Source organism: Somniosus microcephalus, chromosome 12, assembly GCF_052327205.1.
Source record: "Somniosus microcephalus isolate GS21.2 chromosome 12, FLI_Smic_1.0, whole genome shotgun sequence".
Lineage (NCBI taxonomy): Eukaryota > Metazoa > Chordata > Chondrichthyes > Squaliformes > Somniosidae > Somniosus > Somniosus microcephalus.
The window spans coordinates 225,933,760-225,994,707 of NC_140998.1; the positions used below are offsets into that span (position 1 = coordinate 225,933,760).

General features: G+C 48.6%; 1 protein-coding gene across 1 annotated transcript; it reads left to right on the forward strand.

Annotated features, from left to right (window-relative positions):
* Positions 1–8,843: 8,843 nt before the first annotated feature.
* Positions 8,844–48,563, forward strand: LOC147110210 (histone-lysine N-methyltransferase PRDM7-like). Its single transcript, XM_086004123.1, has 10 exons — positions 8,844–9,366; positions 13,866–13,989; positions 19,607–19,729; positions 20,066–20,136; positions 30,084–30,261; positions 30,518–30,652; positions 31,719–31,990; positions 39,143–39,210; positions 41,186–41,376; positions 46,962–48,563. Exons 1-10 carry the CDS (start codon positions 9,295–9,297, stop codon positions 47,768–47,770), a joined length of 2,043 nt encoding a protein of 680 aa, XP_085860249.1. The 5' UTR covers positions 8,844–9,294; the 3' UTR covers positions 47,771–48,563.
* Positions 48,564–60,948: the final 12,385 nt, after the last annotated feature.

Below are 60,948 nucleotides of genomic sequence, written 5' to 3' on the forward strand. Positions count from 1 at the left end.
GGCGGTAGGGATTGTGGATGCATTGGTAATAATCTTCCAAAACTCCCTGGACTCAGCAAAGGTCCCGGCAGACTGGAAAACTGCTAATGTAACACCCTTATTTAAAAAGGGCAGCAGACAGAAGGCTGGAAACTATAGACCGGTTAGCCTAACATCTGTGGTAGGTAAAATTTTGGAGTCCATTATTAAGGAGACAGTAATAGGACATTTGGATAATCATAATTTAATAAGACAAAGTCAGCATGGTTTTATGAAGGGGAAGTCATGTTTGACAAATTTGCTGGAGTTCTTTGAGGAAGTAACATATAGGGTGGATAAAGGTGAACCAGTGGACGTAGTGTATTTAGACTTCCAAAAGGCATTTGACAAGGTGCCACACAAAAGATTATTGCTTAAGATAAAAAATCACGGGATTGGGGGTAATATTCTGGCATGGATAGAGGATTGGCTATCTAACAGAAGGCAGAGAGTTGGGATAAATGGTTCATTCTCAGACTGGCAATCAGTAACCAGTGGTGTTCCGCAGGGGTCAGTGCTGGGTCCCCAACTCTTTACAATCTATATTAACGATTTGGAGGAGGGGACCGAGTGTAACACATCAAAGTTTGCAGATGATACTAAGATGGGAGGGAAAGTAGTGAGTGAGGAGGACATAAAAAACCTGCAAGGGGACATAGACAGGCTAAGTAAGTGGGCAGAGATTTGGCAGATGGAATACAATACTGGAAAGTGTGAGGTTATGCACTTTGGCAGGAAAAATCGTAGAGCAAGTTATTATCTTAATGGCAAGAAACTTGAAAGTACTGAAGTACAAAGGGATCTGGGGGTCCTGGTGCACGAAACTCAAAAGGTTAGTATGCAGGTGCAGCAAGTGATTAAGAAGGCCAATGGAATGTTGGCTTTCATTACTAGGGGGATAGAATATAAAAATAGGGAGGTATTGCTTCAGTTGTACAAGGTATTGGTGAGACCGCACCTGGAATACTGCATACAGTTTTGGTGTCCATACTTAAGAAAGGACATACTTGCTCTCGAGTCAGTACAAAGAAGGTTCACTCGATTAGTCCCGGGGATGAGGGGATGGACATATGAGGAGAGGTGGAGTAGATTGGGACTCTACTCATTGGAGTTCAGAAGAATGAGAGGCGATCTTATTGAAACATATAAGATTATGAAGGGGTTGGATCAGGTGGATGCAGGGAGGATGTTCCAGATGATGGGTGAAACTAGAACTAGGGGGCATAGTCTTAGAATAAGGGGCTGCTCTTTCCAAACTGAGATGAGGAGGAACTACTTCACTCAGAGGGTGGTAGGTCCATGGAATATGCTGCCCCAAAAAGCTGTCGAAGCTACATCATTACATAAATTTAAAACAGAAATAGACAGTTTCCTGGAAGAAAAGGGAATTAAGGGTTACGGGGAGCGGGCAGGAATTTGGACATGAGTCTAGGTTCGGATAGGTCATGGCCCTGTGGGTAGCGGAGCGGGCCCAGGGGCCATGTAGCCTGATCCTGCTCCTGTTTCGTGTGTCTAATTCTGTTAGATTCAGGAGATAGTCCTGTCATAGTGGATTGGCGGTTAGGATCAGATCAGCCATGATCTTATTGAATGGCGGAGCAGGCTCGAGGGGCCAATTGGCCTACTCCTGCTCCTATTTCTTATGTTCTTATGTTCTTATGATATACCCCACACCCATCACTGTAACACTGATATACCCCACACCCCTCACTGTGACACTGATATACCCCACACCACTCACGGTAACACACTCATATACCCCACACCCCTCACCATAACACTGATATACCCGACACCTGTCACTGTAACACACGGAAATACCTCACAGCCCTCACTGTAACACACTGATATACCCCACAGCCCTCACAGTAACACTATGATCCAGTGGGCAAGTGAGCTGCTGGTTTAGTGGGCCAGTGAGCTGCTGGTTTAGTGGGCCAGTGAGCTGCTGGTTTAATGGGGCGGTGAGCTGTTATCATTCGTTGTGCTTGCCCATTAATCTCTATTAGTTTGTTCTTTACACTCCCACACAGGAGTGTTAATTACCTGCTTGTGTAACCTTCAAACCCTCACAGCTTCCAATGTCCTTTACAAAAGGGACTGATTCTCTGGCCACTCTCCCCAGCCGTCCTCCAGACACCCTGCTGCCATTAAATTCAATCTTCACACTCACCCATGCTCAGCAGCAGATATGTGTCTATCTGGAGTGTGTTTTAACCTAACAATCCCTAGTTATACTATCTTAATATTGATATAATTCTATATGTCAACCAGTGTATTCTATTTAATAATCTATACACACCAATACTTACAAGAACTTTTATAAGGTTTGCTTTCAGAGTGAATTCCCTGGTATTTCAACAGACTGAATGACCTTGTGAATCCCTTCGCACGCGGAGCAGGTGAACGGATTCGCTCCAGTGTGAACATGCTGGTGTTCAATGAGGTGGGATGACTGAATCTCTTCCCACAGTGAAAGCAACTGAACGGTCTCTCGTCAGTGTGAACTCACTGGTGTTTCAGCAGGATGGATGACCGACTGAATCCCATCCCACAGACGGAGCGGGTGAACAGTCTCTCCCCAGTGTGTCTGCGCCGATGAATTTGCATCTCAGATGGATAATTGAATCCCTTCTATCAGTCCCCACATTCCCACGGTTTCTCCATGGTCCATCCGTCTCTCCTGGTTGGACGATCGGTTGAAGCCTCGTCCACACACAGAACACGTGTATGGTTTCTTCCTGCTGTGAATGGTGTGAAGGTTTTTCAGGCTGTGTAACTGGTTAAAGCTCTTTAAACAGTCTGTGCAGTGGAACATTCTCGCTCAAGTGTGAGTGGGTCTTGGTGCTTTCCCAGTCACAATAATGTTTAAAATCCTTTCCCGCACACAAGAACAGGGAAAGATTTCTCCTTCCGCATTCAAAGGCCGATGATATTCAGGTCCTGATGAATCGAGTGACTGTCATATCTTGGCATGATGTTTGGTTTGAGTTTCTTGTCTGCAAATCCTCCCCTTCTAATACCCTGAAAAAGGAGATTACAAAAGTCATCACTGTAAGTACAGGACAGAAATTCAGAACAGACAATTCTAGTTCCTATGGAACAATCTTTCCTCTCGTGTTTCCCCCAAAAGCTGTACATTCCTGTCCCACACACACTCCCTCTCCTGAAATCCGTACACATTGCACCATATCGTTGCCCCTCTCCCACTCTCTAACTCCCTCTGCGCTCCACTTTTACAGCCCCTGTGTGCGAGGAGTGTGATGGAATACTCTTCACTTGCCTTGATGAGTACAGCTCCAACAACACTCAAGAAGCTCGACACCATCCAGGACAAAGTAGCCTGCTTCATTCACAACCCATCCACCACCTTAAACATTCACTCCCTCCACCACCGGCGTACCGTGACTGCAGTGTGTACCATCTACAAGATGCACTGCAGCAACTCGCCAAGGCTTCTTCGGCAGCACCTCCCAAACCGGCGACCTCTCCCACCTAGCAGGACAAGGGTAGCAGGAGCATGGGAACACCCCCACCTCCAAAGGCAAATGGAGTTAGGTCACAGATCAGCCATTATCTCATTAAATGCCAGAACAGGCTTGAGGGGCTAACTGGCCTACTCCTGTTCCATTCCTATGGTGTTGTTTTTTAACAACAGGGATAGTATGCCATGTAGTATATCAGAGACACCAACTTAGTGAATAAGTAAGTCAAAGAGTGATTTCATTACATGGTATTCTGGGATTTTTACCAGTATTTTGGGGATTGAATTTGCAGTTTTCCATGAAAAACTATAAAACAGTGTTCTTTATTATATGTACCTTTACCTATGCTCTCAATTTTTACTTTTTTTTAAAGTCCAGGATACACAGCAAGATAGTAGTCGGCACTTAATTGATTAGCAGCACTGGTAAGGGGGAGGTCCTGGGTTTTAGTAATATAGGGACAAGCAACCTGGATTTTGTAGTGTGGAGTGGATGAGCCTGGGATTTGATGGCACTAGGTTGGGGTCAGTGTTGCCAGATTTGGCAAGACAATTAGGTTAGGTTTTTTCTTGCTGTGTGGGGAAAAATGGCTTTGGGCAGGAGCCTAATTTTTGGGCTAGTTTGTTAACCGAAAGTGGCATTTCTTTGCAGGTCTCACTTAAATGTGCTCCTCTTTTTTTTTAAACCAATAAAACAAAAACATTAAACAAATACACCCAATCCAATAAACCCCGAAACAAAACTTAACCCCTTAAATTAAAATCTGGTGGTTTAAACCAACTACGCACTCCAGTCCCCGCGGCGCCCACCGGTCTCGAAAGAGCTCGAGCTCGCCGGCGGACACCGCGTGCTCCATCTCCAGGGCCACCCGGCCGCGAACATGGCCGCGGAAGAGAGGGAGGCAATCCGGCCGGACGACCCCCTCGACCGCCCGCTGCCTGGACCAATTAATGGCTTTCTTGGCCAGGCCCAGGAGCAGGCCCACGAGGAGGTCCTCCGACCTGCCCGCTCCCCTCCGCACGGGGTGACCGTAGATCAGGAGCGTGGGACTGAAGTGCAACCAAAATTTGAGGAGCAGCCCCTTCAAAAAATGGAAGAGGGGCTGCAACCTCTCACACCCCGTGTAAACGTGAAAGACGGACTCCTCCAGACCGCAAAACAAACAGGCGGTCTGGGAGTCCGTAAACCTACTTAAAAATCTATTGCACGGAACTGCTCTGTGCAACACCCTCCAGGCCAAATCCCCGATAGAACAGGGGAGGACTCCCGCATAGAGAGCCCCCCATTGGGGACCTCCGCCTCCGTCCGGAGGTAAAACGGCACGCCACGGCGTGTCCGGACGGCAGGCGAAGATGGCAAAGTGGAAGGTGTGCAAGAGCAGCCCGTACAGGAAACCCCTCCGCGCAGAATGAAAAAGCACGGAGGGTATTTCCTCGAGACGGCTCAAGTTGTGAGGCGCCGATCCCCGAGGGGAGTCTCGGGGCAAGGCGCCGATAAGGAATTCCGTCCGAACGGGAGTAAGCTCGGACGGGATCTCCCCACGTGCCCGAGCCGCCTCGACGCACCTCGTGGCGCCGGGGGGCAACATCGCTTTCACCGCCCCGATGGCATTGACCGCGAGCCGGACGTCGTCCCACGACATGCGTCGCGCCAGCTCCTCTGGCGCCATCCAGCCCGCTCCTCCGCCATCGAGTAGGTCCCCGACTCTAGTCACCCTGCCAGGCACAGCCCTGCGCTCCGCCAGCCACCCGAACTCGCGGACGTGGAGGTGCGGATTCCTGAACAGCGGCTCCCGGAGGACAGCCGCCGCTCCTGACGGGGGAGAGCTCCGCCTGGAGGCGACGTGATTCCAAACCCATAGTAGTTCCTGGTAAAAGACAGGCAGCTCCCGCAGGCTCTCACGCCTGCCGCTCACCTCCAAAAACAGGAGCTGCGTGTCGTAATTGAGGCCGTGCAGCTGGCGGAAAAAATACGTCGCCAGCGCACACCATCTTGGAGGATTCTCAACGTACAGGTATCTCTGCAGCGTCTGAAGACGGAAAGTCGCAGCCTGGGTGCGGAGGCACACCAACGCCTGACCGCCCTCCCTAAGCGGGAGACTCAGAACCGCGGCAGCGACCCAGTGTCTCCTGTTGTTCCAGAAGAAGTCGACGAGCTTCTTCTGTATCTTGGCGACAAACGCAGGGGGGGGGGTCAGAGTAACCAACCGGTACCACAACATGGCGGCCACCAGTTGGTTTATGACCAACGCCCGACCCCTGTAGGACAACACTCGGAGCAATCCTGTCCAGCGTCCTAAGCGAGCGGTGACTTTGGCCTCCAGCTCGTGCCAGTTCGCCGGCCAGGCGTCCTCGGCCGGGCTGAGGTAGACTCCCAAGTAGAGGAGGTGCGTAGTACTCCAGGCGAAGGGCCTGAACTCCTCCGGCAGAGAGTCCACCCGCCACTGACCCACCAGGAGTCCAGAACATTTCCCCCAGTTGATCCTGGCGGAGGATGCGTCCGAGTAAATCTGCTGGCATTCCCGCATCCTCCGCAAGTCAACGGGATCCGTGACCACGAGGAGCACGTCATCGGCGTAAGCCGAGAGGACCACCTCCACGCCCGGCCCTCGCAGAGCCAATCCCGCCAACCTCTTCCGCAAGAGGCGCAGGAAAGGCTCCACGCAAATGGCGTATAACTGGCCGGACATGGGGCATCCCTGACGCACCCCCCTCCCGAAGCGAAGGGGCGCCGTCAAGGACCCGTTAACTTTAATCAGACACTCCGCGGCAGCGTACAGAAGTCGGATCCGGGCGACAAAATGCGTCCCGAACCCGAAAGCGCGCAGAGTCCCGAAAAGATACTCGTGATCCACCCTGTCGAACGCCTTCTCCTGATCCAGGGAAAGGAAGGCGACCGACAGACCAGCCCTCTGGGAATGGTGGACCAGGTCCCGGACCAGATGGATGTTATCGTGAATGGTCCGGCCCGGGACCGTGTAGGACTGGTCGGGATGGATCATGCGGGCCAGCACGGCGCCAAGGCGAACAGACATGGCCCTGGCAAAGATTTTGTAATCCGTGCTGAGGAGGGAGACCGGGCGCCAGTTCTTGAGGAGGCGGAGATCACCCCTCTTAGGCAGCAGGACGATCACCGCCCTGCGCCACGAGAGGGGCATCTCCCCGGTCGCCAGACATTCCCCCAGGACCCGCACGTAGTCGCCCCCCAGGACGCCCCAGAACGCCCTGTGGAACTCCACGGTCAGCCCATCCAGCCCCGGGGACTTCCCCCTAGAGAGCTGGCGGAGGGCGCCGGACAGCTCCTCCAAACTCAGAGGAGCGTCCAGTTTTTCGGCGCCCTCCAGGCCGACCTTCGGCAGGTCCTCCCACAAAACTCTGCGCGCGTCCTCGCTGGACGGATCCGGAGAGAACAGAGCCCCGTAATAGGCGCGGGTCTCCGCGCGGATTCCCTCCGGATCCGAGACCGGAGATCCGTCGTCGGCCAGCAGCTCCAAAAGCTGCTTACGGACCCCCTGTCTTTTTTCCAGCGAGTAGAAGAAGGGGGAGCCGCGGTCCAGGTCCCGCAGGAACTGGATCCGCGACCTCACGTACGCGCCTCGGGACCCGACGAGCCGCAGGTCCTTCAGCGCGCCCTTCTTCTCTTCGTACGCCAGCCGCAGGGCCGGGTCCTCGGCGACTTGACCGAGACGGGACTCCAGGTCGAGCACCTCCTTCTCCAACTGCCCGACCCTGGCCTCCCGCCTCTTGGTCGACCCCTTCGCGTACTCCTGACAGAAGAGACGGATGTGAGCCTTGCCCACATCCCACCATAGCCTCAAGGAGGGGAAGCCCCCCTGCTTCCTTCTCCAGCCGGCCCAGAACCGACCGAACGAATCCCGGAACCGCGCGTCCTCCAGCAGCAGGTTGTTAAAGTGCCAGTACGCGGACCCCCCCCCGGCGCGCGGCGGCACGAGCTCCGCCCACACCAGGTGGTGGTCCGTGCACGGCACCGGCCGCACGGAAGCCGTCGGAACGCAGGAGACGTACGCCCGGGAAATGTAGAGGCGGTCGATCCTGGACGCTCCTCCCCCAGACCTCACAAAGGTGAAGGCGCTGGAGTCGGGATGGAGATTACGCCAGACGTCCACCAAGTCGAGGGACCCGACCAGGTCCCTCAACTTCCCCACCGACGCCGGGCTCGGCTGGGTACCCGTGCGGTCCCTCGCCTCGAGGGTACAATTAAAATCCCCCCCGAGGACGACGCACTCGCCCGCGTCGACGGAGCCCAAAAGAGTGGACACTTCTTCAAAGAAGCGCGCTTGCTGCGCACCGGCCCCGGGGGCGTACACGTTCACTAGATGGAACGGCACGCCCCCCAGGCGAACGGTGACCTGGAGCAAGCGGCCCGGCACGAGCTCCTTGACCCCCAAGATCTCCGGCTGAAAATGCGGGGCCAACAAGATAGCCACCCCACTGGAAACACTGGAGAGGTGACTCATGTTGACCCCTCCTTGCCACTCCAGGAGCCACGTGGCCTCGTCTCCCGGAACGGTGTGGGTTTCTTGCAGGAAGCACACCGCATACTTCCCGTCCCGAAGGACCGAAAAGTTATTAAATCTGCGGCTAGCTTCCCTGCTGCCGTTGACGTTGAGGCTGGCTATGGTTATCTTCATTTCAGAAGCACAACCAACCCCTACTTAAACCTAACGGGGGAAGGGAGGGCGGCCGCTAGTCGACCGCCACTCCCTTAGCAGCCCGGTGAGGAATGCCCGGAACCGACACAGCTCGGACGGGCTCACGCCCGCGTCCGCACCCATGGTCTTGTAGGCGACGCGGGCCGACCCGAGGAGCAGCGCCAGCCCCGACCATCTGTCGAGGGCCTGCCGGGTCCTGCGGCGACCCTGGCTCGTGGCCACAAATTCCCGGAGCTCCCTGATGGGAATAAGAACGAGGGGGGGCCCGGCGAGGGGCGCGAGGTCATCCATCGCCTCGTCGGCGATGGACTCTAAGTCTTCCTCCGCCCCCACCACCGAGTCCCCGTCCTCCTCCGGGGGGTCGCCACCGGCGGCCGAACCGTCCGCCACGCAGTGCGCGTCGGGCGGCCCGGCCGCGACAGCCGGCCCCGCCTCCGCCCCGATCCCACCCCCAGGATCGGTAGCGGAGGATTCCCCCCCGGGCTCCTTTAGGGGGGCCGGGCCAGAAGGCGGCGGCGGGCCGGAGACCCCCTCCGCCCCAGGCGCCGGAACGACCGGAGAGACCGGAGAATACAAAAACCGGACCTCCTCCAAGTCGCCCTTCTGCCGGCCCCGCCCCCGGGGGAGGCGGGGCTATAAATAGAGGCGGCGTCGCCGGGCAACGGGGAGAAAGCGGGAGGCTGCAGGAGGTGTGTGGCAGGGCGGGGAAAGCACATTCTCACTCATTGCACACTTTAGGGCAAATGCTGAGGGATTGCAGCTAAAAAAAAATCGGATCACAAATTATTTCTGTAGGAGGAAAGGAACAAAAACATCCTGAGGGAAAACCAGGAGCTGGCAGTGTTACTTTTAGTCAGAAAGAGACTCAGGGCGTGTTAGTCTGAGGGAAAGTCAGAAGAAAAGACCGCTTCAGATATTAGTGCCACATAAACTAAACACTGCTGCTGACAGGAAAGTCTTTCACTCAGATTCGACTTCATTTTAGCCCCGTGAGGTGACAGAAAAAAGGAAGAAGTAATCGTCCCGGGGGCAAAACCATTGAAAAGACTGAGGGATCGAGAAGGGCACAAAAATTGGAGGGAAAAGTTGAGTAAATAAGGTGGCCAACCTCAGGAAGGGATGGGCAAAACTCAGAGTGACAGGGAAGATACTGAAGAAGGCAAGGCCATGTCTGAGAAGAGCAAATCGGAGGTGAGATGAGGGCAGATTTCAAATGGAAACCAGAAAGAAAATGCTGGAGAAATGTATTGTTTACAACTTGAGATGGGGAAGATTCAGCTGCTCAGTCTCAAAAGATACCAATCACATTAATGCTGTCAGTAGGGAGTGGCTGAGTTCCCCAGTGTTTAGATTGGATCACTAACATTAATATTGAGCAGTGAGACCATTTGGCCCATCGAACTTATCCTTCCAGTAGAAACTTAAGATTCCCTTATCACAATATCTAACTGCTTAAATTAATTCATTTTTGTTTTTTGCCTTTACTACTCTCCCCAGGCGACCATTTCAGGTACTGATAATTCCTGCTGTGACCTTCGTTCTGAACTTCTCTTTTACCAGGTTTATCCTAGTCTTGTAGTTACAATTTAACTGAAAGTACTGCTGTGGATTTGTCTTTCCTGTTCAATTTAGTACCTTAGGTCTGATCAGAGACTGAGCAAATCTTCCGAAACACGAGGAGTGATCTGATCGAGGTGTTTCAAAAGAAGGTCCACCACCAGCTCCTCAAGGCTACTGGGGATGGACATTAAAGATGGTTTTGTCAGCATTGACCACATCCTGTGTAATAATTATAAAGGGAATTGACAAGATAGATGATTTCCAAAAGTAATTTTACTGATCGTGAAATCTGTAAGAAAGGGACATAAATTTAAAACTAAAACTAAGCTATTGAAAAGTTAATCCAGGAAAATATTCTTAAAGCAAAATGTTATGGGAATGTGAAATGCACTACCACAGGAGGCCATTGATGCAGATTTAATTCACGTATTTAAAAGGTGATAGATTCTTGGGTTGTCAGGATATTAAGTGAATGGTGATAGTGGCAAAACATGAATGAGGTTAAAGGGTTGGATCTAACATACTTAACAACATGCTCAGTGGACTATTCCTGTTCCTGTATTCCTTGAAGTTACGAGAGTGATCTCGACCATGACGTTCAGGTGAGTGTGAATAATGTCCACTGAGCTGAGAGGAATCTGAGGCATTCACTATGGGTGTCCTTAAATTGCTCAAAAACAAGTACCAAAATCCTGCTGTAGGTTATTTGGTTACAATTGGCTGTGGAATGTGCGTGTGCGCTTAAAGAAAGAGAGGAAGAATAATTTTAAAAAGTGGTGGTGAGTGGAAGCATTTTTAGCCATTTTGTTTTGCCTCTGGCGCATGTTAACACCACAATTGGTTGTAGAAGGTCTTGTGAGACAACCCTTCAAGACATTTCAACATCATGATGCCATAATAATGATTACTCTGCTCCTAATAAAGATTGCCTGTGCCCTTGGAAAAAATGTCATTGTCTTCACTGGACAAAAAGGATGCCAGTGGATTTGTTAATTATGTCTTCAAGAACCAGGCTCAAAGAATGATAGAATTGTACAAAGACTTTGACCCCAGCAGATCGTCCATCAAGACAGTGCCCTTAAATAGACAATCACTCTTTTGGTCTCATCCTGAGGAGGTCATATCTGCAAATCTTGACTGTAAATGATTCTCCCCAGTGCCATAGATATTCAAGGCTGGGCCTTTGCTTGCCCCCAGAGAGCTCCACATTGTCAAACTGACCAATGTTGGGCCATTGGATCCCAGCAGAAGCTTGTGACTTGGGAACACATCCCATTCAACTCTCAGGTCCTACTGAGTGGTTTCTTCTACTGAATGGTGACCTCTGCACTGTTGGTGAAGTGCAAGATCCTCACAAGCTTACTTCCTTTCTGTGTCTTGTATTGCCATTTCATGGGCACCTTTTGTTAGTCTGCTCTTTACAACTCCTGAGGGGCATCTGTGCTTTCATGATCTAGAGTCTGGGGAGGGGATTGAGTACTCTCATAGTACATTCTGAATGACGGGAGCTGATTTTGGTGGGTGTGGGAGTTATTCTATCGACACCTTTATTTATGAGCGTGCAGCAAGCATTGTTAACCTGGTTCCTACTCTGAACTCATTTCAAACATCTCTGAGGCAGCATTCGCTATGACAATACTGGTGGCCAAGATACAGTCTTCTGTCAACTGTGATAATTGAGGAGGTTTGCTCCATCAAGAAGCAAATGGTCTCTACTCAGTTGCACACCCTCCCTGCCAAAAAAAATAATCCCAGAACGTTTCAGCCCAATCTTAGATCTTAAACTTATGAAAAAGTTTATTACAGAGCAAGTTTACAATGCAGGCTGGGCACAGTTGACCTAAACGATACTTATTTTGAATAACATTTAGCTTTGCCACTTACAAATCCCTCGGGTTTAGTTTCGAGAGTCCTAGATACCAGCACACAATGGTGTTTTTTGACCTTTATTTAGCTATGCTTATGTGAAATGCCTGTCTATCTTGTAGTCCTTATAAAGCTGTAACTAGCACCATGTCAACAGGTGAACAAGTTCCTGGAATTTCAGATTCTCTATTAATTGAGACATCGTCGAACTAATACAGAGCCCTAATAATTGCAGCTGCCTTGTATCAGACAGCCCCAGGAAAGTTCTAGTCTCCATAACTACGCAATTACTTAGATACTGATGTAGCTTTTGTGTGAAGAGACTCAGATTACACCAGGGCTTCCTTTGTGTTCTTGGACTGAAGATGTTCTGTTTGTCATTCTAAGTACTTTATTATTTGTGACATCATATGTGACTGTGACAAAAGTATACTATCTCACCTCGTCCTTCTCGACCTGTCTCCAGCCTTTGACACGGTTGACCATGGCATCCTCCTCCAGCGCCTCTCCACCGTCATCCAGCTGGGTGGGTCTGCACTCGCCTAGTTCCATTCTTATCTATCTAATCATAGCCAGAGAAGCACCTGCAGTGGCTTTGCTTCCCGCTGCCACACTTACCTCTGGTGGCCCCCCAAAGATCTATCCTTGGCCCCCTCCTATTTCTCATCGACAAGCTGCCCCTCGGCAACATCATCCGAAAACATAGTGTCAGTTTCCAAATGTACACTGACGACACCCAGCTCTACCTCACCACCACCTCTCTTGACCCCACCACAGCCTTTGAATTGTCAGACTGCTCGTCCAATATCCAGTACTGGATGAGCAGAATTTTCCTCCCACTAAATAATGGGAAGACCAAAGCCGTTGCCTTCAGTCCATGAAACAAACTCCATTCCCTAGCTACTGACTCCATCCCTCTCCCTGGCAATTGTCTGAGGCTGAATCAGACTGTTCGCAATCTTGGTTTCATTTTTGACCCCAAGATGACCATCTGACCACATATCTGCGCCATCACTAAGACCGCCTATTTCCACCTCTGGAACATCGCCCGACTCTACCCCTGCCTCAGCTCATCTGCTGCTGAAACCCTCATCCATGCCTTTGTTATCTCAAATTGATTATTCAACGTACGCCTGGCCAGCCTTGCACTTTCCACTCTCATCAAAGTTGAGGTCATCCAAAACTCTGCTGCCTGTGTCCTAACTTGGACCAAGTCCCGGTGACCCATCACCCCTGTGTTCGCTGATCTACATTAGCTCCCTGTTAAGCAATGCTATGACTTAATAAATTCTCATGCTTATTTTCAAATCCCTACATGGCCTCACCCCTCCCTATCTCTGTATTCTCCTCCAGCCCCACAAACTTCCGAGACATCTACACTCCTCTAATTCTGGCCATCCCCAATTTTAATTGCTCCACCGTTGGTGGCTGTGCATTCAGCTACCAAAGTTTTAAGCTCTTGATTTCCCTCCCTAAACCCCTCCGCTTCTCTACCTCTCTTTCCACCTTTAAGAAGCTCCTTAAAACCTACCTCTTTGACCAAGCTCTGCCCTCATATCTGCTTATGTGGCTCGGTGTCAAATTTTGATTAACAATGCTCCTGTGAAGCACCTTGGGATGTTTTACTACATTAAATGAGCTGTATAAATACAATTTTGTTGTTGTGATACCTCTTCAGCAGAACTTGTGTTGTCCATGGTCTCTTCATCCATCTCCATTGGGCCAGCTGGTAGAGGTGGGCTGGTGGCCTCTGCTCTGGAATTGAAGATGATTGGAGCATCAAAACCTCTAAAGGTTTCTGCTGTAGTCACTTCCTTCTCAAATATAGCTGGTGACAGATGCTTCCCTTTCGAAGATGACCACTGAAGATTCATCCTGGCATATGAGCTGGCTACTACTCTGTTCCCTCAGAGCCTTGCATGAATGAAGTGTATAATATCGTTCTCTACCAGGCAGGCTTTTTGGGTAAAATGAACTGATAATTGGGCTTGTCCAGCTTTATTTTTAGTGTACCATAGTACAAAGATCATATGGACAACAACCACACCATCATGACATTGACGTGTTTTGTAGGGAGGCTGCCCTTTATCTGATATTCTACCAGCGATTAGTGCCAGCACACTCTAGTGACGTGCAGGATATTCTTGTAAAGAATGGCAGATCTGACTGGGCAGCTAATCCCACATTTGTAAACTTTAGTTTGTGGAGATTACAGATTTTGATGCCTAGATGTATCAGGAATCACATTCATTTTATGTTTTCAGATTATAGACAAGTTTAAAGAAATTGCCGTTCATTTTTCCAAAGATGAATGGGCAGAGCTGAGTGAATGGGAAAAGATCCGTTATAAGAATGTGAAGCGGAACTATGAAGCCATGCTTGCAATAGGTTTGTACTGAATCCATTTTTTTTCTTCCTTTCTACATTTCTCCCTTCCTCTCCTGAACACTTTCATATGTACTGGCATACGTTCCTTCCAATATTGCTGAAACAAAAAATCCTGTCTGAGAGTTGGTGGACAGCAAAGCTGATCCTGAACCTGCCTTCATCTGACTAGCACACATGTATTTTTCATCAGAAAAACTGGATAGTGACCAAGAGTGAAACTCCTGACTGATATTTTTACCCCTTCCTAACCTGAAGTGAGGCCACTTTTAACATTTCTGTTGTCACTGTGGCTGAGATGAGCTAACTGCACAGGTCAGGCATCAAACCTGGGTCTTTCTGGTCTTTATGACCCTGTTCCATTATTAGATGGTACATTTTACCAAATAAGCTATTTGGAGAGCCTGATAGTATTCAGCTTCTGGGATTCCTTCCAGTCCCACTAATCCTCCCAGGCAAGCAATGAATGTCGCTAAAATGGCGATTGAGTGCCATTCTATGCACCAGTCATTGCTGTTTTGAACCAGGCGATAGAATACGTACACTTTTCCCTTTCATTTTCCCTTCCCTGAGAGAATAGTTTCCAAACCAACCCTGCAACAGAATCTCCATTAACTGATAGATATTGGAGATTTCACACTGCAATCAAAAGCAATGATTTATCTCAATGAGATGATGGTGTTCATGGATAGCACAAAGCCATATTCAGTGGCCCCCGGTTACCCCTTATTAGCATGAGTTTAAACTTTAGAACTAGTTGCTAGACACAGCCTGGCAACATATTTGTGTGGAAATTGCCCTGAATGGAGAATGTGCCCACAACTCAATGCTCCTATTCATAAAGAGAGGGATTGCCTTGGTTAGGGTTACGGTTGCATAGTGGTTCTGTTACTGGACTAGTAATCCAGAGGCCTGGACTAATGACCCAGCGACATGAATTCAAATCACACGATGGCAGCTGGAGAATTTAAATTCAGTTAATTAAATAAATCTGGAATAAAAAGCTGGTGTCAGTAATGGTGACCATGAAACTACCGGATTGTCATAAAAACCTATCTGGTTCACTAATGTCCTTTAGGGAAGGAAATCTGCCATCCTTACCCGGTCTGGCCTATATGTGACTGCAGACCCACAACAATGTGGTTGACTCTTAACTGCCCTCTGAAATGACAGCTCACCACCACCTTCTGAAGGGCCATTCGGGATGGGCTCAACATGCGGGCCTTGCCAGCGACGCCCACATCCCGTGAATCAATTAAAAAAAGGTTGCTATATGTAGTGGCATCATAAGGACATTGATGTTCAATGCATTATCGCTGGAGTTAGCAAAAGCAGAGTTATTGTGTGAAACCAGTAGCAGTGGAGAGAAGTGTACTGTTCTGTTTTACTTTATGTAGAAATGAGTGAAACTGGAAGGAAAATAAGGATTGCATTTTTGTTCCCTTTAAAAAAAATGTGACTGGTCTCCATCCAGCGTGGCTTTTCCCCCATTCTTTCTGCTAAACCATTAAATTATTATCATTAAATACTAAACCAAGAATAAAATCAATAAATATTGGAATAAAGGACGTGAACTCTGCATCTCAGATGCCATCACTGCCCTGCCTTTCCCTTGGTCCTGTGAGTGACCATCAGCTGTCACAAATGTAAAGCTCCTTCCTTCGGACTCTCCAATGGGTGCAATAGGGATCAGTGACATACTACTAAAGAAGAACTGTGAAAAGAAGGCTCTTAGAGGTCCAGGGTCTGAGTGCTGTGCTCCCAGCACCCCAGCATAACATAAAAGCTCCTTTTCATCTGATCAGTCCGAGTTGGATTTAAATCCAGATGCCATCACAGATATACCACTTTGGATACTGTTGGGGGGGATGGCTTATCAGAGGAAGGCAGCAGCAGCCAACTTCCTGGCAACAGGGGTGGTTCTGCTGCACAGGACGGGAGGAAAAAGAAGGGTAGAGCTATAGTGATAGGTGATTCTATTGTAAGGGGAATAGATAGGCGTTTCTGCGGCCGCAAACGAGACTCCAGGATGGTGTGTTGCCTCCCTGTTGCAAGGGTCAAGGATGTCTCAGAGCTGCTGCAGAACATTTTGGAAGGGGAGGGTGAACAGCCAGTTGTCGTGGTGCATATAGGTACCAACGATATAGGTAAAAAATGGGATGCGGTCCTAAAAGCTGAATATAGGGAGTTAGGAGGTAAATTAAAAAATAGGACCTCAAACGTAGTAATCTCAGGATTTCTACCAGTGCCACGTGCTAGTCAGAGTAGAAATAGAAGGATATTTCAGATGAATACGTGGCTAGAGGAATGGTGCAAGGTGGAGGGATTCAAATTCCTGGGACATTGGAACCGGTTCTGGGGGAGTTGGGACCAGTACAAACCTGATGGTCTGCACCTGAGAAGGACCGGGACCAATGCCCTTGGGGGAGTGTTTGCTAGTGCTCTGGGGGAGGGTTTAAACTAAAATGGCAGGGGGTTGGGAACCTGAGCAGGGAGACAGAGGAAAGGGAAACAAGGATAGAAGCAAAAGACAGGAAGGAGAATAACAAAGGTGGCAGTCAGTAAATAATCATTCTAAAAGGTCTAAGAACATTAAAAAAACAAGCCTGAAGGCTTTGTGTCTTAATGCAAGGAGCATTCGTAATAAGGTGGATGAATTAGCTGCGCAAATAGAGGTAAACGAATATGATATGATTGGGATTACGGAAACATGGCTCCAGGGTGGCCAAGGCTGGGAACTCAACATACAGGGGTATTCAATATTCAGGAAAGATAGGCAAAAAGGAAAAGGAGGTGGGGTGGCATTGCTGGTTAAAGAAGGGATTAACACAATTGTAAGGAAAGATATTGGCTCCGATGATGTGGAATCTGTATGGGTAGAACTGAGAAATACCAAGGGGCAGAAAACATTAGTGGGAGTGGTATATAGACCCCCAAACAGTAATGTGGTGGTTGGGGATGGCATTAAAAGGAAAATTAGAGATGCGTGCAATTAGGGCACAGCAGTTATCATGGGTGACTTTAATCTACATATAGATTGGGCTAACCAAATTAGTAACAATACTGTGGAGGAGGAATTCCTGGAGTGTATAAGGGATGGTTTCCTGGCCCAATATGTCGAGGAACCAACTAGAGATCAGACCATCTTAGACTGGGTATTATGTAATGAGAAAGGATTAATTAGCAATCTTGTTGTGCGAGGCCCCTTGGGTCGGAGCGATCATAATATGATAGAATTCTTCATTAAGAAGGAGAGTGAAGTAGTTGACTCAGAGACTAGGGTCCTGAATTTAAATAAAGGAAACTATGATGGTATGAGGCGAGAGTTGGGTAGGATTGATTGGGGAATGTCACTCAAAGGGTTGACGTTGGATAAGCAATGGCAAACATTCAAAGATCGCATGAATGGACTACAGAATCTGTTCATCCCAGTTTGGCATAAAAATAAAACAAAAATGGTGACTCAACCATGGCTAACACTAAGATCCAAGGAGAGGACATATAAATTGGCCAGAAAAAGCAGTAAACCTGAGGATTGGGAGCAGTTTAGGATTCAGCAAAGGAGGACACAGGGATTAATTAAGAGGGGGAAAATAGAGTATGAGAGTAAGCTTGCAGGGAACATAAAAACTGACTGTAAAAGCTTTTATAGATATGTGAAGAGAAAAAGATTGGTGAAGTCAAGCTTAGGTCCCTTGCAGTCAGAATCAGGGGAATTTATCATGGGGAACAAAGAAATGGCAGACCAATTAAATACATACTTTGGTTCTGTCTTCACAAAGGAGGACACAAATAACCTCCCAGAGATGTCGGGGAACATAGGGCCTAATGAGAGGGAGGAACTGAAAGAAATCAGTATTTGTAGGGAAATGGTGTTAGAGAAATTGACGGGATTGAAGGCCGATAAATTCCCAGGGCCTGATAATCTACATCCTAGGGTACTTAAGGAAGTGGCCCTAGAAATAGTAGATGCATTGCTGGTCATCTTCCAAAATTCGATAGACTCTGGAACTGTACCCATGGATTGGAGGGTAGCTAATGTTACCCCACTGTTCAAAAAAGGTGGTAGAGAGAAAGTGGGGAATTATAGACCGGTAAGCCTGACATCGGTAGTGGGGAAAATGCTAGAGTCCATTTTAAAAGATGTAATAGCAGAGCACTTGGAAAACAGTGACAGGATCGGACAAAGTCAACATGGATTTACAAAAGGTAAATCGTGCTTGACTAATCTACTGGAATTTTTTGAGGATGTAACTGGTAAAATTGATAAGGGAGAACCAGTGGATGTGGTGTATTTGGACTTTCAGAAGGCTTTCGATAAGGTCCTGCAGAAGAGATTAGCGTGTAAAGTTAAGGCACGTGGGACTGGGGGCAAGGTATTGACTTGGATAGAGAACTGGTTGGCAGACAGAAAGCAAAGAGTTGGAATAAACGGGTCTTTTTCCGAGTGGCGGGCAGTGACTAGTGGGGTACCGCAAGGATCGGTCCTAGGACCCCAGCTATTCACAATATATATTAATGATCTAGACGAGGGAATCGGATGTAATATCTCCAAGTTTGCAGATGACACAAAGCTAGGTGGGAGTGTGTACTGAAAGGAGGATGCCGAGAAACTCCAGTATGATTTGGACAGGTTGGGTGATTGGGCAGAAGCATGGCAGATGCAATATAACGTGGATAAATGTGAGGTTATCCACTTTGGTGTCAAAAACAGGAAGGCAGATTATTATCTGAATGGCAATAGAGTGGGAGAAGGGGAAGTGCAACGTGAGCTGGGTGTCCTTGTGCACCAGTCGCTGAAGGTAAGCATGCAGGTGCAGCAGGCGGTTAAGAAGGCAAATGGTATTTTGGCCTTCGTAGCGAGAGGGTTTGAGTACAGGATCAAGGATGTATTGTTGCAGTTGTACAGGGCCTTGGTGAGACCACACCTTGAGTATTGTGTGCAGTTTTGGTCGCCTTATCTGAGGAAGGATGTTCTTGCCATGGAGGGAGTTCAGCGAAGATTCACCAGGCTGATACCTAGGATGGCAGGAATGACGTATGAGGAGAGATTGGGTCGATTGGATTTATACTCGCTGGAGTTTAGAAGAATGAGAGGGGATCTCATTGAAACTTATAAAATACTAACAGGACTAGATAGACTGGATGCAGGAAGGATGTCCCCGATGGTGGGGGAGTCCAGAACCAGGGGTCACAGTCTAAGGATAAGGGGTAGGCCATTTAGGACTGAGATGAGGAGGAATTTCTTCACCCAGAGAGTGGTGAACCTGTGGAATTCTCTACCACAGAAGGCAGTAGAGGCCAATTCATTAAATATATTCTAGAAGGAGTTAGATATATTTTTTAAGGCTAAAGGGATCAAGGGATATGTAGAGAAGGCAGGGACAGGGTACTGAATTTGGATGATCAGCCATGATCTCATTAAATGGCGGAGCAGGTTCGAGGGGCCGAATGGCCTACTCCTGCTCCTATCTTCTATGTTTCTATGAAAGGAAAGCCTCTGTACTGCTCTTACCTGATATTATTCTAAAGTGGTTAGATTCAACAGATGCCTTACATCGGTAAGTTAAATACAAGCAATTACCAACTGTAGATGATTGGAATATTTTAATTTTCACAGGATTGAATGTACCAAAGCCAGCATTCATGTCAAGACGTAGCAGGGGGTGCCAACCCCGTGTGTATGAATCGAGTGACTCGGATGAGGATTGGACGCCTAAACCTCTTGTGAAAAACCCACCACGTAAATTGAATGTGTTTTCTTCGTTAAAATATTAAAAGTGTTTATTTTTTAAACCTGATTGCAACCAGTTTGGCCAGGAGCTCGTACAAATTTGTTGTCAGGAGGCAGTTACTTTTAGGTTTTGCCTAACTGGAAAGATAAGTAAATTGACTTATATTTTTCCTGGCTGAAATATATACTTAATGCAAGTTTTCTTTTTCTAATTTTTATCTGCATAATGTGTTGATTCTTCTTTGGGCTGGAATACACTAGATATTTTTAGAATCATCATGCTGTTAACATAAATAAACTAAATTCTGAGATTATCCAAATCACTGACATAACTTTTTTTTTAAGAGGTGAGAATCTTTAAACCTCCCTTTAAGAATGAAGATACCAAGAAGACTAAGAAAGAGAGCACCAGAAAGGTAATTCAGTGTGAACAGAAATTCTTATCAGACTAATGTGTCAAGGTGGAAACAAACTGCTAGAAATTCACAGCAGGCCTGTCAGCATCTGAAAGACATATTGATACAGGGTCCTCCTCAAACATTAACCAGTCTTTCTCCTTCAGACATGAATTTACCTGCTACACACTTCCAGCATTTTCTGTCTTTATCTCTCATTTCCAGCAATTAATTTTCTTTTTAATTCTGTTGGATGAGTGCCCAATCTGCAGCCGATGACCTTGGCAACTTGACTCTATTGGTAATTATATTTCTTACTTTCTTACTTGTCCTATTTGAATTTCATGACTTGGAGATTTGGAAATGAACTATCCTTAACACTGCTTGTGGATAAATCCTCCATCAGCATCTCAAAATATGTGAACAGCAGCAGCTTGAAATATTGGCAAATTAATTGGAACATGGATTAAACTTTATATGTTAGTCACGAGGCTCCATAGTATGGCTCTAACTGGTTCACAAGGACACACTTCTTTGGTCCCTGCTGCAGCACTAAGATCTCAAGGTTCCTAGTTTGTAGCCAGGATCCTTGCTCTTGATTATTATGTTTTGAGCTCTGCTGGAAAAGTACTTGTGCGTAGTGATGCCTCCTGATACTTGAGTTCCCTGCCAATACTTGCTGTTTAGACACTTGGACAAGGCACTGGAGGACAATTAGCACCTATAGAACTGTACTTCAGTTTCTTCAGGCGAGCAGGGAGAAAACAGGAAAAGCAAGTATGGTTGCTGATAGGTATTTATTCATACAGTTAATTCCTTATCTCTGATTTTGTTTTTGTATTCTAAATTCCTGTGTACAGCCTTCACAAAAACACTTGGTGGAGTGGATGTGCTAAAGTTTGGAAAGATAATTCCATTTTCTACAGAATGAAGATCTTTGTTACATAGAAACATAGAAGATAGGAGCAGGAGTAGGCCATTCGGCCCCTTGAGCCTGCTCCGCCATTCAATGAGATCATGGCTGATCATCCAAATTCAGTACCCTGTCCCTGCTTTCTCCATATATCCCTTGATCCCTTTAGCCTTAAGAAATATATCCAACTCCTTCTTGAATATATTTAATGAATTGGCCTCAACTGCCTTCTGTGGTAAAGAATTCCACAGGTTCACCACTCTCTGGGTGAAGAAATTCCTCCTCATCTCTGTCCTACCTGTTAACAAGCAGTTAAGTGGCTATAATCCTCTTCCCGCCGCTAGGAGTCGGGTCCCTGCGCAAATCGGGGACTTGAGCACCAGGAAGATTGATTGGAGGCGGGTTGGAAGCGGGTTCAGGACCTGCTTCCAATATTTTTGATTTTGCCAGCAGTTCCCCCTCCAAACCCGCCTCCACGAGGCTGGTAAAATCGAGCCCCTTGTTTCTGAATTCAAGGGTTCTTGTCAGACTACTTGCTCCCAGTCATGGGTGCTCTAGTTGTCATCCCCCTTGGCCTGCAACATGTCAGGGAGTTGGAGCAGAGGCGACAAAGAAGAGGACAAGCTGCTCACAGAGGGAGGGCTCTCAGCAGGTGGCCTTACCCACCTAGGGTCTTCCGAGAGCAATTCTCTAACCTCAACCTGAGCCAGGAGCAGTGTCTGAGGCATCTGCGAGTTATGAAGGAGGTGTTCACAGAAGTCTGCCACCTCTTGCAGCCAGACCTGCAGCCTCACTCCAGGGCAAGGACAGCGCCAGCAGTGGCTGTGCAGGTGACCGTGACTTTCTGAGCGTCAGGATCCTGCCAGGCTGGAGCAGGCGACATCTGTAACATCTCACAGTTCACTGTCCACTGCTGCACAAGTGAGGTGACAGGAGCTCTTTACACCAGGAAAGAGGACTTCATTGTCTTCTCCCTGACCAGAGAGAAGCAAATGGAGCATGCACTTGACTTTGCCATGATAGCGATTTCCCCATGGCGCAGGTTGCATTGCGGGCACCATATATAAATGCTTAGGAATATAGCAGTAAGCCATTGAGCCCCTCGAGCCTGTTCCACCATTCAATGAGATCATGGCTGATCTGTGACATAACTCCGTATACCCACATTTGGCCCATATCCCTTAATACCTTTAATTAACCAAAAGCTATCAATCTCTGATTTAAAATTAACAATTGATCTAGCACCAATTGCCGTTTGCGGAAGAGAGTTCCAGACTTCTCCAACCCTTTGTGCGTAGGAGTGTTTCCTCATTTCACTCCTGAAAGGCCTGGCTCTAATTTTTGGACTATACCCCCTAGTTCTACAATTCCCAACCAACAGAAATAGTTTCTCTCTATCTACCCGATCTGTTCCCCTTAATACCTTGAAAACTTCGATCAGATCACCCCTTAACCTTCTAAATTCTAGGGAATACAATTTGTGTAATCTCTCCTCGTAACTTAACCCTTGAAGTCCGGGTATCATTCTGGTAAACCTATGCTGCCCTCCTTCCAAGGCCAATATATCCTTCCTAAGATGTGGTGCCCAGAACTGCTCACAGTACTCCAGGTGTGGTCTAACCAGGGTTTTGTATCGCTGCAGCATGACTTCTACCCCCTGTACTCTAGCCCTCTAGATATAAAGGCCAGCATTCCATAAGTCTTTTTCATTATTTTCTGTACCTGTTCATGACATTTTAATGATGTTTGTACCTGGACCCCCAAGTCTCTTTGGACCGCCACTGTTTTTAGCTTTTCATCATTTAGAAAGTATCCTGTTCTATCCTTTTTAGGTCCAAAGAGGATAACCTCTCACTTGTCTACATTGAAATCCATTTGCCACAGTTTTGGCCGTTAACTTAATCTGTATAATGCTGAGTTATACCACAACCGCAGAGGTTACCACTCGCTAAATGTGCAGTTGGTGTGTGACCATGCTCAGCATATCATGATGGTGAATGCCCAGTATCCTGGCAGCAGTCACGATGCTTTTGTTCTGCGCCAGTCGGCTACTCCCTCAGTCTTTGAGACACCAAGACAAACCAGTGGGTGGCTACTGGGCGACCAGGGCTATCTCTTGACCACCTGGCTCGTGACTCCACTCCGCAACCCAACCACCCGTTTTTGGGGGCGACCGAATTTCGAGCCCTACCTGTCTTTTAGGGATTGTAGGGGGTTTTGTTCCAGGGGCTTATTGTAGGTCAGCCAGTTATGCTTTCCTGAGCTGCCCTGCCCGCTGTGTGGTAGCGAATCGCTTTCCCCTTCCTGATTCTGAGCGCAGGACTTATCGAGTGGTAACAAGGACAAACGAACAGACCAGTGGATTGGTGCAAGGAAAACCAATGTTTATTAATTAGAAAAGCTAACACTACAAGAAAACAGTATTATACAGAAGATAAAATAAATCGCTATGGATGCAATACAGTTTTACACTTAACGGGAGAAGAAACGGACACAACGAGGGAAAAATTCTAAAATCACAATTTTGTAATACCCCTTTAACTCCCACCCTTACACCTAGCTAGGTTGTCTTGTGACGGCCAGAAAGATAATGCTCACCGGTGAAACAGATGAAAAGGCCTGGCCCTTGTGCCCCGCTGCTGCCGTCGAAATGTGCTTGCGATGCTTTCTAGATGGTTTTCCTTCTTGGTTGCTAGCAGACAAACAGGACACTGGGCCGAGGCGAAGAGAGAGAGACAGAGGTGCTGGGCCGCCCCAGTTATATCCTCTCGGCAATGGGTCATTATCGCGCCTCATCAGTCTGTTCCATTGCCCGATTTGGGCTCGAAAACGTAAGACAAGAGGACCTTGATTTTGGCCCATTGACGTTGATGGCACCGATCAGTACCACAACTGCCTTTCCGTTGTTTTCTGAATGTCCTTAATTGTTCTGAATGTTCCTCAATTGTTCTGAATGTTCCTCAAGCAACTGGGACTATCTCCGCCCGAACTTAGATTGTGTAGGCAAACAATTGATAACCTGCCTCAGGGCGTGAATACAACTGAGCTTGCCTCACTGCATTGTTCAAATTAAACATGCAGTCTGTGAAGCTATCAGAAAATCCATATGGATGCCGCAGGCCCTTTGGCCATGTGTCTGACCGCAGCCATTTTGAGAGGCCCTGGATTTTTAAAACACAGTCACTCCAAGGTTTCTTTAATAACTCCAATTAATCTTCGGGGGGGGAACATATGAAATTTTGCGAATCCCTTCAGGATTGTGGGTGGTTTGTGAAGACCAAAGGTAAAGTAGTAAAACTATGCACCTAATCTCCTCTCCCATTTTCCTGAATGCACTGATTCATGCTTCCTAAGTCTAGGCTGACTTAATGTGCAGCCCTGTTGGCATTTCCTAAATGGCTGTTCTTCATGTGTTAGACTCATCATTGTTGGAGAAGATCTGTCCCTTTTTTTGTATACACGCAGAGACCCTTTCCACAACTGATGATTAGTTAGTATTTAGTGGGAATCCTGGCTAATTTTATTCCCTCCCTTGCAAAAGGGTGCTGAGGTAAATTGTAATTAGACTTGGGTGTACAGGGCACAATTTGCAGATGACACAGAACTTGGAAGTATACTGAACAGTAAGGAGGATAGTGATAGACTTCAAGACGATAGACAGCCTGGTGGAATGGGCGGACACGTGGCAGATGAAATTTAATGCAGAAAAGTGTGAAGTGATACATTTTGGAAGGAAGAACAAGGAGAGGCAATATAATGTAAAGGGTACAATTCCAAAGGGGGTGCATGAACAGAGACCTGGAGGTATATGTACACAAATCGTTGAATGTGGCAGGGCAGGTTGAGAACGTGGTTAAAAAAGCATACGGGATCCTGGGCTTCATAAATAGAGGCATAGAGTACAAAAGCAAGGAAGTTATGATGAACCTTTATAAAACACTGGTTCGGCCTTGATGTGCCTTCAATAACCACAAAACTAGAAGTTATAGACTTTAACAAGTTGGCTTTTAATCACTAAGATCAGAGCTAACATCTCAACACACTGACTGGCTCGCAGGAATGAGTCATGCAGGTTAGTCAGGAAAGAGGAAGTGAAACTATACACCGTGTGGGGGAGGGTAATATACATGAGTGCAAAACGAATACAGGCAAGAACGAATACAGGCAAGAACGAATACAGGCAAGAACAAACAGATTTCATTACATTCACCCTTTCTTTAGATTTAGTCCATCGGGGTGATGTTTCTTAAAAGTTGGTATGAGTGAGTCTGCCAGGAGGTTTTGCGGTTCTCAGTGATCGGCGCAAAGCCGGTTGGGGTGCCTCTAGGGGAGTGGATTCTGGTTCCTCCGCTGTCCGGGCCTCCGCAGTGTCTTCCAGGTTATCTGTAGTGTCCTCCAGGTTAAAGTTGGGTATTGATACCTCTGGGCGTCCTGTCTCTTTGTGTAGGTCTTCCTCGGGTAGTCTCTCATCGTTCTCTCTGCTCCCCGAGGGAGCGAGGTCTTTTATGGAAACAGTGTCCTCTCGCCCGTCAGAGTATTCGATATAGGCGTACTGAGGGTTTGCCTGGAGGAGCTGTACCTTTTCCACAAGGGGGTCCGTTTTATGGCCTCTCACGTGCTTCCGCAATAGTACTGTCCCCGGGGACGTCAGCCATGCGGGTAGAGATATGCCCAAGGTCGATTTCCGGGGGAAAACGAACATCTTTTCGTGAGGGGGTAGCTTTAGTGGCTGTACATAACAGAGACCTTATGGAGTGGAGCACGTCTGGGAGGACTTCCTGCCAGCGGGAGGTCGGAAGGCCTTTTGACTTTAAGGCTAACGTGACAGCCTTCCAAACAGTAGCATTCTCCCTTTCCACTTGCCCATTACCCCGGGGGTTGTAGCTAGTGGTTCTGCTAGTGGCTATCCCCTTTGAGAGCAAGAACTGGCGCAGTTCGTCACTCATAAATGACGTCCCCCTATCGCTGTGTATGTAGTTCGGCATGCCAAACATGCAGAATAGATTACCGAGACACTTGATGACCGTGGCACTGGTCATGTCTGGGCAGGGAATGGCGAAGGGGAAGCGGGAATATTCATCGATGATATTGAGGAAGTATACGTTACGGTCGGCAGAGGTAAGGGGTCCCTTGAAGTCCAGACTTAGGCGCTCGAATGGCCGTGTGGCTTTGATAAGGTGTGCACGGTCAGGCCTGTAGAAACGAGGCTTGCATTCCGCACAGATGCGGCAGGCTCTGGTCATTGCCCTGACCTCCTCGATGGAGTGGGGCAGATTGCGGGACTTTATAAAATGGTATAGTCGGGTGACCCCTGGGTGACAGAGGTCATTGTGGAGACCCTGTAATTTGTCCGTATGAATGCTGGCACACATTCCCCGCGATAGGGCGTCTGGGGGTTCATTAAGGGCTCCCGGCCTGTACATAATATCATAGTCGAACGTGGATAGTTCGATCCTCCACCTGAGTTTTTTGTCATTCTTGATTTTCCCCCTTTGTTATTAAACATGAAAGCCACCGACCGCTGGTCGGTGAGCAGGGTGAAACGTTTGCTGGCTAGGTAGTGTCTCCAGTGCCGCACTGCCTCCACTATAGCCTGTGCCTCCTTCTCGACAGAAGAGTGCCTGATTTCAGGTCCCTGAAGGGTTCGGGAGAAGAAGGCCACAGGTCTCCCAGCCTGATTGAGGGTCGCAGCTAAAGCAAAGTCTGACGCATCGCTTTCGACTTGAAAGGGAATGCTTTCGTCCACTGCACACAGTGCAGCCCTTTCAATGTCCTGTTTGATACTGGTGAAAGCCTCCCGAGCTTCAGCTGATAGTGGGAAGGACGTCGATTTAATGAGGGGTCGGGCCTTATCAGAGTAATTGGGCACCCATTGGGCATAATACGAAAAAAATCCCAGGCACCTTTTTAAAGCTTTGGGATTGTGTGGCAGGGGCAGTTCCTTTAGGTGGCGTAATCGGTCAGGGTCCGGTCCAATTACCCCATCTTCCACCACACAGCCGAGGATACAGAGACGGGTTGTGTTGAAGACACATTTGTCTTCGTTGTAGGTTAGATTCAGCTTTAGGGCAGTTTTTAAAAATCTCGCAAGATTTAGATCGTGGTCTTGCTGGTTGTGCCCGCAGATAGTGACATTGTCCAGATAGGGGTAGGTAGCTTGTAGTTTATTCTCCTCAACCATGCGGTCCATCTCACGTTGGAAGACCGAGACCCCATTTGTTACCCCGAAGGGCACTCTGAGAAAATGGTAGAGGCGTCCGTTCGCCTCAAAGGCGGTGTATGGGCGGTCCTCCGTTCTAATGGGGAGCTGGTGATACGCGGATTTGAGGTCGATAGTCGAGAAGACTCGGTATTGCGCGATCTGGTTGACCATTTCTGATATGCGGGGTAAAGGGTAGGCGTCCAGCTGGGTATAAATATTAACAGTCTGGCTGTAGTCAATTACCATCCGTTTCTTTTCGCTATTTTTAACTATGACTACTTGGGCACGCCACGGACTGGTACTGCATTTAATAATGCCTTCCCGCAGGAGTCTGTCCACTTCCGCCTTGATAAAGTGTCTGTCTTCCAGACTGTACCGTCTACTTTTGGTCGCTATGGGCCGACAGTTCGGAGCGAGATTAGCGAATAAAGAGGGCGGGCTGATTTTTAAGGTTGATAGGCCACAGACTGTGAGTGGTGGCTGGGACCCGCCATATGCTAGCGTGACACTTTCGTGGTGGCACTGGAAGCCCAGGCCCAAGATTACATTAACACAGAGTTCTGGCATCATGAGGAGTTTAAAATCCTTGTAGTCCGTGCCTTTTACAGTCAGTGTTACCACACAGTAGCCCAAAATGTCCGAAGTGTGGGGCTTAGCAGCCATAGCAATTCTGCTCCGTGTAGGGGTTACTGTTAATGAGTGCTGCCGTACCAGGCTAGGGTGGATAAAACTCTCGGTACTCCCACAGTCAATTAAACATTTCGTTAAATTCCCGTTTACCTGTATGTCCATCATAGATTTTGTCAACGGGTGTGGCCTGGATTGATCCACCGTGATCGAAGCCACTGTTGGGCCCTGGGCGGCCGTTGAGTCGGGAAAAGATGGCGGATCCCAAGATGGCGGCACGCACGAGGCGGTGACTGAGTTGGAAATCGGATTCCCCCTGCAGACTTTGCTAAAATGCCCCTTTTTCTTACATTTGAAGCATGTAGCGTCCTTCGCTGGGCATCGTTGCCTGGGGTGCTTGGCCTGGCCGCAGAAGTAGCATTTCGGGCCTCGAGACATTGCCGCTGTAGTAGGACTCCTGGGTGAACTTCTGTGTGGGGACTCCAGCGGTGTAGAGCTGGTCTGAGACCTGGATGGGGAAGATGGCTGATTCCAAGATGGCGGCCCGCTCGGCACGCACGAGGCGGTGAGGGCCGCATGGCCGGAAGAATAAGAGTCAGAGTTTTTCTGGGCCACGTCCAGCGATCGCGCAGTGGCCACTGCCTTTTTTAAGTCCAGGACCTCCTTCTCCAGCAGTCTCTGCCGGATATAATTCGATTTGAGGCCCGTGATGAAGGAATCGCGGACCAATTCGTCAGAGTACACGTTGGCCGTCACGGCCTTGCAGTTACGGTCCTGGACCAAGTCCTTTAGGCCCTGTAAGAAATCGTCCATTGATTCCTCAGGTCGCTGCCTGCGTGTAGCCAGCAGATGTCTGGCGTACACTTCGTTTACTGGCCTCTGGTATTGGGCCTTCAGGATAGTGATGGCCTCCGTGTAAGAGGTGGCGTCCCGGATGAACGAATAAATCCGATGATTAACGCGAGTAGTCAGTAGGCTCAGTTTATCTACCTCGCTAGCGGATGAGGCCCTCGCGAAGAGTTCGAAGCATTTGAGCCAGTGTCCAAATTGATTTGATGCTTCAGCAGAATGTGGATCCAAGTCCAGACGCTCTGGTTTTAGGAGTCGATCCATCCTAGTATTCTTTAGTGATTAAAATTGATGTGCCTTCAATAACCACAAAACTAGAAGTTATAGACTTTAACAAGTTGGCTTTTAATCACTAAGATCAGAGCTACCATCTCAACACACTGACTGGCTCGCAGGAATGAGTCATGCAGGTTAGTCAGGAAAGAGGAAGTGAAACTATACACCGTGTGGGGGAGGGTAATATACATGAGTGCAAAACGAATACAGGCAAGAACGAATACAGGCAAGAACAAACAGATTTCATTACAGGCCTCAACTGGAGTATTGAGTCCAATTCTGGGCACCGCACTTTAGGAAGGATGCGAAAGCCTTAGAGAATGGTTCCAGGGATGAAGGACTTCAGTTATGTGGATAGACTGGAGAAGCTGGGGTTGTTCTTCTTAGAGCAGAAATGGTTGAGATGAGATTTGATAGAAGAGTTCAAAATCATGAGGGGTTTAAACAGAGTAGATAGAGAGAAACATAGAAACATAGAAGATAGAAACTGTTCCCATTGGCGGAAGGGTCGAGAATCAGAGGACACAGATTTAAGGTGATTGGCAAAAGAACCAAAGGCGACATGAGGAAAACTGTTTTACGCAGCGAGTGGTTAGGATCTGGAATTCACTGCCTGAAAGGATGGTGGAGGCAGATTCATTGTGGCTTTCAATAGGGAATTGGATAAGTACCTGATGGAAATAAATGTGCAGGGCTCTGGGGAGAGGGCAGGGAGTGGGACTAGCTGAAGTGCTCTTGCAGAGAGCCAGCATGGGCTCGACAGGCCAAATCGCCTACCTCTGTGCTGTAACCATTCTATGATTCTATTAAGTTTACCACATTTGCTGAGATCAGCAAACTTAACAGAGGAGTACAGTATCAAACATGGGAACTTTCTGATATGTGTGGCTCAGTATTACACTGGGGAGCAACTGCATTTATCCAACGGGTAGTTGGGTAGCTTTGTTTATTAAATATTCGAAAACAACTAATGAACAGGAAAAATAGACAAACACTTTGACTTGTACACAATCTCTTTAGTCATACAGGCAGTCTTGAGGCAGCTATTCTTTCATTCAGAAGCGGTGAGATACAGTTTTACTGTCATATTCTGCATTTCAGAACCAAAAAGCCCCATCACAGATTGCATCCCAATCAGAAGAGGATAAAGCTGAAGTTTCCAGGGGCTTCACTGAGGACAATGCCTCAGCGATGGAAGAGACAGCTCCAGTTAAAAAGATCAAAAGAGAAACGAGCACCTTGCTTTGTGAAAATGAATCTTGTAGTGAATCCAATAAAGGTATTTGTCCTGGAATAAAGGATTTCAGTAAAGTATTACTATTTTGAATAATTATTTTTTTTAATGAGGAAGAGATGCTCTATGTTGATAATGTGACCACTACCGTAGTCATTCAAATCAGATTAACACAATGTCTTGCATTATTATGTAAATGTCTACAGCATCTTCTGTGTAACCAGAAACAAACCTTACATGCAAGAATATTAAAATTAATTGGTTCAATTTTTCGTCATGATATTTTTGATTTATTCCACAGTTGTCTGCACTGGAAAGATCTTGGGGTCAGCAAATGAAACAACCAAAAAGACTGAAAGCAGAAGATACAGTTTCAGAAATAGAGAGAGAAAAGTTTATACGGAAGAAAGGGAACTTTGTGACGATGATTACCTGTGTATGTGCAAATTAACCTATCCATTTCCTCAGGGCAGGAATAATTTATTGGGCGTTTTGGTGTGATGACACATGGCCTTGGTAGGCCGGGGGATTGGTGGAGCAATGCAGCATGTCAGAGTGGTGGGACAGGAGTGCAGGCCTGTGTTTGCCCACAAACAGGCACCGATTGTTCTTTTTCATTGAGGAAAAACAATCACAAATATGATCCCCAAACTATTGATAATAATTCTGGAATCTTGTAATAAAATAGAATAGGACTTTCAGTAATTATAAACTAATGGCCCCTGATTATAGGGAATAGCAGCCCCTTGTCTAAGATATTGAAGCATCCTATACCAGCCTGCAGCAGGACCTGGACAACATCCAGGCTTGGGCTGACAAGCGGCAGCTAACATTCAAACTTATGAACAGCAAACAATAACCATCTCCGAAGAATTGACGGTGCAGCCAGAATTAAGTTAGGAGTCAGCATGGTTTGGGAAGGGGTGTGGGAAGAAGATGATGGCCTAACTGAAAGGGCAAATTTGAGAAGTGACACTGTCCCCTAGTGTGATTTGCCTGATAGTTTAGAGGGACTTTTGTTACTGGATATGCAGGTTGAACTTCATTCAAAGAATGAGGAAGCTATAGGAGGTAATTCAGCCTCCTTGTGCAAAATTCCCTTGCTGCCCACTCCTAATCTTATCTGGTGCGGCACAGCCTGGAGATACTGTTGACAGTTTTTGCAATGCTGTTGTTAATTGTGGTCAGTACTCCCTTCTTGGAGTAAAGAACCGAACATGTCGCCCAGAACAAGCCCTTGTATACAACAGAGTGGGGGAAGATCTGACTGGCACTGGGTGTAATTTTCATAGAGGGAAGATGCCCCAAGTGTTTTCCCCAGCTGATAGATCATGGAAATATTGTACTTGTGTGTGGAGACTGAATTGCAATCAAACAATGAGGAAAATCAAATCTACGACAGATAATCTATCCTTTCTCAGTACTAGCACCTTTTACCTTCATGAACACTGAATAATGAATTGAGATCCTGATCCATCTTTAATTTGTATTTTATGTGTTAGTTTGTGAAGACTGCGAGACATTTTTTATTGAAGAATGCCCTGTGCATGGTCCTCCAGTGTTCATAAAGGACACGGTGGTGGAATTCAGTCAGCCAGACAGAGCACGTTTAACCCTTCCGGAGGGTCTCAGCATAGCGACTTCAAAAATTCGAAAAGCTGGTCTTGGTGTATGGAATGAAGGGCAGGTTATTCCCAAAGGCGTTCACTTTGGACCCTATGAAGGAGTAGTATCAAATGAAGAAGCAGAGGCTGTCAGTGGGTATTCATGGGCGGTAAGTGACTACTGTCGTTATCAAGTTCCTTATTTTATAAAAAAGTTCAGGACTTATTGGAATTTATTTTCTATAAATTATCCAAGGTTCCCATTCCTGGTTGCTACTCAGTGAGTCCTACTGGTAAGTAGACAGCGAGTGAAGACAGAATTAATCTTTGCTGTGAGGCCTCTTGTGTTCACTTAGCCTGTCAGCACATGGAAATGTTCACAAATGAAGAACGGATTACTGGGTGTGTTTATTGTAGGGCTGGGAGCAGCCACGGAACTACCCGAACATGACTCACCACCATCAGGAAGCAAGAAAGCAAACATGCTCCTATCTGACTGAAACCCACCAAACACCACCACAGAGGAAACAATTGCAATTCACCCCACTGAGACCAAAGGTGTATCAAAATTCACAGCACCTTCCCCACAGCTGATAGTGTCAGTGCTGAGAGAAAAATCCTCTCACCCCACTGAGGCCATAGCAGACTCCCAACCATTTATAAAAACTCTGCCACCTGCCCCGCCCCCAGCTGAGGCAGCATGTTCACACTCTGAAACAAAATCCCTCACTAGAATTCCTCCCCACCCCCCTGCCAGCTGAGGCAATTATTGAACTCCGTGACCGCGAATTCTGAAGTTTCAGAACTGGCTAGTCAGGCTGGTTTTGCTGAGAAATGGTGGCTGCCTTGCTTTCGGTGGGTCCTGCGGTGGCTGCCAGTTTGCGAGGTCGGTAGTGCTGCCGTTGCCTGCGCATACCCCAGATAGTTAGATGAGACAATTCGTCACATCAATGGGCTGGATTTTCTCAATGGAGACAAGTTGGAGGCGGGACTGTTGCTTGTGTCAATGTCCCATCTCTACCCTCGTCTGACCAACCAGAAGTATTTTCCCCTGATTGACCTTGTTAAGCCCATCCTGCTGGCTCAGCAGGCCAATTAGGGAGGAAGTCACTGACAGAGCACGTCAACGTCAGACGTGCTATCTGTCAAGACTTCTTGAAAGAAAAAATATCAGCGTTTGACAGCTCTGTGAAGCTGTCAAACACTGACATTCTCTAGTTTGATGAGTACTTATGTCCAGGACTCATCAAACCTTTCAATTTGTGGATTTCACATGGCTGTTGGTTCGGAGGATCCAACAGCCAGTCTGTGAAATCGACAAGGAGGATGTCGGGTCTCCCGATCCAGAGAGGATGAGGATGAAGGCTGTAGGAAGAAAACAAGGTAAGTGACCATTTTTTTACACTTGTCACTCACCTTACATACTTACCACTCCACACTTGCACCCATCACTCACCTCTACATCTTACTTCCAGGTACCTCCGACCGCCGAAGACCTCCTCCATGTCACCTCCAACCCGGCGTGGTTCTCCGAGGTCGGGAAGCCTTCAGCTGTGAAGGTAAAATGGCACTAATCCTTTTTTCTGCCTGTTAACAGGCAGTTAAAAGTATTTAATGCCTTTCCCGCCTCCAGGAGACGGGACCTGAAGCAGCACATCTTCCCGCCTCCTGGCACTTCTGCTACTTTACTGGCCGTCCTGCCTCCATGCCTGCCTCCTCGGGGCTTGGAAAATCCAGCCCAATGAGTGTCGAACGCTGGTTTGACACAATATCTGCCATTTTTGACATGCTACTCCATTTTGCATCCTCTCCCTATCACAACCAGCTGACTATATGTTCAGCAGCAGGAAGGACCTCCCAGGTCTGCTATTTAAAGGTATCATCAACAACTTACAGCTGACTTGCTTTTTGATCTGTCCTGGCTCTGGCACAATTTGTGCGGCTGTTTGGAGCTTTCTACAGTTATTTAATGTTGTTGAGGTGACAGGGACCTTGCTACTCATTTAAAGGCTTCTGCTCACACCACTTGCTCCCAGTCATGGGGTCTCTACTTGCAGTCCCCCTCGTGCTCGAGTATGACGGAGATGGAGCGGAGGTCTTCCAAGAGCACTTCTTCTACCTGTGCTTAAGCCAGGAGCAGTGTATTAGGAGGCTCTGCTTCACCAAGGAGGCAGTCACAGAACTCTGCCACCTCCTGCAGCTGAACATGCAGTCTCAGAGCTCAGCGGCTCTCCCAGTGGCCCTGAAGTCACCGTGGCCCTAAATTTTTTCGCCAGTCTGGACCAGGAGACATAGCTAACATCTCCCAGTTTGCTGTCCATCACTGCAACCAGGAAGTCACAAAGCTGTCTACTCCAGGAGAAGGGACTTCATTGTCTTCTCTCCAAACAGAGAGAAGTAGGAGGAGCGTGCATGTGGCTTTGCCAGGCTAGCGGGCTTCCTCATGGTGCAGTGCGGCATCGACTGCACACTTGTGGCTTTGCGGGCACCGCATACCAATCCTGAGATACTCCGTAACTGCAAGGGCTACAACTCACTTAATGTGCACTTGTGGGACCATGTCCAGCACATCATGATGGTGAATGCCCGGTATCGTGGCAGCAGCCATGATTCCTTCATCCTGCACCAGACCGCTTTGCCAGCAGTCTTTGAACCACCACGTCAAACCCGAGGGTGGCTGCTTAGGGACAAGGGCTATCCACTCTGCTCCTGGCTGATGAGTTCCCTCCATAACCATACCAATCATGGCCAACACTCATATAACGACAGCCATGCTGCCATGAGGAGTCTCATCGAGCAGACCATTGAGGTTCTCAAGCAACAGTTCCACTGCCTTGACCGCTCAGGAGGAACCCTCCAGTACAGGCCGGAGCGGGTTTCCCATTTCGTGGTGGTCTGCTGCATGCTCCACAACTTGTCCACATGAGGGCACAGCCCATGCCACCACGGGTCCATCAAGCCTGTCCCATACAATTGCGATGCCTTGTGTATCACAATATATACACTCCATCCCACCCAAAACCATAAATTACCAAGGCTAATTTGGGAAAGAAAAATCTGGGAAATTCCTTTCCAACCTAACTAGGTGATCGAAACTAGTCCAGGAGATCACTCTGGTCCTGAATTCCCTGCAGTCCCTACCTTCTGTAAGAGGTGATCTCTGCCCCAGCCAGAAACAAGTCCAGCTCTCACTTGAAAGAATTCAGCGAGTCCGTGTCCACCACACGAGACGGCAGCCTGTTCCTGAGGTCCACTATTCTATGGGAAAAGAACCACCTCCTGACAGCTAACCTAGATCTAGCCTTATACAACTTAAATTTGTGACCCCTACTCCTTCCTAACCTATTTAATTGAAACAAACTATCAGCTGGAACACAATCATTCCCTTCACCCCTTCATTATCTTCTGAACCTCAATCAAATTCCCCTTAAGTCTACGCTTCCCTAAAGTGTAGAGTCCCAACTCTTTTAGCCTATCTTGATAACAAAGATGCTATCCTGATAAATAAGAGAGGAGGAGGAGGAGGAGGAGGAAGTGAGCAGGCAGGCAGCACATCCCCGATCCAGATGGGCTGTCCATGAGCACCTCAAGAGACTCTGGTTGCAGTGAGTGAAACCCCAGATCCCCGTTGCTCACCACTTCCCCATCTTACCATCCCTCTGTCACAGAACATCACAGCGTCCTCCTGGGCACAAAGCTGAAATGAGAGCCAGCACAAAACACACATTTCAAACATAATTTATAAATTTATCAAAGTCAAATCAAAAGAACAAAGTCAACTAATCACCCTTGTGCATTCCCTTAGTGTCTGTCTTAAGTGTGCCTTTTCCTACTCTAGTGCTCCTACAAAGTGCTCCCCCAGTGGCTGCAGCAGCTGGTGGAAAGCTGCTGACTTTCAGTGGGGAGACTACAGATGGGCCTGCAGGACGACCTTGAGCAGCTCTGGCCCTAGAAAGCCCGGCTATAGACTGTGCCACTTTGGTATGGGCGGCAGAAGTCTGGGCTGGCTGGTGCAAGCGCACTGGCAGGGTGGCAGTGGTGGGAGTACGAATGCTGTCTTCTTGCGAGAGGACAGCAGGTTCTTGCTCCACGGGGCCACTGCCACTCCCTCGGGATGGGGCCTCAGCACTATTAGCCACCTGTTGGAGCACAGATTGCTGGACTGCTGTGACAATCTGCAAGCACTTTTCCACACTCGTAAACCCAGCCACAATGGCATCAGTCTGAGCTTGCGTGGCAACAAGTTGAGACTGCAGGAGAGCAGTCTGCGCTTCCACTGCAGCAGTGAGACGTTGGGTCGCTTCTGTTGTGCTACAATGGAAATGTGAGTTCGCCCATCACACCCAGCATCACGGTTGGGTCAACAAGTTATCTAATTGAGTTGCCTATTATTTCCACCCTGGAAATCATGGGCTCCAAACCCAACGCAAAAACCCATAATATTGGAGCCGGACTCCTCCATGCTGCTTGACACTTACCAGAGGCTCTCTGGCAGGCTTGCCATTACACCAAGCATTTCTGTGTGCATGCCCATCACCCATCTTCTGAAGGCTACCCCATCGAGAATATCATCTGAGTCCTGTGCAGCAGAACTCGTGCATAATCTCATCCTGCGGGGAGCTGGCACCTGAGCTACACTTTCCCCCTGGCTTGGCTGCAGCCCACTCATGCCTGGTGATTCACCACGTGCAGATCCTGCCTCTATACTACCACCTAAAGTACGGGCAGTGCCATTTGCTGAGCTGGTGTCTGCGAGTGTCAGTTCCAGTGCCGCTGTGTCTTCTTCTCCTCCATCACTCTCCTCCAGAACTTCAGAGACAGGCTGGGCTACTGACAGTGCTTGGGTATCTGAAAGGAGAAATGTACAAGGGTCGGGTTGTGTTGAAGTAGGAGGGAAATCCAGATATCCATGCATACACCATCAGCAGCGTGCAAGTGAAAAGAGATTGTGGGATGAGGGATAGTGGGCTGTGAGAAGAAGGATTAGGTATAAGCATACCGTCATCATCAGCAATGTTTTTCACTTCCGCGCTCACCACGGACTCTGTCACTGCCCCAACAATTATTGCGAGCTCTACTTCCTTCAAGTCCATGAGGTTCTCAATTCTGACTTACCCTTCTTCTTACTTCTTAGGCGGAACCGAGGATGACTTGCTTCCACATTAAACATGAGTTCTCAGGTGACTGATGAGTCCAATGCAGGACCTACAGTCTCTGTCACAGGTGGGGCAGACGGTGTTTGCAGGGGCGGGTGGCTGGGGTGCTTGGGTTGACGTGCACTCCTTGTGCTGCCTGCGCTTGATTGCCGCTTCCTCCCGGCGAAGAGACTCTAGGTGTTCAGTGCCTTCCCGGATGCTTCTCCTCCATTTTGTGCGGTCTTGGGCCAGGGATTCCCAGGTGTTGGTGGGGACGTTGCACTTTTTCAAGGAAGCTTTGAGGGTGTCCTTGAAGCATTTCCTCTGCCCACCTGGGGCCCTCTTGCCGTGTCAGAGCTCCGAGTAGAGCGCTTGTTTTGGGAGTCTCGTATCGGGCATGTGGACGATGTGACTTGTCCATCGGAGCTGATCGAGCGTGGTCAAAGCTTCGAGGCTGGGAATGTTGGCCTGAGCGAGAACACTGACGTTGGTGCGCCTATCCTGCCAATGGATTTGCAGGATCTTGCGGAGGCAGCGTTGGTGGTACCTCTCCAGTGCTTTGAGGTGCCTGCTGTAAATGGTCCATGTCTCTGAGGCATACAGGAGGGCGGGTATCACTGCTGCTCTGTAGACCATGAGCTTGGTGCCGGGTTTGAGGTCCTGGTCTTCAAACACTCTCTTCCTGAGGCGACCGAAGGCTGCACTGGCACACTGAAGGCGGTGCTGGACTTCGTCATCGCCGTTTGCCCTTGTTGACAGAACTGCCACCCGATGACCCTTCGCCCATCTGCTGGTGCTCCCGGAGGTTGTGCGGCAAGTTGGCCTGCAAGAGAAAGGGAAGTGTCAGTGAGTGTGGTACAATATGTTTGGGTGATGTGCCTGCCATGGTTGAATAGCTGTCAGTTTGTGCAAGGTGTGAGATGTGGCTGTAAGTCTTGCAGCAGTGGTAAGTGTGTGAGGTATGAGTGGTGCTGGCTAGAGATTGTTGGTGGGGGTGTGGTGCATTGAACAGTGTGTGCGATTAATGGCACAGATGGTGGGATATGGTATTTGAAGATGCATTTACTCACCTTGACCAGTCGTGTGAGGTCACTAAACATTTTGCGGCACTGGATCCAACACTCATGATACTGACGGCTTCAGCAGTCTCCACCCACAGCCTTCTTGTGTCCGCGGGCCTCCTGCCCCCTGTTGGTAGAGGACCTGAGGATGTCATAGAACCTCCAGGATCAAGGCCTCCAGTGCCACATCAGAAAATCTCCTTGCCCTTTTTCTTGGCTATTGGGCCATGGTTTTCTCCACAATGACAATGAGGTGTTTGTGCAAAAAAGCACTTCCCCTGTATTAGAGCCTTGAACAAACTTTATTGGCCACTAGACTCCACCCAATATTGGCCCCTGAATCAGCACTAAGACAATCAGCAGCACATTTCAGCGCTACGATCATTATAATGAGCAGGCAGCATGAATTTTATGTGCTGCCTGCGCTACTTTGAACGGGCGTGGGCACATTGTGCTGCCCGCACCTGTTTTTGGGCCTTATCCAATTTCTAGACCTCTGTCTATTGATTCCCCGCTCCTGTTTTTGAGGAATAGAGCCTGTTGGTATTGGGTGACCTTGTAGCTGTTATCATTTTAATCCAATGGCTTTGTACTGGAGCCAAGGTCAACTAAGAATGAGCCTACATTCCAGTCCCTTGTACTTTGTTCATCTTCTGATTAATTTAGTCCTGCTGCTCTAATTCAGGTATTATCCTATTAAAGCAGTTCCAGGAGATTCCCAGAGCCTGCTGTCATTGTATTTATGGACAGAGGTGAGTCAGGCATCACCTCAACCAACTCTCATCATTCCTAGTTTCAGAATGTATTGAACAGTAGTGCTCTGACAATGCAGTAATTCAGGGACGTTTCCCAACTTTACAAAGCTTCCTGAAACTGTTCAGCACCATTATACTATTTTTCGAGCTCCTATGCTACATCATTTCAGTCCCAGCCATCATGCTGATCTGGGCACTCGGATGAAAAGGTATAATCACAGGACACAGGTAAGAGGAAGGTCAATTTTTACTCAAAGAATTGGGAGGCTATGTACTAGAATCTTGCAATACGTGTTAAGCCTAATATAAAGATAAAGTTGCTTTTAAAATTTTTATTAATTCAGTCTTTTTATCAAAACACCTTTCTGCAGATTAGCAAATCCAACAAGGATTTTGAATACATTGATGCGAAGGATGAATCTACATCAAATTGGATGAGGTGAGGGAAGACTGATACCATATAGTGAGGATCACAAGATAGTAACGGATGAAGAAGATCATTTGTCCCATTTCATTTGATCCGCCCAGAACAATATCCCACCCAACAGCCAGTCAGCCTCTCATTCTGGGTGGCTGTGGCCGAGAAAACGAGCCAAAATTCTCAATCAGCTCGAGGCGTTAAATTCAGCAGGAACTCCGGGAAACCCATATTTCTGGATCGCTGCACCTCCCCCACCCCCTGTCAGACACTCCCTCCTTGGAAATATTGGGGCCATTGGGGGAAAAATTCAGTTGTTTGCGCCTCCCGTTAGTGCCTTAAGAGGGCGCTAATGGGGCGCAAAGCAACTAGCGCCCGGGCACGACGATGTTTGCGCCGCTCGCTAAATTAAGCAGACATTTTGCGGTGGCGCTAAACACTACCGCCACGATCTCCTGCGCCGGCAGATAATGACGTCAGTCGAGTGCGCAACGACCCTTTAGTGCCCCGGACCGGATATTGAGTGGCGCCCCCTGCTTTACCGCCTGCCGCTAGCAATGACAGGTTGAGGGGAGCGTTATGCTGTCAGAAAGGGACTAGGGGAGCGCTATTTAAAGGCGACCGCTTGCTGCCTTTTTTTGTCTGACATTTTTGCACCATGCATTCTGAGAGAGAGAGAGAGACTTCTGGAGAGATTCAACGCTGTGTGAAGGAGTTTTGAGTACTGAGCAGCACTTTGCAGGTTTATTTTGATTTGCCCTTCCTTGCTTCGCCAGCACTCTGAGGTAGCGCCTCGCTCCTCGGCCTTTGCGCCTTAAGACAGGTGTGAAGTGCCTGATTTAGCGCACCAATCACCTCCAGGGGCGATGAAAGCCAAGTTTGCTGTCGGAGGCGATGATTAGCACCAGGCGCTAAACTTTGCTCGTGGCCAATAATGGCGCCCCAAACGGGGCGATACTGAATTTTTTCCCATTATCTTTCGTATCTACACTGAGGGCTAGATTTTCGGAGAGCCGTCAGGCGGGGTTTCAGGCATGTGGAGGGGGGGGGAAATCCCAAATTTGGGGGTCCCGACACCATCCCGCCCAATACCCAGCCCCACGTAAGTTTCAGGGGCGGCGGGTACTCGCCCCGCACTGGGACCCGCCGAAACCAGGCGGGAAGGGATTAGTGCCAATTAACTGCCTATTAACAGGTAGTTAACAGGCATTTTTTAGCCTAATCCCTATTTTGAGGGGTTTCGTGTGGGTTTCCTGATGGCTCCAAATCACGCCAGGTTAGTGAGGCGGGCCGTCGGGTTGAAGTAGTTGGAGGGGTCGCGATATCGGCGCTCAGGTAAGTGATGGGTGCATGAGTGCAAAGGTAAGTGTGTTTGGTGTGTCTAAAGTGTGTAAAGAACTTTTACCTGTACTTATCTTAACAGCCTTTCTTCCTGTAGCCGTCGGGAGCCCATCACTCAGCCGGAACTGAAAGCTGAACGGCTGCGATCTGTCAAAAGTGACAGTCTTCAGCTTTGAGTGCCGGTGACAGTTCTAACTGAGTCTGCGTAGAAGGACTCCGCTTAGAACTCAGAGTGTCAGTGTTTCACAGCTTCAAACAGCTGTAAAACACTGATATTTCATCTGTCAAGAACTCCTGACAGATGAAATTTCAGTCTGTTACATCACCTGTTGCCGGGTGGCCCTTAATTGGCCTGCTGAGCCCGCTGGGCGGGCTCAACAAGGTCAATCAAGGGAAAATTGCGTCGATTGGCCGGACGTCGAAGTAGGCGGGTCAAAAACCCGAAAGGGGAAGTCCCGCCTTCTTCCCGACAGGTTCGGCAAAATCTACCCTTGAGTGTCCTCTCCTGACAGTATGTTTGAATTTGAAATTTGTCCATGGCTGGGGACATGTTCTCTCATTCTAACTCACTATACTAATATGCTTTACATTCTGTATTCATTTCACAATTTTAACTTATTTTTGGCCACTTAAATATTTGTATGTTATGTTCCAGGTTTGTTAACTGTGCCAGAAAGGAGGAGGAGCAGAACCTTGTAGCCTTTCAGCACTGCGGCAAAATTTATTACAGGACCTGCAAGCCTGTTCCTCCTCGGTGCGAGCTGCTGGTCTGGTATGGTGATGAATATGCCAAGGAACTCGGTATCAAATGGACCACAATGTCGGTGGCAAAACAAGAACCAAAATGTAAGGATTCTGACCAAAATTGGGAACTGTAGCCAAAGTATCATTTGTTTTCTGTTACAGTCTCAAAGGTGTTTGATAAAGTGCGACGTAATAGACTTGTTAGCAAAATTGAAGCCCATGGGACCAAAGGGGGAATGTTAGCGTTGATTCAAAATTGGCCATGAGACAGAAAGCAAAGAGTAGTGCTGAATGGTTGTTTATGAGACTGGAGGGAAGTATACAGTGGTATCCCCCAGGGGTCAGTATTAAGACCCCTGCTCTTTATGATCTGGACTTTGACAATTGGGGGCATAATTTCAATGTTTGCAGATGGCACAAAGCTTGGAAACGTAGTAAACAGTGAAAAGGATAGTAGAAGTTTTCAGGAAGATGTAGATAGACTAATGAAATGGGAAGTCACATTGCAGATGAAATTTAATGCAGAACAGTGTGAAGTGATGCATTTTGGAAGGAAAACTGAGGAGAGGCAACAGACACCTTGGGATTCACATACTCAAATCTTTGAAGGTGGCAGGGCATATTATTAAGTCTATTAATAAATCATTTGGGACCCTAGGCTTTATCAATAGCGGCATGGAGTACCAACGCAAGGAAATTATGGTAAACCTTTATAAATCACTGTTTAGGCCTCAGCTAGCGTATTGTGCCCAAATCTGTGCACTGCACTTTAGAAGGAATGTCAAAGCCTTAGAGAAGTTGCAAAGGAGATTTACCAGAATCATACCAGGGATGGGAGGCTTCAGTTATCTCATAGTAAAGGATCCTCTGGGAAAGAGTGATCATAATATGATAGAATATCACATTGGGCTTGAGAGTGAAATACTTATGTCTGAACTAGTGTCTTAAACTTAAATAAAGTCAATTACATAGGTATGAGTGGTGTGTTGGCTATGGTAGATTGGAAAATTAGATTAGAAGATCTGATGGTAGATAAACAGTGGCAAACATTTAAAAACATATTCCAATATTCTCAGTGAAGAATTAAAAACTCCTGTTGAAAACTGATCCATCCTTGGCTAACTGAAGAAGTTAAGGATAGTATTGGATTAAAAGAGGCTTATAATGTTACAAAGAATAGTAATAAGCTTTAGGGACCATCAAAGAATGACTAAAACATTGATAAAAAGGGACAAAATAGAATAGGAGAGTAAAGTAGCAAGAAATATAAGAACAGATTGTAAGAGTATCTACAAGTATGTAGAACGGAAGAGAGGAGCAAAATAAGCATTGATCCCTTAGGAGCTGAGACAGGAGAAATTATAATGGGGAATAAGGAAATGGCAGAGACCTTAAACAAATATTTTGTATCTGATTTCACAGTAGAAGACACAAAAACATACCAAAAATAGTGGGGCACCAAGGGGCAAATGAAAGGAAGGGAAATGATTAAGAACAGTAGAGAAAAAGTACTTGAGAAAATAATGGGACTGAAAGCCAACACATCCCCTGGACCCCTACATCCTCGGGTTCTACAAGAGATAACTGCAGAGATAGTGGGTGCATTGGTTGTGATTTTCCACAATTCCCTAGATTCTAGAACAGTCCCAGCGGATTGGAAGGTAGCAAATGTAACACCGCTATTCAAGAAAGGAGGGAGAGAGAAAACATCGAACTACCGTCCAATTAGCTTGACATCAATTGTCGAGGAAATGCTGGAATCCATTATTAAGGAAGTGGTAACAGGGCATTTAGAAAATCGTAATATCATTAGGCAGAGTCAACATGGTTTTATGAAAGAGAAATCGTGTTTAACAAATTTATTAGAGTTTTTTGAGGATGTAACTCGCAGGGTAGATTGTAAATTTGGATTTCCAAAAGGCATTCGATAAGGTGCCACATAAAAGGTTGTTATGCAAGATAAGGGCTCATGTGGTTGAGGGTAATTTATCAGCATGGATAGAGGATTGGTTGACGGACAGAAAACAGAGAGTAGGGATAAACGCATCATTTTCGGGTTGGCGGGCTGTAACTAGTGGGGTGCCGCAAGGATCAGTACTTGGGCCTCAGTTATTCACAATTTATATTAATAACTTAGATGAAGGGACCGAGTGTAATGTATCCAGGTTTGCTGACGTTACAAAACTAGGTGGGAAAGTGAGCTGTGAGGAGGGCACAAAGAGCCTGTAAAGGGGTATAGACAGGTTAAGTGAGTGGGCAATAAGGTGGCAGATGGAGTATAATGTGAGGAAATCTGAGGTTATTCAGTTTGGTAGGAAGAATAGAAAAACAGAATATATTTTAAATGGTGAGAAACTATTAAATGTTGGTGTTCAGAAAGATTTAGGTGTCCTCATACAGGAAGCACAGAGTTAGCAAGCAGGTACAGCAAGACATTAGGATGGCAAATGGCAAGACGGTCTTTATTGCAAGGGGGCTGTAGGACAAGATTAAGGAAGTCTCGCGACAGTTGTGCAGGGCTTTGGTGAGACCACACCTGGAGTACTGTGCACAGTTTTGGTCACCTTATCTGAGGAAGGATATACTTGCCTTAGAGGCGGTGCAACAAAGGTTCACTGGATTGATTCCTGGGATGAGCGGGTTATCCTATGAGGAGAGATTGAGTAGATTGAGCCCATACACTGGAGTTTAGAAGAATGAGGGGTGATCTCATTGAAACATATAAGATTCTGAGGGGGATTGTAGGGTAGACTGAGAGGCTGTTTCCCCTGGCTGGACAGTCGAGAACTCGGGGGCAGAGTCTCAGGATAAGGGGTCGGCCATTTAAGACTGAGATGAGGAGGAATTTCTTCACTCAGGGAGTTGTGAACCTTTAGAATTCTCTGCCCCAAAGGGCTATGGATGCTGAGTCATTGAGTATATTCAATGCTGAGATAGATAGAGTTTTGGAATCTAGGGGAATCAAGGGATATGGAGATCGGGCGGGAAAGTGGAGTTGAGGTCGAAGATCAGTCATGATCTTATTGAATGGTGGAGAAGGCTCGAGGGGCTGTATGGCCGACTCCTGCTCCTAATTCTTATTGTTCTTATATAATATAACATAAAAACAGAAAATGCTGGCAATGCTCAGCAGGTCAGACAGCATCTGTGGAGAGAGAAACAGAGTTAACGTTTCAGGTCGATGACCCTTCGTCAGAACTCTTATGATCTTATGTTATGTATAGAGACTAAAGAAGCTGGGGTTGTTCTCCTTATAATACTCCTGTGAAGTGCCTTGGGACGTTTTACTACGTTAAAGGTGCTATATAAATATAAGTTGTTGTTGTTATTTATAAAGATACAGTGAGTTCCATTGCACTGTTGGGGCCTCTGCAACTTCCCCTGCTCTTTTATTCAACACTTGCTGTTTAATTTTCTGTCCTGTTTTAAGAAAACTGATTTTCACACTGGTTTATAAAAGTTATTGAAAGAGTATTGATATCTACCTTGTTCCTTGGAGGATTTCAAAGACTGAATGTATGAACCTTGAAATCTTTGGTAGTATTCTTTAAAGGATGTGTTTATTTGCAACACCTAAAGCTCTGATTGGTTCCCTTGGATCACAAGTCCTGATTGCCGATTGGTCCCCTTGGCGGACAAGACACACCCAGCAGTTTCTCTGGAATGTGTAATTCGATCCTCCACGCCGACGTAATCAGTTACTTTGCAAAGTGTAATTCGAGCCATTCTGACTGCGAACTCCAGACAGAACAGAGCTCACTTGGAACAGACAGGGCTCACCCTCGCGGGTTAAGACCATCTCCCACCCCCCAAACAAGTTCCTGACCCCCTCCCCACCAAACTTCCTGACCTCCTCCCCACCCCACCCAACTTCCTGACCCCGTCACCCCGCCCAACTTCCTGACCTCCTCCCCATCCCACCCAACTTCCTGACCCCCTCCCCACCCCGCCCAACTTCCTGACCTCCTCCCCACCCCACCCAACTTCCTGACCCCCTCCCCACCCCACCCAACTTCCTGACCTCCTCCTCACCCCGCCCAACTTCCTGACCCCCTCCCCACCCCGCCCAACTTCCTGACCCCCTCCCCACCCCACCAACTTCCTGACCTCCTCCCCACCCACCCAACTTCCTGACCCCCTCCCCTCCGCACCCAACTTCCTGACCTCCTCCCCACCCCACCCAACTTCCTGACCTCCTCCCCACCCCACCCAACTTCCTGAACCCCTCCCCACCCCACCCAACTTCCTGACCTCCTCCCCACCCCACTCAACTTCCTGACCTCATCCCCACCCCACCCAACTTGCTGACCTCCTCCCCACCTCACCCAACTTCCTGAACCCCTCCCCACCCCGCCCAACTTCCTGACCCCCTCCCCTGCCCACCCAACTTCCTGACCCCCTCCCCGCCCCACCCAACTTCCTGACCTTCACCCCTCCCTCTCTCTCTCTCCCCTCCCTCTCTCTCTCCCCCTCCCTCGCTCTCTCCCCCCTCCCTCTCTCTCTCCCCCCTCCCTCTCTCTCTCCCCCCTCCCTCTCTCTCTCCCCCCTCCAACCTCCGCTTTCTTTCAGCCTCCCCCCTCTCTCTATGCCTGCTCCCTCTCTCTGCTCCCTCTCTGCCTTTCTCTCTGCCCGAATCTCTCTCCCTCTCTCTCCACCCCACACTCTCTGCCCCACTCTCTCTCTCTCTCTCTCTCTCCCACTCTCTCTCTCTCTCCCGCACTCTCTCTCTCTCCCACTCTCTCTCTCTCTCCCACTCTCTCTCTCTCTCCCCCACTCTCTCTCTCTCTGTCCCACTCTCTCTCTCTCTCTCTCTCTCTGTCCCACTCTCTCTCTCTCTCTCTCTCTCTGCCCCACTTTCTCTCTCTCTCTCTCTCTGCCCACACTCTCTCTCTCTCTCTCTGCCCCACTCTCTCTCTCTCTCTCCCACACTCTCTCTCTCTCTGCCCCACACTCTCTCTCTCTCTGCCCCACTCTCTCTCTCTCTCTCTCCCCCACTCTCTCTCTCTCTGCCCACTCTCTCTCTCTCTCTGTCCCACTCTCTCTCTCTCTCTCTCTCTCTGCCCACTCTCTCTCTCTCTCTGCCCCACTCTCTCTCTCTCTCTCTGCCCCACTCTCTCTCTCTCTCTCTCTGCCCCACTCTCTCTCTCTCTGTCCCACTCTCTCTCTCTCTGCCTCACTCTCTCTCTCTGCCCCACTCTCTCTCTCTCTCTGCCCCACTCTCTCTCTCTCTCTGGGACTGGGGTGTGGGGTCTGGGACTGGGGGCAGGGCTGTTACTGTGGACTGGGGGTGGGGCTGTTACTGTGGACTGCGGCGGGGCTGTGACTGTGGACTGGGGGCGGGGCTGTGACTGGACTGGGGGCGGGGCTGTTACTGTGGACTGGGGGCGGGGCTGTGGCAGGACTGGGGGCGGGGCTGTGACTGGACTGGGGGCGGGGCTGTTACTGTGGACTGGGGGCGGGGCTGTGTCTGGGGACTGTGAGCGGGGCTGGGACTGCCCTTTAAATCTCCACACACTATTGATGATTCCCCCCTCACCACTTCATTCACTGGAGGAGGCTCTAAATTCACTATAATAACATCTAAAGAGCCCTGCGTTTACACTGAAATAACCACAAATTGTACTACCAAAAGATACTTCTAGATGATTCATTGCACTGACAATTTCTCTTTCTTCCTTCTCCAACAGGGCAACAAGTGCACCGAGATGAGTGCCATCCTTGCCCACATTGCAATGTTGCTTTTACCACTGCAGATTTTCTTCAGAAACACATCAGAAGACATCCAGAATCCAGTGGACAAATTTCAGCAGGGCAATCTCCTCCTTCCAGCATAAAGTATCTTGCACAACGCAAAAATGGGCACAGGAGAGAATGTATAAAATCAGGAGATTTTCACCTAGACCAGCAGATCCACACAGGAGAGAGGCCACATAAATGTAGTGAATGTGGAAAGACTTTCACACAGGCAGGGAACCTCCACAAACACCAGCGGATCCACACAGGAGAGAGGCCGTATAAATGTGCTGAATGTGGAAAGAGTTTCACAGAGTCAGGGACCCTCCATAGACACCAGCGGATCCACACAGGAGAGAGGCCGTATAAATGTGCTGAATGTGGAAAGAGTTTCACAGTGTCAGGGCACCTCCATACACACCAGCGGATCCACACAGGAGAGAGGCCGTATAAATGTGCTGAATGTGGAAAGAGTTTCACAGTGTCAGGGGACCTCCACAAACACCAGCGGATCCACACAGGAGAGAGGCCGTACAAATGTGCTGAATGTGGAGAGAGTTTCACACAGACAGGGCACCTCCATGGACACCAGCGGATCCACACAGGAGAGAGGCCGTATAAATGTGCTGAATGTGGAGAGAGTTTTGTTTACATCTATCAGTTGAAAGCTCACACGTGCTTTGAAACCTGCCGTCATTGTGGGGAATTCTTCAAGGATTCAACAGCTTTCAAAGTTCACCTGAGAAAATGTTCCGAAACATAATGAAGAGAACGGTAACCAATTTATAATTTGACTAAGTTTAAATATTTCTTTCTATTTGAATGACCTTCAATAGCCACTAGTTATCTCAAATATTACTCATATTTATAATTCTTACCTTTCACTCTTTATGATAATATTTGTGTGTGGATTAAGATGGAATATAAGGGTAAATTCCACAATTCCTCGCTCCCAGTGAGGGTTGGAGATTTGGGGCTCTGTTGCTGTAGCCTAATGTCTGACCCTCTCACTCTGAAATTGTATCTTCTGACTGGGATTTCAAAATGTTCCCTCTGATATAAACTGCAGCATCTGCAGAATGTGTTTAATCTCCGTGAGTCTTTGTCCCACCGAGTTGTCACAGCCCCTTTATTCTGATGGTGAGAGATCGCTGGGATCGATGCTGTCTTTATGCAGTCTGGTTAAATCTGTGTTGGTAAAGGTGCCGATCACAAAATATACTGTGTTAATAAATATAGTGACTGAAAAATTGTTGCCCATGAGATTTCGTGAACAGATGTTCAGTAAAATGTTGTTATTGTAGTTTTCAAAGTTTAAGAAAGTGTCGGCAAGAGTTTAAGCAGAAGCTGAATTTGAAAATTGTAAAGTTGGTTGAAATGTGTAATTTATTTGACACAGGCTCGACAGGCCGAAATGTGATTTAATTTGTATTATTGTGTATTGTATTTAAAATATTTACATGCAAACTGGTTGCTCTGTGTCTACATTGTCCAAGTAAAATCTATGTTGGTGTACAGAGTTATTCAAACATTATTAAACAAGCAAATTGTGATCTTACTAATGGTCATTGAGCAGTTTATTTAATGCTAATATATTTTAGCCTCTAGCCAGTTATAGATAGCGGTCGAGGGCACAAAATTGTGAAAGATCAATTGTTTTACAAGATGGCTCCTGGGCTGGCAGCTCCCGAGGGAGCTCCTTGGCCATCCATTGCCATCCTTTGCTCTTTCTCCCCCAGTCTCCTCTCTTCTGCTGTTTAAGTTCCCCTGGCTCTAATAGTGGGTGCAACAAAAACACATGATCTGGTCATTATCACATTGCTGTTTGTGGGATCTTGCTGTGCACAAATTGGCTGCTGCGTTTCCCACATTACAACAGTGACTCCACTTCAAAAGTACTTCATTGGCTGAAAAGCGCTTTGAGACGTCCGGTGGTCGTGTAAGGCGCTATATAAATGCAAGTCTTTCTTTTTATTCTGAAAATGACTGAATTGCCTCTGATCCGAGGGGAGTCAGGCGGAACGTTTGTTGGCGGGGCGAGGTGCGCCGGCCGGTGGGTTTAGCGCGGGGACGCAGGCCGGAAGGAAGATGGCGGCGCCCATGTGAGGGGGAAAAGTAGCTTCTTGTTGTTTAAAAGAGGAAGAAAACCGGGTTTAAAAAACCCGCCGGAGCCGCGGAGAAAGAGCCACCCTGGGAGTGGGCACCCGCTAGTCGCCGATAAGGCCCCGGAGTTGGGGTAAGTGGGGCCGGAGAGGCGCCGGGAGCGGGAATGAGTGGGCGGGCTGGGCCCTGGAGACTAGGCCCAGGTCCCCCTCCTCTCCCCTCCCCCAGCCTCAGGCCCAGGACCCACATTCAGCCCAGTTCAACCTGAGCAGCACTTTCACATTCCACTCAAACTTCTCATTCACTTCAACCTCTTACACTTAGTCACACTAAAAAACATTAGCTCCTTTTAACCCCTCTTTAATTTTATTGTAATCTATTTGATTTAAAAAAACATGATCTTCATTTCTTAAATATAAATTTATTTTCTATTTTTTTAAATCTAACCTTATTCAAAGAAAGAAAGACTTGCATTTATATAGCGCTTATCCCTCAACCAACATCACTAGAAAACAGATTATCTGGTCATCATCACATTGCTGTTTGTGGGAGCTTGCTGTGTACAAATTGGCTGCCGCGTTTCCTACATTACATCAGTGACCACACTTCAAAATACTTCATTGGCGTAAAGCACTTTGGGATGTCTGGTGGTAGTGAAAGGTGCTATATAAATGCAAGTCTTTTAAATGTACTGGGTCCAGTCCGTGTGGTGAAGGTGCTCCCACAGTGCTGTTAGGGAGGGAGTTCCAGGATTTTGACCCAGCGACGATGGAGGATCGGCCGATGTATCTCCAAGTCAGGATGGTGTGTGACTTCGAGGGGAACTTGGAGGTGATGGTGTTCCAATGCGCCTGCTGCCCTTGTCCTTCTGGGCGGTAGGAACCGGGTCCCGGAGCAGAGACGCACCCAGGGCCCAGTGCAGGAGTGTCCTGCAGGATCCCTGCAGGAGTGTCCAGGGACTGACCAGGGATGGGACGCTATTGTTCCATAGACAAGAAAGAGATTCGCATTTATATAGCGCCTTTCACATCCTCGGGACATCCCAAAGCTCTTCACAGCCAATGATGTACTTTTTGAAGTGTGGTCACTGTTGTAATGTAGACAACACAGCAGCCAGTTTGCGCACAGCAAGCTCCCACAAACAGTGATGTGATGGGAACACCACCACCTCCAAGTTTCCCTCCAAGTCACACACCATCCTGACTTGGAGATATATCGCTGTTCCTTCATCGTCGCTGGGTCAAAATCCTGGAACTCCCTCCCTAACAGCACTGTAGGAGTACCTTCACCACACGGACTGCAGCGGTTCAAGAAGGCGGCTCACCACCACCTTCTCAAGGGGCAACTAGGGATGGGCAATAAATGCCGGCCTTAACAGCGACGCTCACATCCCATAAATCCATGAATAGATTAAAAATAAGACCAGACCATCTGTTTTTAGTGATTATTGGTTGAGTGATAAATATTAACCCAGGACACCTGGGATAACTTCCCCTGCTCTTGTTCCAATAGAGGCTGCAGAGTCTTTTACGTCCACCTGAGAGGGCAGACGGGGCCTCAGTTTAACGTCTCATCCGAAAGACGGCAGCTCCGACAGTGCGGCACTCCCTCAGTACTGCCCCTCCGACAGTGCAGCGCTCCCTCAGTACTGCCCCTCCGACAGTGCGGCGCTCCCTCAGTACTGCCCCTCCGACAGTGCGGCGGTCCCTCAGTACTGCCCCTCCGACAGTGCGGCGCTCCCTCAGTATTGCCCCTCCGACAGTGCGGCGCTCCCTCAGTACTGCCCCTCCGACAGTGCGGCGCTCCCTCAGTACTGCCCCTCCGACAGTGCGGCGCTCCCTCAGTACTGCCGCTCCAACAGTGCAGCGCTCCCTCAGCACTGCCCCTCCGACAGTGCGGTACTCCCTCAGTACTGCCCCTCCGACAGTGCCGCACTCCCTCAGTACTGCCCCTCCGACAGTGCAGCACTCCCTCAGTACTGCCCCTCCGACAGTGCAGCGCTCCCTCAGTACTGCCCCTCCGACAGTGCGGTGCTCCCTCAGTACTGCCGCTGCAACAGTGCCGCACTCCCTCAGTACTGCCCCTCCGGCAGTGCAGCGCTCCCTCAGTACTGCCCCTCCGACAGTGCAGCGCTCCCCCAGTACTGCCCCTCCGACAGTGCGGCGCTCCCTCAGTACTGCCCCTCCGACAGTGCCGCACTCCCTCAGTACTGCCCCTCCGACAGTGCGGCGCTCCCTCAGCACTGCCCCTCCGACAGTGCGCCGCTCCCTCAGTACTGCCCCTCCGACAGTGCGGCGCTCCCTCAGTACTGCCCCTCCGACAGTGCGGCGCTCCCTCATTATTGCGCTGGGAGTGTCGGCCTGGATTATGTACTGAAGTTTGTGGAGTGAGACTCGAATTTTTCCTGCCTCAGCCTCTAAGTGAGCAACGTTTACTTTTGCTACTCTCTTCCTTCCTACATACTTGTCGATGCTCTTACAATCTGTTTTTATATTTCTTGCTACTTTACTCTCATATTCTATTTTCTCCCTTTTTATCAATTTTTGGTCATCTTTTGCTGGTTTCTAAAGCTCTCCCGATCCTCAGACATACTACTATTCTGCACAAGATTATAAGCCTCTTCTTTTAATGTAATAATCTCCTTAACATCTTTAGTTGGCCACGGATGGACCACTTTTCCTGTGGCATGTTTAATTCTCCATGGAATGTATATTCGTTGAGAATATCCCTCGAACTCCCTCGCTAACGGCACTGTGGGAGTACCTTCACCACACGGACTGCAGCGGTTCAAGAAGGCCCACCACCACCTTCTCAAGGGGCAACTAGGGATGGGCAATAAATGCTGGCCTTGGCAGCGATGCCCACATCCCATGAATGAATAAATAATACATTAAAATGGTGGGTTGGCAATGTGTCAGCCAGTGGCTCAGTAAGTAGCACCCTCGCCTCTGAGTCACAAGGTTTTGGGAAGTCCCACTCCAGAGACCGAAACACAACAATCTAGGCGGACACTCCAGGTGCAGTGTTGAGGGAGTGCTGCACTGTCGGAGGTGCTGTCTTTTGGATGAGACCTTAAACCGAGGCCTCGTCTGGTCTCTCGAGTGGACGTGAAAGATCCCGTGGCACTATTTCGAAGAGGAGCAGGGGAGTTATCACCGGTGTCCTGGGGCCAATATTAGCCCTCAATCAACATCACTAAATAAAATTATCAGGTCATTATCACCTTGCTGCTTGTGGGAGCTTGCTGTGCACAAATTGGCTGCGGCATTTCATACGACAGTGACTGGACTTCAAAAAGTAAAAGTGAGAGTTGTTGTTGTAGTGGGAGGAGTGTTTGTTGTAGCAAGAGTTGTTGTTGTACTGAAATATGTTGTTGTAAAACTTGTTGTTGTAATAGTTGCCCACGGACATAAGCGGTCACGCTCAAAGGAGTTCATGGCCCGCTCAGTACAAAATAACATTAGAGGGAACACTGGCGGAGACTCGATGGGCCAAATGGCCTCCTCTGCTGCGGGGAATTACAGACCGGTAAGCCTGACATCGGTAGTGGGGAAAATGCTAGAGTCCATTATAAAAGATGTAATAGCAGAGCACTTGGAAAACAGTGACAGGATCGGACAAAGTCAACATGGATTTACAAAAGGTAAATCGTGCTTGAATAATTTACTGGAATTTGTTGAGGATGTAACTGGTAGAATAGATAAGGGAGCTGTGGGTCAGTGATCAGTGTGGGACGGGGTTGATTCGGAGGAAAGCAGAGTAACAGCAGCCTGGGCACACGGCAGGAAGGAACAAGATAAACGGGGTGTTCGAAGGGAGGAAGTGATTACCTTCTCAGCGTAAAACGAAAGACACCAACAGAGGGAGATAGAGAGAGGTGTGACTGAGTACAGTGAGTGATACAGAGAGACACCAGCAGAGGGAGATAGTGAGAGGTGTAACTGAGTACAGTGAGTGATACAAAGAGACACCAGCAGAGGGAGATAGTGAGAGGTGTGACTGAGTACAGTGAGTGATACAGAGAGACACCAGCAGAGGGTTGAGGTTTGACGAGAAATAAAATGGGGGGATGGAGCCATAGAATCCAGGACGGGAGTGAAACGTTCCCTGTTATCCTTTGTGCACTGGGTTCAGGGCATGGAGAAGTGGAGAAGGGGTTCAGTGGTGGGGAAATTGATCCATGGGGTGGTGAAGGGTTTGGGGGTGGAGAATATGTACAGGGGGTGGGGAAGGGGTTCAGGGGGTAGGAAAGGGGGTTCAGGGGGTGGGAAAGGGGGTTCAGGGGTGGGGAAGGGGGTTCAGGGGGTGGGAAAGGGGGTTCAGGGGTGGGGAAGGGGGTTCAGGGGTTGGGGAAGGGGGTTCAGGGGTTGGGGAAGGGTTCGGGAGTGGAGAAGGTGTTCAGGGGTGGGGAAATTGATCCATGGGGTGGGGAAATGGATTCAAGGGGTGGCGAAGTGGTTCAGGGGTTCAGTAATGTGGTTGACTCTGAACTGCACTCTGAAATGGCCGAGCAAGTCACTCAGTTGTATTCTTATTGTACAAAAAGCTACAATAAGAATGAAATAAACAGACAGACCACCCGGCATCGACCTAGTCATCAGGTTAGGACACAACAAAGGCACACCCAGCCCAGTCGATCCTACAAAGTCCTCCTCATTAATATCTGGGGACTTGTGCTAAAATTGGGAGAGCTGTCCCACAGACTAGTCAAGCAACAGCCTGACGTAGTCATACTCACAGAATCATACCTTTCAGCCAACGTCCCAGATTCCTCCATCACCACACGGACTGCAGTGGTTCAAGAAGGCGGCTCACCACCACCTTCTCGAGGGCAACTAGGGATGAGCAATAAATGCCAGCCTTGCCAGCGACGCCCAGATCCCAGGAATGAATAAAAGAAAAATTAAAGTTTTCCAGAGATAGTTCTCGTGGCCCTATTAAAAAAAAAACTGCCAGTTTTGCTCCAGAATCCTGGATGGAAGACTTGTGGTTGTGGGAGATCCCTCTCATTCATCTGGTACTTGCCACAGTGGCCTTTGAAACTTTCAGTTGGATGCCTGGCTCTTGAACACGCAGCGACTGGTGGTAGAGATATTATCGGCAGCAAAGGAAATTTGTATCTAGCATGGCTGTACTGGGCTTTATGGAGCTGTTTTGCCCACTACATCCTTGTTGCAGTTTGATCTAATTGTAGGTGATGTGCCTTGTCCTGTAATCTTGGTCTGGTGAAACACGACTGTCACCAAGTTTCCTCAGAATATGGGTTTCAGGGTGAGGCAGCAGGGCAGCATGTGATCTCAATAAAGGAGAGTGTCGTCAAATGCACATCCGTTATTTGCACTTTCCCAAGCATGTTGGTAATGACACTTTGAATCACATGAGCTCCTGTGAGGTTTAATTTATTTTTTCAAGACAGCAACTTCTGTGAGCAGGACTCAGTGAGTTGCACGCCTTAATGGCAGATTTCTATCATCTTCTATGTCGTGTGGATAGGGGATGCCTTAGGCTTCACTGCCTTGTTTTGTTTAAGATTGTATTTGGTTCTCACTTGTCTGAGATTACGGCATGAAGGTTCCACCTGGACATCGCTGCAGGAGTTATTCAGGATGCAGGATCCTTGGCCCAGATGTTTCACCAACAGCCTTGCTTCTGTCATAAGGTCTTGAGTGGGGCCATTGTTTTGTTGTATTCATTCACGGGATGTGGGCATCACTGGCAAGGCCCGCATTAATTGCCCTTGAGTGGCTTGCTGGGCCATTAAGAGTCAACCACATTGCTGAGGGTCTGGACTCACATACAGGCCAGACCGGGTAAGGGCGGCAGATTTCCTTCCCTAAAGGACATGAGTGAACAGGCTGAGTTTTTACAACAATCCGGTAGTTCCATGGTCACCATTACTGATTCTAGCTTTTTATTCCAGATTTCTTTACTCAGCTGCCAAGGTGGGATTTGAACTCTTGTCCCCTGTGTTATTAGTCCAGGCCGACAGGATTACTGGTCCAGTAACATTACCAGTATAATACCGTTACCATTAGCTGACAATCTCCAAATGTTCAGCTCCATTCACATCTCCTAAGATATTGTTGTATCCTGTGCCAGCCCACAGCAGGAGCTCGGCAACATCCAGGCCTGGGCTGACAAGTGGCTGCTAACAGTCAAGCTTATCAATACCAAGCAATGACCAACTCCACTGAGAAAGGACCAGCTACCTCCTGATATTCAACGGTACAGCCATTGCCAAGTTCGCCCACCATCAGCATCCTGGGAGTTCCCATTGCCCAGAAGCTTAACTGGACCTACATATCAACAACGTGGCTACAAGAGCAGGGCAGATGCCGGGTGCTCTGTGATGAGTGACTCATAGCCTGACTCCTCAAAGCCTCTCCACCTTCTACAAGGCCCAAGTCAGGTGGGTGATGTGCCTCAATGAATCCGAGACTCAACGTTAATGGAGCAAAGCAAGGCTTTTATTAACTCAGAAAGTAATACACAGTTGTGGTAAACCACTGTTTGTATTCCACTGTGTACATGCCTGTACATGTCTCGGCTGACTCCTCCCACGAGTCCAGGTATAAAGGTGACTGCTTCACAGTCCCTCTGTATTCTGGACCGGTCGACCACTCGAGGCACACCTTCATTCTCTTGTTAATAAAAGCCTGTTAGTTACTCGCTTAATCTCAGTCTTTTGAGTTATTGATAGCGCATCAATTTTATTAACAAGATTTTTATAATGGAGAAGATCCTCACACCAGCATGCCTGGACTTAGACCATCGGGAGGCGGACTCATCCACCAAGTTTACTCACTGGCTTAGGTGTTTTGAAAAATTCCTGATCGCCTCCGCTACAACGGTCAAATCGGACGAGGACAAACTGGATGTCCTGACCTCCAAAGTGAACCACCGAGTGTACTCGGTCATCAAGGACGCGACCTCATATGTGGATGCTATCAAGCTCCTCAAGGACCAGTACACGCGCCCAGTGAACAAGGTGTACGCTAGGCACCTCCTGGGGAGTCGTAAACAACAACCTGGGGAATCGAACGAGGAATACCTTCAGGCACTGTCTGTGCTTGGCCGGGCCTGTGGTTGTAAGGATGTAAAGGCCGCCGTGTACACAGAGGAACTTATCCGGGACACTTTTGTAGCGGGCCACAGGTCCAATTACACCCGACAGCGACTGCTGGAGCAGAGTGACCTCGACCTCAACAAGGCCTCTGAACTCGCACGATCATTGGACGCAGCCTACCGGGGCATGGATGCCTACTCCTCTGCACCGTGGACGCCGCGGGGAACGACAGACAGCCTGGGACACGGTAGGACCATCTCATAGCGCCGTGCCACCCCAGCCACATCCCAGCAACGGCCCAACTACCGCAGCAGTGTCCCAAGGCCAGACAGCAGTGCCCCAAGGCCAGAAATGCTACTTCTGTGGCCAGGCCAAACACCCCAGAGCGCGCTGCCCAGCGAAAAACGCGACCTGCTCGGGCTGCGGGAAGAAGGGACACTACGCCAGCATCTGCAGAGCCAAAGCCACCCCGAACCCCAGCAGCGCCGTGTGTGGACCGTGCGGGCCGCCATCTTGGGCCTCCCCAGCCATGTGCGAACCACCGGAACAGCAGCCATTTTGGACGCCTCCAGCCACATGGGGATCATGGACGCCGCCACCTTGGACGACAGCCGGGACACAACAGGCCCCCAACACCGCCTCATCTGATACCCGCAGCGACACACCGACCCCTACGCTGGCCTCCGTTACGCTGGACCAAGCGAGACCGCACCAACTGGCCCGGTCCACAATGGACATTAAGGTAAATGGTCACGAAACAATCTGCCTTTTTGACTCTGGGAGCACGGAGAGCTTCATCCACCCCGACACGGTGCGGCGTTGCTCTCTCCCAGTCCTGCCTGCGCACCAGCGGATTTCTATGGCCTCCGAGTCCCAGTCGGTGGACATTGGCGGCTACTGCATGGTGACACTCTTAGTAGACGGGACTGTGTACGATAATTTTAAACTTCTGGTCCTGCCCGACCTCTGCGCTGCCGTTCTACTGGGGTTAGATTTTCAGTGCCACCTTAAAAGTGTTACGATGGCGTACGGTGGACCCCTCCCCCCACTCACAGTCCGCAGCCAGCAGCTTCAAAATTGCCCGCCGCGCACCAGGTGCAACCTCTCCACACTCAGAGTCACCCCCCCCCCACTGTTTGCTAACCTCACCCCCGACTGTAAGCTGATCGCCACAAAGAGCAGGCGATACAGTGCCGGGGACAGGGTTTTCATTAAAACCGAAGTAGAGCGGCTCCTGAAGGAGGGGATTATTGAGGGCAGCACCAGCCCCTGGCGAGCCCAGGTTGTGGTCGTTAAGACCGGCGAGGAGCAGCGCCTGGTCATCGACTACAGCCAGACAATAAATCGCTACACCCTGCTGGACGCTTACCCACTCCCCCGCATAGCTGATATGATCAACCAGATCGCGCAGTACCGCGTCTTCTCGACCATTGACCTAAAATCAGCGTACCACCAGCTCCCTATCCGCCCTGAGGACCGCCAGTATACTGCCTTTGAGGCAAACGGCCGCCTCTATAACTTCCTTAGGGTTCCCTTTGGCGTCACCAACGGGGTCTCCGTCTTCCAAAGGGAGATGGACCGGATGGTCGATCAAAATGCGTTGCAGGCCACTTTCCCATATCTGGACAATGTGACCATCTGCGGCCATGACTTGCAGGACCATGACGCAAACCTCAAAAAATTCCTCTGCACCGCCCAACTCCTGAACCTGACGTATAACAAGGAGAAGTGCATATTCCGCACAACCCGCCTCGCCATCCTTGGCTGTGTTGTGGAACACTGAGTCATCGGTCCCGACCCCGACCGGATGCATCCCCTTATGGAACTCCCACTGCCCCACTGCCTCAAGGCCCTGAAGAGGTGCCTAGGGTTTTTCTCCTATTACGCCCAGTGGGTCCCCTACTATGCGGACAAGGCCCGTCCGCTGATCAAGTCCACCTCTTTTCCCGTGACGGCAGAGGCCCGCTTAGCCTTCCACCGTATCAAGGAAGACATTGCCAAAGCCACCATGCACGCAGTGGACAAATCCATCCCCTTCCAGGTGGAAAGCGACGCGTCTGACTTTGCCCTGGCCGCTACCCTTAATCAGGCGGGGAGACCCGTGGCCTTCTTTTCACGAACCCTCCAGGGCCCGGAGACCAGACACTCCGCTGTTGAGAAGGAGGCCCAGGCTATTGTGGAGGCTGTGCGTCATTGGAGGCACTACCTGGCCGGAAAACGATTTACCCTGCTCACTGACCAGCGTTCAGTTGCTTTTATGTTTAACAACAAGCAGAGGGGCAAAATCAAAAACGACAAGATCTTGAGGTGGAGAATCGAACTTTCCACCTACAATTACGAGATCTTGTACCGGCCCGGGAAGCTCAATGAACCCCCGGATGCTCTATCGCATGGCACCTGCGCCAGCGCGCAGATCGATAGACTGCGGGCCCTCCACAATGACCTCTGCCACCCGGGGGTCACCAGGTTCTTCCACTTCATCAAGGCCCGCAACCTGCCTTACTCCATTGAGGAGGTCAGGACCATGACCAGGAACTGCCAAGTCTGCGCTGAGTGCAAACCGCACTTTTATAGACCAGACAGGGCTCACCTGATAAAAGCCATTCGCCCCTTCAAGCGCCTGAGCGTTGATTTTAAAGGGCCTCTCCCCTCCTCCGACCGCAATGTGTACTTCCTCAACATTATTGATGAGTACTCCCGTTTCCCGTTCGCCATCCCCTGCCCAGACATGACCAGTGCCACGGTCATTAAATGCCTGAACGACCTCTTCACCCTGTTCGGTTTCCCCAGCTATATCCATAGCGACCGGGGCTCATCGTTTATGAGCGACGAACTCCGCCAGTACCTGCTCGCTAGGGGTATTGCCACAAGCAGGACCACCAGTTACAACCCCCGGGGGAACGGACAGGTGGAAAGAGAGAATGCGACAGTTTGGAAGGCCGCCCTGCTAGCCTTAAAGTCTAGGGGCCTTCCGACCTCCCGCTGGCAGGATGTGCTCCCCGATGCGCTCCACTCTATTCGGTCACTGCTCTGCACTGCCTCTAACACCACCCCTCATGAGAAAATGTTTGTCTTCCCAAGGAAGTCCACATCGGGGACATCGCTACCGCCATGGCTGACGTCCCCAGGGCCGGTCCTACTGAGAAGACACGTGAGGACCCATAAAACGGACCCCCTGGTCGAGAGGGTCGACCTCCTCCACGCCAACCCCCAGTATGCTTACATTGTGTACCCGGACGGGCGGGAGGACACAGTCTCCATACGAGACCTCGCACCCTCGGGGGCCGCAGTAACCCACTACCCACTACCACCACCCCCCACGACCCAATATCCAGCCCCAGCAGACGGCAGGCCTGGGCCCCGCGACCCGCTCGACACCTACGAGGACTACACACCAGTGCCCCAGCCTACGTGGGACTCGACGCCGGAAGCTTCACTACCCCTGCCGTCGCCACGTCGATCACAGCGGCAGACAAGACCTCCGGAGAGACTCCAATACACTAACTTTTAATACACTTCACCCCGCCGGACTCATTTTTAAACAAGGGGTGAATGTGGTAAACCACTGTTTGTATTCCACTGTGTACATGCCTGTACATGTCTCGACTGACTCCTCCCACGAGTCCAGGTATAAAGGTGACTGCTCCACAGTCCCTCTGTATTCTGGACCGGTCGACCACTCGAGGCACACCTTCATTCTCTTGTTAATAAAAGCCTGTTAGTTACTCGCTTAATCTCAGTCTTTTGAGTTATTGATAGCGCATCAACAGTGGAGAAGTGTCTCTCATCCAGAGATCTGCTGTACTGCCTGTGAGACACGCTGGGGCCTGCTTATGTAGAGGCCAGGTATGGGCGGAGCCCTACACATAATACAATACAGGTAAGGAAATGGAACTGAAACTAAACTCCCCTGCTTGTCACAGTCACAGGCACAATCAAACACAGAGAATACAGCGTGCCTGATGAATGGCATATTTCATCACAGTGGGATTTCAAAATGTTCCCTCTGATATAAACTGCAGCATCTGCAGAATGTGTTTAATCTCCGTGAGTCTTTGTCCCAATGAGCTGTCACAGCCCCTTTATTCTGATGGTGAGAGATCGCTGGGATCGATGTTGTCTTTATGCAGTCTGGTTACATCTGCGTTGGTAAAGGTGCCGATCACAAAATATACCGTGCTAATAAATATAGTGACTGAATAATTGTTTCCCATGAGATTTCGTGAACAGATGATCAGTAAAATGCAGTTATGGTAGTTTTCAAAGTTTAAGAAAGTATCGACAAAAGTTTAAGCAGAAGCTGAAATTGAAAATTGTAAAGTTGGTTGAAACGTGTAATTTATTTGACCCAGGCTCGACAGACCGAAATGTGTTTTAATTTGTATTATTGTGTGTTATATTTAAAATATTTCCATGCAAACTGATTGATGTGTGTCTACATTGTCCAAGTAAAATCTATGTTGATGTACAGTGTTATTCGAACATTTTTAAACAAGCAATTTGTGATCTGATTAATTGTCATTGAGCAGTTTATTTAACGCGAATATATTTTAGTCTCTAGCCAGTTATAGATAACGGTCGAGGGCACAAAATTGTGCTTTGTAAGTCTGAGGCGGTGTTAAAGCGATGAGACGGTTGTGTAATACAACGGCAGGAAATGATATACCGTCCGAATAAATTCTGAAAGATCAGTGCAACTTAAGGGCCTCCGATGTCATTTTAAACTAAAGTGAAATGTGAGCGATTTAGGTCGAGCATTTGATCACTGCCTT

Coding starts and splice junctions, on each gene's coding strand:
- LOC147110210 (XM_086004123.1), top strand. CDS start 9,295: ATGGGCAAAACTCAGAGTGACAGGGAAGATACTGAAGAAGGCAAGGCC. Junction 31,991..39,142: donor TCAGTGGGTATTCATGGGCG/GTAAGTGACTAC, acceptor ACCTTTCTGCAG/ATTAGCAAATCCAACAAGGA. Junction 39,211..41,185: donor TCTACATCAAATTGGATGAG/GTGAGGGAAGAC, acceptor GTTATGTTCCAG/GTTTGTTAACTGTGCCAGAA.